The sequence below is a fragment of the Anas platyrhynchos genome, chromosome 15 (genome assembly GCF_047663525.1).
Source record: "Anas platyrhynchos isolate ZD024472 breed Pekin duck chromosome 15, IASCAAS_PekinDuck_T2T, whole genome shotgun sequence".
Lineage (NCBI taxonomy): Eukaryota > Metazoa > Chordata > Aves > Anseriformes > Anatidae > Anas > Anas platyrhynchos.
The window spans coordinates 7,057,122-7,110,815 of record NC_092601.1 but is presented as its reverse complement, the minus strand read 5'-3'; the positions used below and the strand labels follow the sequence as shown (position 1 = coordinate 7,110,815).

The window sequence follows — 53,694 nt, the reverse complement described above, 5'->3', positions numbered from 1 at the left end:
TGCCAGTGGTCCAAGGCACCCAGTGTCCTGGGGCAGCACCTCCACCTGCCTCCTCGCAGGGTGCCCGCAGGGGTGCCCCAGGGATGCACCCCACCCACACACCCCCAAAACGTGCCGGGGAGCAAGGTGCTGCCCTGCCCCATCCACCCAGCGCTTCCTCGGTGGCGGAAGCTGAGCATTATCTCCCTCGCCCATCAGAGGCAGCTGCTCGTGGGTGCACCCTGTGTGCACAGATGCAAACGTTACGCCCCGGAAATTCCCGGCTTTTACATTTAAGGCCTGACCTTTCCAGCATCTTCTGCAGGGCTCAGAGGCACAGGGCTCATCCCCGGGGTCCGGGGCTGCAGCACCACGCAGAGGGGACACGAGGGTCCCCACACATGGAGTCATTTCCCCACACACACACACATCCCCATGCATCCCCCTCTGAGGCCACAACCCAGTGCAGAAGCCCCCAGCCCCTCCTCAGAGCCCGCTTGGTGCCTGGCATGGGTGGCACCAGCACCCTCTGGTCCCCCTACACCCAAAGCCACCCCCCCAGTGTGCTCGGGTGACAAGGTGGGACCCTTGCTCCTTTCCGAGAGGGCGAGGAAGAGACGAATTTAATTTATTCCCTGCTGCATTTTCAAGCCAAATGAGTCAGAGCCGCAGCTACACACGCTGCTTTGTTTTTCTTGGCCGATAGCATTTGCTTTTGATTCATGTTTGTTCAATATTTAACTCTCGTGGTGACACTTGGGCTCACACCAGAAAAAGCCAGGTCCCAGCACCACCCACGCTGCCAGGGCAGGAGCTCTGCTTCACACGGGAGCGATGCACTTGTTTCGTTTCATTTGCTTCTTGCAGCTTGGTAAATCCCCGAGCTTGCTCCTGCGGGCACCACAGCATCTCGGGGCCATGAGCACCGCGGGAGGCTCAGAGCAGCGGGGCTGGGGAGAGATTTCGGAGCAAAAGCAGCCTCCAAGGGGGCTGAGCGAGGTTTCGCCCCGTGCTGGGCCAGTGAGGAACGGGACCGGCCGCATTCCTGCCCAGGTGGGAGCCGGCAGGAGGGAGCAGCAGCACGGAGGTGTCCCGGTGCCCTGCAACCCCGCATGGGAACTCCCTGCAACCCCACAGACACCAAATGGCTCGGCTGGCTCCTCCGAGCAGGGTTGTCAAAAATTTCCACCCAGAAAATAAACGAGGTTTTTGGCTGATCCAAATTTTTGTTTTGTTCCACCGAGTGCCTCAGCTTTTGGAAGAAATTTCCGAATATTTTGGCCCCTACCTCCTCATCCTAAGCAAAGTCCTTCAGCTTTGGAGAAAACTCTGCATTGGGAAACACCACCAAAAAGCCCCCCAGGGCTGAGCACCTCTATGGGGGTGCTGGGTCCCCGAAATGCCTCAGCACCACAGGACGTGCTGGGGCCACAGAGACTTTTGGGGTGCACGGGGAGGGAGAAGCCACTGCCATGATGCTTCGCTGCTGGCTTGAACCCCCTGGGACCCAATCCTTTCCCAAATTACTCACGGGTGTGCTTGCATGGCATGGGGCAGGACGGGGTGAAATGGGCAGGGGACCAGACAGAGGCAGCCAGGAGCCGCCTGTCCCAGCCAAGCCCCACTTTCGGGGGGCTGGTGCCCACCCCGCACCCTCATCCAGGGCTGGCGGTGCCGGGCACGGCGCAGGGTGGAGAGGCGAGGGCTCGGCAGGGCGTGGGAGCTGCTCCGGAAAAGGGCTTGCCAAAAAATGCAATCGCATTGCACAAAACGTGCTCCTCTCCCGCTCCCCTCCCGCGGCGGTGGCTCAGGAGCTTCTCACCCCGGTTAAATCGATAGTGCCACGCCGCTGCCCCCACCGCGGCGCTCGGAGCAAGTCTCAACCCGCCCCGCGGCACAGCAGGGACCAAGCCCTGTCCCCAGCTCCTCGATGCTCGAGGGGCTTTGGGGGATTTTCCTTTTTCTGCCTTTTGCTCTCACTAGGATCCTAGGGAGCACTGAAGCCTTCCTGAGCGTGAGCACACCCCCGGTGCCCCTCTTTGGCACCACCAGCTCCAATTTTGTCCTACTGGTGTCACCTGCACCTAACGCTGGGAGCTGGTGGGGCACGGGGCTCAGCGGGGAGCAGTGCATCAGCCGAGCAGCAGAAGGGCTCGTTAGCAAAATGAACGCTGCGTTTTGGTGGGTGAAAAGCCTCAGGAGGATAAAACCTTGGCACGGGGGGTGCTGTGTTTGGGCAGCCCGTGCTGTGCCTGGCACCATCCGGAGGCAGCGTGCAGCGGGCACGGCAGCGGGCACGTTGTGTGTCCCGGCTGGCAGAGCTCAGTCCAAAGCATCCAAAAAGCTTGCTGGAGCTGCGAGCACCCCAAACCGTGGGTCTCACGTGAAGCTCAGCTCTGCCAGGCCCAGGTGAGCGGCGCAGGCGGAGGGCAGAGCAGTGGGCTGGGAGCCCGTCCCCCCCCACGCGCCGTGCGGTGCGGCTTTGTGCAGCACCTCTGATCCCGAGCCAGCAGCGAGGCAAAACACCGGGGCAGTTTACACAAGCCCCAGCTTTCCACTCCGGCGGAGTTTCTCGCCGCCCGCCGTTTCACCGAGCAGCTGCAATTTTGCGGCTCTCAAGGGCATTCGCACACAAAAATGAGCCACGCCAGAGATGTGGGGAGATTAGGAGGATTAGCACTGCGGAGCTGGCGCAGGAGGCGAGGAGGAGACGCAGTGCAAAAACCCTCCGGTAGGCAAAGGGATTTCCCTGGAAGCCCCCGGCTCTGCTGAGGGTGTCGGAGCCCTCGTGGGTTAAGGACACTCTCGGTTTAAGACCGAGGGGTCTCCAGGGGGCTCGCAGCTGGGAGAGGAGCGACCGCTCCCCGTGTGGATGCATCGCTGCATGATGGCAGGGGTGCAAAAGCACGAGCAGCAGAAAGCATCTCGAGAGCAAATAAAGGCAGGCAGGACTTCACGTAGTTAAATACAAGGTGCAGGACGGGGTGACTGCCACCTCTCCTCCCCCCTTGGTTCAGGGTGGGAGCTGGGGCAGGGGACCTGGGCACTGCCTGGTGGGCACAGGGATGGTCCCAACCTCTGAGCAAACCACAGAGCGACCTGCAGCACTTGGCAAATCCCCCCAACATATTAAACATTAAAAATAAATAGGGAAATCCTGATCTGCTCCTTGGTGCAGGTAGGTCCTTCTTCAGGCCTGTTTTGGGCCCCACAGCCTGGCACCTCTCCCAGAAGGAGAAGGAGGAATAAGAGGAGGAGGAGGAGGAGGAAGGACACAGTTGGCACGATGCAGGCTCAGCCAGGGGCGCAGGCAGCGTTGGTGTCCCCACCTGCAGAGACCCCACGCAGCTCATCACGAGGCACCGCAGCCCAGCACCCGCAAACCCCGCACCCCAGGGATCTGGGGAGCATCCACCTGCCCCATCCTCACCCCCGAGCAGCCCGGCCACCCCCAGAAACTTGCCTTGTGCTGTCAGTGCTGACACCCAGCCCGGGTGGGTGACCCCAGAGCCGTGCAGGGGTTCCTGGTGTGCCAGGAGGGCGAGCGGAGGCTCCGGGCTCTGCCCCAGCGAGCGGCCCCGCAGCCGAGTGATGTGATGTGAGCGGGGCATCGGGATCAATAGGTCACGGCGTGCACTGATGTGCCCCCAGAAATAAAATCAGGGGAGGATTTGGGGCTGGTGGGGAAGCTACGAGCACGTATTCAGCCCTTTAATCCCACATGGGCACAAAATCCTGGGATAAAAAGGCCAGAGCTGCTCCTAATTGCTGGCTGCTGTGCTGTGAGTGGGTGAGCAAAACCTCTTAGGTGGCCAGGGGGCAGCCACCCCCCTGCCCTCCTGCCCCCTGCGTGGGCACAGCCCTCGGGGAGGGTGCAGAGACCCAGGGCACCCCCGGCCCCGCTCAGCGCCCTAAGAACCGCAGCACTCAGCGCTGCTGGGGGTGCTGAGTCCCAGCCTCCATCCCCAGCCCCTCACTGGGAGGGAGGCAGGGGCTGCATCGATGGGCAGGTGGCCGGGGGGTGAGGGAGGAGGGGGTCGTGCCCCTCTGCCCCTCTCTCCGAGCCCCCCCGCAGCCTGCCCCCAGCACAGGGCATGGGCGGAGGCCACGGGGATGCTCAGAGGTTGGAGAACCCCCCAGGATTTGAGGCTGGGAACTGGGGGTGCCCTGCCAGCGGCTTTCGGGGGGGGTTACGGGGAAGCCGGGGAGGTTCCCAGGGGGAGGGGACCGCGGTGACAGGGCGAGGGGCCCCCGCCCGGCCCCGCCCCGGACCAGCCCCGGCCGTGCCCCTCGCCCGCAGCCCCAGGAGGGCAGGAGGCAGCCTCCAGCCTCCTTCCAGCCTCCCTCCAGCCTCTCTCCAGCCTCCAGCCCCAGCCTCCGCCCCGCCTCCCGCCGCCGTCCCGGCTCAGAGCCTCCCGGCGGCAGCGGAGAGCTGGAGGAGCGCGGCGGCGGCGCCGGCCGGGGACGCGATGCACTCGCTCTTCAGGAAGCGCAACAAAGGGAAGTACAGCCCCTCGGTGCAGAAAAAGAGGTGAGCGACCCCCTGCCCCCCTCCCCTGCCCCGCCACCCGCCTGCCGGTACCGAGCTGCCGGCCCCGGGGGGGTGCTGAGAGCCCCGCTTGGGGTCGCGGGCACCGGGGCGCCGAGGTTGGTGCCCGCCGCGGGGCGGTGGCTGCTGCCCTCCCCTCGCCATCAGCTTTTTGGGGACGGGTATCGGGTGTGCCGGGCATGGAAAGGAGCAGGGCTGGACGTGCCCGTCGGAAGGACGCAGTTAAAATGATCAAAGGGAGGTTCTGCTCCCCGCGAGGGCGCACGGCCACCCCCCGGGCTGCGCTGGGGCAGAGGGGACTCTGCCCAAAGAGCTCCTTGGGATCGATTTGGTGTTGGGCTCGATTTGGTGTTGGGCTCGATTCGGAAGATGTCGGGTTCGGTTCAGAGCAGCAGCCTCCCTGTTCCTCCCTGCACCAAGGAGGGGTCCCCAGAGGGGACGGTGCTGCCCTGGCCTGGGAGCCCAGGGGACCAAACAGGTCCCCTCTCCGGGGCCAGGCTGGCTCAGGGGTTGCCAGGTACCCCGTCCCAGGAGGAGAGGGGCAGCCCCAAGCCCCCAATCCCACCACCGGAGGAAGGTGCGAACGCCCCGCTGCGTCTGCGGAGGGCTTGGCAGGGAGAAGCACCGTGCCTGGGCCCATAGCTTGGGACCCCAAGCAGCGTCGTGGTGCCAGGAGGGGATGGACGTGGGCACCTGCCCCCCCATCCCCACCCCTGGGCTGGTGGCTGTGCCCTGGGGTCCCCAGCTGCCAGCTGGGGTCGGTGCCCACGGCTGGGTGCGGTGGAGGTTGGGGCTCGGGAGGCCGCCCGCCCTGGAGGCTGTGGGGCAGAACGAAACCTCGTGTTTCGGGCTGGGTTGTGCCAGCTGGGGAAGAAGCACAGGGCTGGGGCTGGGCCCCCCTCCCTCCCTGCAGCAGGTCTGTGCTTCCCGAGTGTCCACGCACAGCCGGGAGGGGGCTGCGCCCATTATCCCCAATTTGTTAATTCCTGCGTTGGAGTTTACAAACACCTGGGAGTCCGGGGAACACTCCCCGCTGTGGGGAAACATCCCCGCCATGGGGAAGCCGGCGTGGGACCGGTTGAACCACTTGCAGGAGAAGGCAGTGGGAGAGGAGCAGCTCCCGCCGCCCCGGCCCGTGCTCCAGGCGCTGCCAGGCTCCCCGCCAGCGCCCGCCCGTGCTGCTGGAAGAGCCGAGCAGGGCTGCCAACAGCAGCCGAACGCCAGGCTGTGGAAACGGGAACAGGCATTTCAACACCGTGTGCGCCGTCCTGCCTCGTCCCGTGCTCGGAGAGGGGATGTGGGGTGGGCGAGAGCTGAGCTCCAGGGCACGGGACCAAGCCCCAAAGCACCGCGGGGGCAGCACAGCGCTGACCGAGGGCTGGTTTGGGGAGCGGGTTGCACCCCGGCCAGGAGCTGCTGTCCCCGTCCCCGTGGCTTCCCCAGAAGTGGCATTAAACCCTGCAGAGCCATGGAGAGGCAAAGGTGATTTGGGATGCGCAGGGTGAGCCGGGCTCCCTGGTGTGCCCGGCCTCATCAGCACCCATTGCTCCCGGAGCACGTCCCCAGCACCCAGCACCCTTCCCTCCCCCACCGTTTGCAGGCGATGCTCCTCAGCCCTCATTTTCCGTGGTTCTGTCTTCCCGATGCACAAGTGGACAGGGCCAGGGTCCAAATCCCTACACAAAAACATCCCCATCCCCTCTCCATCCCTCCAAAAAGAGACGGGAGGCAAGGGCACCATCCCCAGGAGCCCTGTGAGAGACCCAGCTGCCGGGGCTGGATGTGCCAGGAGGGGCAGGGCTGGGGGTGCAGCACGTAAGTGACTTTTATAATTTATTTTTTTTTAATGCTTTTTAATGCTTTTTTTAAAAAGCATTTTTCTGGGTGAGCGGTGCTTGGAGGAGCCGAGCGCTGACCAAGTGGTGGTGCCGGTGGGGTCATCCCGCGCCCCTAGGAAGGCAGGATACAGACGGATGGGGGAGCCCCCCCAGTCACCCTCCCCGGTACCCAAAATGCTCCGAAACCAGGAGGTTTCACTCCTCTCTTCCATGGAGAGCTCGGGAAGTGTAAAACACGGGGCAGCTGCGGGATCCCAGGAGACCCAGCGCCCTCCTGCCCAGCCCGGCCCTACCTCGGGGCTGGTGCTGGAGGCTCGGCGGAGGCCCTGGCTGCGGGGCTGACACTGATTTCTGGAGGCTGTTTTGCAGGGCTGGAGTCAGCAGTAATGAATAGACAACCGGTGAGTCAGGGAGCTGCTCTGTATTTATAGCGCAGCGAGCCTCGCCATCGCCTGGCCTATTTTTGCTTTAATTTCCATGCACATTACAATAATGTATCGCCATTAATTCAGGGGAAGATAAACAGAAGAGCAACAAGCCGGGCTCAGCCCGGCAGCCCTGCTGTCCAGCTCCGCCCTGACGTGTGCGCTGCTCCCAGCTCCGTACCAGATTCCGATCTCTCCCAAACCAGCGTTACGCTAGCTGAAGCCCGGCCCCTTTGTCCTCTGCTCCACCACAATCCCGTGCCAACGCAGCCCTGAGCGGCCCAGGGGCATTAAGGAGGGGGCACCGCACACGGGGGGGGGCTGCAGCCTGCGGAGGAGGCTGGGAGGGTTTCCCAGCACAGCCCCCAAGCTCTCAGCACAAACGGGAGCTCTCCTGGGGACCACGTTCATCCAGCGCGGTTGAAACTCCACGAAATGCCCATCTGAACACCCTTAATTAGGGGCGTGGGTGAGCTCCCCTCCTCGTGTGAGTAAGGAAGCAATCGGAGAAGCCAAAGGGGCCACCAGGCCAGCTGTCACCCTGCCCACGTCCAGGCACCCGTGCTGCGGGGAGGTTTGCTCCAAGCAGCTCCAAGCAAAGGCACAGCCTGGTAGGGGGAGAGGGAAAAAAAAAAAAAAAAAAAAAAACAGATGGGGAAAAACAGGGGTCACATCACTGCTAGGGAAGGAGGCGCAAATTTCGGCACAAGTCAGAGACCTGAGCGGGTGCACGGGCTTTTGCTGGAGCACCTCAGTCGGGGTTTGGCACGCAGACCTTGAGCCCCCTAAAGGAACCGGGCGTTGGTGAGCCGAGCTGCAGCCCTGAAAAGCAAATGCAGACGGTGTTTCGTGGTGGGCTGCGAGGCTCGGGAACGTGCTGACAAGGCGAGAGGCTGAACGTGTTGGTAGGGGGCGGTGGGCAATGATGGTCCAGGCTAGAATTTGTCTTGGAAAGCAGTGCCCCTCAATGCAGCCTCCCCGGGAGGAGTTTTCAGCAGCCAAGTTTCTGCCTCCTCAAAGCAATCAGGGTATTGCTCTGAAAAGCTGGGGACAGGGGGTCCCTTGCTCCGCGGGATGCTCACGCACCCCAGAGGAGTCTTTGGGCTCTTTCCACTGGCACTGCAGGGGAACACCGAGCACCTCCAAGCAGCTCTCAGTGAAGCTGGAAGCCTCCCAAGCATGGTGAGCCACAGCAAAAACATCTCCTCTCCCTGAAGAGCAAGAGAACGGCTCCAACGCTTGCGCTGATACAAGTTTCATCAACAGATGCTCGAGCGTGGAGCAGCTGCCTCCTCCCTGCTCCCCAGCTGCGAGAAACCCGGAGCAAACCCTCCCCTCGCCCTGGAATCAGCCCCGCTCCTTCGCCCCGGCCAGGCCATCCCGCGGCCTCTCTGAAACAGCAGCAGGGCTTTTGTCAAACGCAGCTTTTCATGAATGCTATCATTTTTTCCTCTGTCACCAGAAAAGTCCTTGGAAATGTTAAAGTTCTTCAGAAATGGCAAAGCCAGTTTTTCCAGGGATTTCTTTTTCTTTTTTTTGTTTTTTTCTTTCTCCTTTTTCATGACAAAGCCCTCACTGTTTGGGCCTTGCCTCATCTTTTCCTCTGCAGGCTCCTTGCCGTGTCCAGGTCGCGGGCACCTGGGCCAGGTCCCCTGGGAGATTTCTGTCACCTTTCCCCCTCCCGAAGCCCCAGCAGGTGCCAGCCCTGCCAGGTTCTCGCACGAACTGGAGACAGCAAACCTCTCCTGCTGCCTGCACTGGGTAAGGCGAGGCCTGGAGAGCAGGGTGATGCCCACATTGCACCAGAGCACGTTCCTGCTCGCTGCAAGCAAGCACTGCGGAGCTTCTCTGCGTTTCCTCTTCTCTGCCCAAGCACTGCACCTGTACTTCAGCAGCAATCTCTGGATTATTGGGCAAATCGTCCGCCCTGGCACAGGAAAACGGGGCACATCTCACCCCGACGCATCAGCCCCATGCCAGCTGTCCCGGCGGGGCCGTGAGGATGCTCCCAGCAGAGCTGGGTCCCGATGCAGGAGATGGGCTGTGCTGATGCAGAGCCCTCTGAGCTCTGCGCTCACCAGATCCCCAGCAGCAGCTTGGAAAGCCTCGGCTGATGTGCAGCATTGCCACGGATCCCAAGCCAGCCCTTGCTTAACGTGATGTCCTTCATACAATTTGGAAGCTTCTTCTGCACAATCAAAACCAGAGCTAGAAAAGCTCCAAGCTTCTTCAGTCAGTTGGGATGGCTTTTCCAGCCACGCTATCAATCCGCTCAAACCCCAAAGATTCATCCCCGGGCTCGCTCAAAGCCACAGGGACTGCACCGGCCTCTGCGCAGCCGGGCTGCCCGCACGGGGCAAGCCGGGACCCGGCCGCAGAAGCCAACGCTCGCCCTGGCAAGCAGCGGTGACAGACACAAGCCACCACCCCGCTCAGCACCATTCTGGTGATGCAGCTTCTATAAAAAGAAATATCAGCACAAACCCTGCCCACGCCAGAGCTTCTCGGGGAAGCGCGAGCTTCCGTGGATCTGTCAAACAGCACCAGCCTGCAGGGGCGCGGCTTCAGGTGGGGAGGAACAAGCCTGGGGCTTTTTTTTTTTTTTTTTTCCTATTGAAAAAGGGCAGGACGTGTGGCAGGCACCTGTTCCGAAACTCAGCACCAGTGCTGGGAGGAATTTGGCCAGACCTGGCTGACCAAGCTCTTCTTCCCCAGCGCCACATCAGAAGGGCTGTGAGCACGGAGTGTCCCCACCACGACCACGCGTGGCCCCTGAGGACCCTGTGCTGTTCCCAAGGGCACGTGTCCAGGGATGCCACCACGAAGCCCTCCCCAGGGACCGGCTGCTCACACTGTGCTGGGGTGGCCGAGCCCCCAGGAGGGACCAGGGGCTGCTGCAGGAGCCCCCACGCAGCCGGGACGCTGCGACCCTGCCTGGACCCCGTCCCCCTGCCCTCCGGGGAGCAGCTTGTGCAGGAGCCACAGGGCTCCTGTAACAGCAATTAGCATTTCCAAGCGCCGTATAAAGATTAATTCCGCCACCATGTAATGAGGTCATTAAGGCTCATTATCCCCACTCGATAAATGATTGGGATCGGAGCGAGCCAAGGCTTCAGCGATGGCTTCGGTCCACACGGCAAAGCGGGCACGGCCGGGCTGCAGCCAGCTGCGGGCTCTGCCAGTGCTTGGGGGCACAAAACCCGGTGCTGGTGCTGTGGGTGATGGCTGGGCCAGCCCCACGGGGCGATGCCAGCAGCTCTGCGGGGGAGATGCTGCGGTGCTCCAGCCCCAAGTGCCGCTGCTCTGCCGGCGGGGCGCGGAGCCAGCCGGGACCTCGCAGCTTCTTGGCACGCAGCGATGATGCAGCCCAAGTGACAGAGGAGATGAAATGTTTAAAATAACCACGGCAATGAAAACACTGTGGCACGGGCCGTTCCGTGCATTAGCAGGAGCATTTGCTCCAGCTCAGCCGTCCCTGCCGGGCACAGTTGGCTGGCCCCATGCAGTCCCTCGCTGATGTGAAGCAGAGCAGGCGGCTGGCTCCGCACCTTGCCAGGGAGAGGCTGGCACCCCCCTCACCCTGCGCACGCAGAGGAGGGAAGGAGAAACCCTGCCTAGCAGGAGGTGAAGTGCCCAAGCGCAGATGCAGCCTGCGCTGCCCCGTCCCCTTTTATTTGGTGTAAATTCTGTGCACCTCTTTGCAGAGCAGATGTCTCCGGAGGGAGGCAGGGCTGCTGCAGGCAGAGCGCTCCGTACGAGTGCTGGGGAGGGCAAAAACTGTGTGGAGGGGCTGGGGGTGCTGGGGCAAAGCGAGCGGGGTTGGTGTGTGGCTGAACCCTGCGCTGCGAGCAGCCCTTCTGCTCCTCGTGCCAAGGGAGGGTCGGGCTTGGCAGCGGCATCGCTCCCATTGCTGCCGCGCTGGGAAGGCCCCGGCCACCGCCCCCCTCCTGGCAGCGCGGCGTTTTGGAGTGTTTTGGAAAGTGTTGGAAAGGCAGCAGTGAGTCACGCGCAGCTGCAGCGCCGGGCGGGCTCTGCTGGCCCCCGGCCATGTGGCAGGGCCACCGTGTGCCGAGAGCAGCCCCCCACGGGGCGACGAGCTCCTCTCCCTCTCCTCTTCCTCCCCAGCATCTCCAGCAAAGAGCTGACCGAGCTCATAGAGCGCCTGCAGAAAAATGCTGACCAGGTGGAGAAAAACATCGTGGAGACTGACTCCCGCATGCAGAATGTGAGTACGAGCCACGGCCCCACGCCCAACGGCTCCTCCAAGCACGCAGACCCCCTTGGGGGTGGCAGAAGGGACCCAAAATTTCCACCTGCCCCCCAGCCACCCCGCCCAGCGCTGCAGCCCAGCAGCATGGGGGGGGGACACCGTGCCTGGCACGCACCCCACGGCGGGCTGGATGCTGCTGCTGTCCCCTTTGTGATCATTTCTCCACCCTCTCTGCCTGCCCAGGACTTGCACAAGCTCAAGGCCTGCCAGCTAGCTCAGTACAAGGAGCTCACGGCTCAGAAGCTCACCGAGTCGGACAAGCTGCTCTACGTGCTGGATGGGGACGCGGCCATCGCCAGGCACATGAAGCACCCCCAGGGGGACATGATCACAGAAGAGTGAGTACTGGGGGGGCACAGCCCTCTCCAGGGACTCAGAGAGACAGCAGCCCCCACGCGCACCCTGCGGCCGTCCCTGGGCACCTCTCGAGCTGGGACCACTGCTCTCCAGCTGTGGATAAAGTGCTGGGCAAAGCACATTGGGGCGACATCTGCCCCCTGCCCCAAGCTGGAGGTGTTGCTGAGGGCCTTGGCAGGGGACAGGCACGCGGAGCCTTTGCCCTTTTGCTCCCCAGCTCGTTGCTCAATGCCTGCCCAGCCCAGTTACTCGGCTGAGGTCCCCAGGGCGCTGCCTCTGCCGGGGCTGGCAGGGGCTGACCTCCAGCTAATGGCCGGCCCGGTCCGTGCCCACGGGCTGCATCCTACCTCGTCCTTCCCTTCCCGCAGCATCCGGCAGCTGAAGGAACGAGTGGCGAACTTACGCGTGAAGCACGACCAGATCTACAACTTCTGCCTGCAGCACATCGAGCCCCAGGTCAACTGGTCCACGGTGATCGAGGAGAAACAGGTACTGAGGGGGGGGACCAGTGCCCCTGCCTGGGGACTTCTGTCCCAGCGTGTGCCCGTTGGCTCCCATCCTGCTACCACACGCCGCTGGTTTCCCAGTAACTGCCCGGCGGTCACGGGAAGGCTGCTGCCAGGGCCCCCCTTGCCTTCTCCTCCAGATGCTGGAGGCTTGGCCTCTTCCCTGCCTTGCCCCCCCCCAGACTCCACCTGCTTTGGTCCGTGGTGCACGGTGGTTCCCAGCAGCACTGCTGCATCACCTCCGCCTCTCAAAACCCCAAATCCAGCTTGTGGTGCCGGGATGGGGGAGCACAGCCCATGCCAGCCTCTGTGTCCCTCAGCACGAGCCAGCAGAGCCTGTCCGAGCCCAGCGCCGCTCCTGTCCAACCTCTGGTGGCCAAGAGGAGCCAGGTTGTGGCCACCATGCCCCATTGTCCCGTCCTTAATTTCCCCCCCCTTTGTGTACTGCAGGACGCGCTATGTGGCAAGGGCTTCGGGACTGACCTGCCGCTGGTCAACAGCCAGGTAGAAGAGCACAACATCTTCCACAACGAGGTCATGGCCATCGGCCCGCACGTCACCAAGGAAGGCACCAAGGTCAGCTCGGCCACGCCGTGTCGGGGTTGGGGGGGGACAGGCAGCTGGGTGGGTGCCCAGCCCTGCTCCTGACCTCGGAGCTGAGCGTCCTGCACCGGCCCTAGCTTAACGAGGAGGCAAAGGCCATAAAATCCCCGTCCCCATCCCTCACCCACCCTGCCTCAACCACCCTCCTGACTGTCGCCTTTCTCCTCCTGTTACCAGGAATACACGAGCGACCTGCAAGCGAAGTACCAGAAGCTGCTGGTAGGAGACCCCTGGGACGGGGGGCTGGGGAGGGGACGAGCCCCTCGCGGCCGCGCTGTGGGGTGGGGAACGGAGCACGGGGCTCAGCTCCCCCCTCACCCTCCCAGGCCAGCTCGCAGCAGCGGCAGCAGGACCTGAACGCGCTGCAGGACTACATGCAGCGCTGCACCAACAAGCTCTACTGGCTGGATCAGCAGGCGAAGGACCGCACGCACTACGACTGGAGCGACCACAACCTGGACTACCCGAGCCGGCGCCGCCAGTACGAGGTGGGTGCACGCTCGCCCCTTCTGCCTCGGTTTCCCCACTCCGTCAGGGAGCACCTCGAGACCTCCAGGGGACAGAGCAGTAACGCCCGTCCTTGCCTCCCACCAGAAATAAAGCAGAGAGGGAACCCGGCAGTGTAACCACTGTAGGGGCTACTTACTTATTTTCCCTTTCACCGAATAACATTTAGTTTCTTCTCTGAATCTTCTCTGCCTTTACGAGAGAGGTGATGTTTATTAACATCACTCCTGGGGGAAAATATTGCAAATTAAATTCTATCCCTGATCTGTGTTCTGTTAGCTAAGGTGTTTACTCACAGCTCCTATTTGTCTATTCAAAAATGCCAGTGCGTGTGCGTGCCTGAATTTTGCGCACGTAAATATTTACATATTTGAGTAATTCTGTGGTACAGGACATACATTACACACCTGTGTAAAGCATTAGGAGTTCTTACACAGAAGAGTGGGTGTCTCTTGCACATCGTGCCACTGCCAGAATTCACGTTGTGACAAACACTTTCTGGCCTCCCAGAGCAGGTTGTTCTCCAGGCAAACAAGTTGTCAGACACGAGCCATAATCGAAACTTAAAATGGGTGGAAGGAACCGGTAATTTCAGCACTGAGTTGTCCCAATGCTCTCCTTCAGCTCAGTGTTAGCTTGGCAAAAATCTCACCTTCAGCAACATCTGCAAGGAAAGGAAAAATGAAAGCTGCGGTAGGGGAACACCGTGCTTTTGGTCTTGTTCAGGCCCTCACAGCCAGGATTAACCCAGGGTCCTCTCAGAATCATAAGCTCATTAAGGTTGGAGAAGCCCTCCAAGATGGTCCAACCATCCCCCTACCACCGTCACCCACTAGACCATGTCCCTAAACCCCACCTCCAACCTTCTGCTGGTGTGGGCATCAACCAGCACCCCGCCTGTCTCCTTCCAGAACTTCATCCATCGGAAGCTGGAGGAGAAAGAGGAGGACATCAACAAGCTGCACGCGGACGGGGACCAGCTGCTGGCCCAGAACCACCCCGGGAAGAACGCCATCGAGGTGAGCACTGGGGCTGCCCACCGGCCCCCCGGGGCACTCCAGCGTGGGACCTCCAGTGGGAAGTACCTGCATGTGTGGGGGGGTCTGGGGGAGTGGGGAGAATCCCCAGTAGCTCTTCCCACCCTCCCCGTTCCTCTGGCGATTGTCCTGGGCCAGCCTCAAGGGACAAATTGCGTTGTCACATTCCACCTCTGATGGCAAGGTGGACATCAGGCCACGGGACCTGCCGCCTCCTTCCCCACAGTCCCATCACAGCACCCCAGCTTTGGGCTAGCTTTATGGCATTGCTGCCCCAGCTCTGAGCCAGGAGCCTCTGGGCGGGGCTGACAGCCTTAGGGGAGGGCTCGCAGCCCCTTGGGGTCTGTTTGCTCGGGGCGGGTGCTGCTGCTTTTGGCCTGTCACACGAAGCACTGAGGCCGCACGGTGTTACAGGCACACATCGAGGCGGTCCATGCCGACTGGAAGGAGTACCTCAACTTCCTGATCTGCGAGGAGAGCCACCTGAAGTTCATGGAGGACTTCCACAAGGTACCAGAGCCTGGGGGCCGCGAGGCGCTGCCGGGCCAGAGAGATGCCAGTGCAGTGCTTGCTTGGCCACAGCTCCTCATAGGATCATTGAGGTGGGAAAAGCCCTTCAAGATCATCCGGCCCAACCACCCCCCTACCACCATCACCCACCAAACCCTGTCCCCAAGCACCACGTCCAGCCTTTCCTTAACACCTCCAGGGACGGTGACTCCACCACCTCCCTGGGCAACCCGCAACCACCTCCCCACCCTTTCTGAGGAGAAATTTCCCCCAGTTTCCAACTTTTGCCACCTCGCTGCCCCCCCGGGAGCGGAAGGGCTCCGTGTGGGACCTGCACCTGCAGCGCTGCCTGCGGGGAGCGCGCGCGAGGGCCGGGCGCTGCAGACAGATGGCTGCCCGATAAACCGCATCTGGCAGCCGGGGAGGCTCCGCGGGGAGCAGGTCGGGCCGGATTCCTCTCCCACAGCCTGGGTGGGTTGAGGACGTGACGAGGCTCCTGCCAAGGTGGAAGCGGGGTGCCCAGCCCAGGCACTGCCTCTCGTGGGCGCCCGCTCAGCCCCCGCTGGGAGAAGCCCCCCGTTCTGCGCTGGCACTGGGGACAGCACGACCCTGCCCACCTGGAACCCAAATGGAAGGCGGGGAGGGCAGGGAAAGCTGCATTGAACGATGCAAAAAGCAGGCTGCCCCATTATTTTTGCCTGCAGCAGTCTTTCCCTAGCTCCCCTGTCGCAGATAGCAACTCCTCGTCCTTCTCCATGCCCTTGTGAGGTTTTTGCTGCCCACGCCGCCTGGCTGGGGCGTTCCTGCTGCGGGCAGCTCTGGGCCGTGCCTCTGCTCCAGCAGGGGAGGGATTCTCCGGGGATTTCACCGGGGATTTCACCTTTCGACAGTTTCAGAAAGATGCCAAGGACGCCCAGGATCTCTTGAAGAAGGTGGATACAGACCTGGACCAAAAATACAGCCCCGAGTTCAAGGACAGATACCAGCTGGAGTTGCTGCTCAGGGAGCTGGATGTGAGTACTGCTGGAGGCAGGACCAGGGGGTGCCGGAGCATCCCCACGGCACCCATGGGTGCTGGCCCTGCTGGGGCAGGCACCCAGCCCTTGCTGCTGCCTCCCTGTGCCCAGCTCTTCCCCCCCCCTCCTTGAGCTAGAGATTGCCTCTCCCACAGCAATGTAATTGCTCGCTGGGCTGGTTTTTATTTGTTCTCTCATTGAGCCGGTGCTCGTTAAGGGCGGGAGCATAATTAGACCCGCTGCTGGAGGAGGTGGTGGGATGAGCTGTGGGGTCACTTACTGGGACCTGTCTGTGCTGCAGCACATCCCAGGGTGCCAGGAACCCCCCCTCTTTTCCCAGCCCAGCAACCGCTGCAGGACACCCCCTGCACAGCCAGCCACAGAGCAACCCCTGCAGAGTCTTTCCAAGGGGCTAATTAGAGCTAATTGCTGGGGATGGGGCTATCCATGGACTGCACAAGCAGGAGATGCCTGTGGCTGGTGCCACAGCAAGGTGACCACACAAACACAGCCCCCGTCCTCAGCCTGGCCCTAAAAGCAGTGGGGGGAACAGGGTCATGCTTGGCACAGGACCACAGCAGCCACGGTATGAACTCTTCCCCAGCTGGGAGGGTGCAGAAGCTCACCCCTCTCCCTCTTTCCCACGTTTCTTTGGTTGTTCCCCCATGCCAGGACCAGGAGAAGGCCTTGGACAAGTACGATGCCGTGGTGCGGTCGCTGCAGGAGCGCAGCCAGCACGTCCTGCCCCTGCGGCACCGCCGGCAGCCGCCGCCGCAGCCCGTCCCCGTGGAGGCTCTGTGCGAGTACGAGGGCGAGCAGGTACCAGCGGGGGCTTCTCAGGGGTGCCGGGGCCAGAGGTGACACCCGGTGAAGGAACGGGCTCTGCGGGGACAAGGCGAGCAGGTTGTGCAGCTGGGGAGGAGCAGGATGGGGCCGGGGGAACGCAGAGACACGGTGCCTGTCACACCCCCTGCCTGGTATTGCGACAGCTCGGCCCCATCACATTCCCACACCGGGATGGTGACGACATCCAGGCGTGTTTCTGACCAAATTCACTCCCAGCACCGTCCCTCTGGTGCAGGCAGGGCACATCCGTGTCCCCAGCACCCATGGGTGCTGTCCCCGCATGTCCCGGCCCTGCTGCGAGCGGAGGCACGGCTCAGAGCCGGGCACTGCAGGGAGGGAGCAGCAGGGCAGGAGGTCTCTGCACGGGACAGATGCTGGGTGGTGCCGCGCGTGGAGCAGGGTGGGAGGCACATCCTGACCTGTGGCTGCTGCCCGTTCCTGTCCCCTAGGGCCAGATAACCCGCGGAGCCCACTACACCCTGCAGAAGAACAGCGGGGACGTCTGGGAGGTGACAGACAGCACTGGAGATGCCATCAGCGCCCCGGGCGTCTGCTTCATGATCCCCCCTCCGGACCCGGAGGTGGTAGCGCTGGCAGACCAGTACGTGCAGCTCAGCCAGGACAGATCCTCCTGCTGCCACCACAGCCTCTGCCCTCCCCATCCCTCCATCCACATTACCCTCCTCGGGGGGGGGGGGGGGCATCCGTTTGGCACCTCGGCTGCCCCCCTGCCACCAGCCATCAGGCTGCAGGGCACCCCTGGCTGGGCTTCACCCCCACCTCCATGGCCAGAACGGGTGCTGGGGGGCGAGGGGCCGGCTCTGACCCCAGTCCCGTGCTGTCCCACTTCACAGAATCGCTGACAGCTTCGTGAGTGTGAAGGAGAAGACTGCCAACTGCAAGAACATCCTGCAGCAGCGCTACGAGGGGCTGAAGGCTGACAGCATCGGAGGTGGGGCTCTGCCTGGGCAGCCTTTAGCTTATCCCTCCCTAGGCACTAGAAGGGGGGGGCTCTGCCTTGTCCCCTCAACCACCAACCCCGCGATGCTGTGACACTCGTGCCCTCCTGCCCAGGAGATGAGGGTGGAGCACAGCACGCACACACACCGCTCCAAACCCCAGAATTAGAGCAACATCAAGGTTGGAAAAGACCTTCAAGATCAAGTCCAACCATGAGCCTGACCTCCTGAGTCTGATGCATAAACCCTATCCCTTAGTGCCACCTCCACCCATCCCAAATACCCACAGGGAGGGGGACCCCACAGGAACGGGACAGCCCCGTCCAGTGCTTCCTTGGGCTCTTACTGGGGGCTGGTTCACACCCATGGCTGAAGTGTTGGGCTGCTGCTTGGTTGTGGTGAGAGGACATCACCAACAGCTTCCCCCTTGTCCAGGGTCCCCAGGCAGCACCAGGACACGTGTGGGGCTGGAGCAGCCAAGCTGTGGTCACAGCGGGCAAGGAGCTGAGGAGGACGTGGGTTTTGTTCTGCATGGTGGGACTGAGCTGGCTCTAACCTGCTCCCTTCTCCTCACCCAGACGCTGCATCAGTTCAGGGCCGCCAGCTCCTGGCAGGGCTGGAGAAAGTACACAGCGACCTGGACAAGCTGGAGAAAGCAATCACGGCCAACCTCCGCCCACCCCTGGAACAGAGCCGGGCTGTGCAGGACAGCACCGAGCGCTCCAAGGACCTGAAGGTATGAGGCAGGCAGGTGGTGCTGCACGGGGACCCTGCTCCCAAGGCCAGGACCCCCACAGGGTGCTCCATGGTGGGCTTCAGGGTGCTGTAGGTGCTCCTGGAGCATGAGGGCATGGAGCAGCGCCACCACCACCAGCAGCTAAAGAAGAAACACAGCCCAAACAGTTAAGCTCCAGGGCACTGCTTCTCCTTGTGCGCAGCTCAGCACCTGCCCCGCTAGGCTCCAGTGCTGTAATGTCCTGCTGCCTTCCTCTCCTCCTGACCCCTAATTAGGCCAGGCTCCCTGCCACAAACCTCCCTTGTTTTAGGAGGAAAATTCAGGAGGTTACATCACCTCCTAAGGGCTGTGTCAAAAGCCAAGTGCCACCGCAAGTGAAAGCAAATTGCTCCAACTGCCTGCAGCGCTCGGCTGTCCAGGCGAGAAGTCATCCTTCAGGGCACAGAGCCCAGGGGTCCAGATGAGCCCAGCACATTTCCAGCAGAGCTGGAGCTGCTGTGAACCAGCCCCCCCAGCCAGAGCTGCCTTGTGCCAGCATTCCTAAGTGCTAGCAAGCTTGCCCCAACAGAGCTGGATACAAACTCGGATGGAGAATATCCTCTTGTTCCCCAAGGGCTGAAGGGCACCAGCCACCAAATGCACCCCTCAGCCCTGCCCTCCCTTCTCGCAGCACACGGCTGCAGGTCAGCCAGTTTCTGCTGTAGCCACCAGGTCCTGGTTCAGTTGCTACAAAGGTTGTGTTTTCCTCCTGCAGAACATTACCAATGAGGTCCGTCGCATTGAACCAGAGAAAATGAGGAAGATCCAGGAGTGCGAGGTGTTCATTGAGTCCGTGCCCAACACTGGCAGCGCCACCTTGGTGAAGAACAAGGTGGAGAACACCACCAAGAAGTATGAGCGCGTGGTCCAGCTGCTCAGCGCCGCCCAGGAGAAGTAAGTCACGGCCTGAGCCTGGCATGCTGCGGGAAACTGGTGTGGGTGTGCTTCAACACCTTTGCTCTTGTGTCCATGCAGAGTTGAGGTGGCCACGCACCTCGAGAAGAGCCTCCAGCAGGGCCGAGACCTGCTATCCACGTATGAGAACAAGCTGGTGACAGATGACACTGTGCCAGAGGATTTGCGCGTGATAGATCGCAAGAAAGAAGAGCTGCTGGTGAGTGCCATCTCCAGCCGCTTTTCTACCCTATTGCTGTGCTCCCCACACAGAAACACCTTTGGAGAGCTGTGGGAGTTGCTGCTCAAGTCACAAGCGTGGGGCAGCAGGTGAAGGGACAGGCTCCCCCAGCTGGGACCTCACCTGACTGCAGCGATGCCCACAGCCGAGCAGAGGCAGCTTCTCCTCGGGTTTCCTGCCAGGTGTAGCTCAGCAGGTGCTCTCATGGGAGGAGAGGAACCTATGCAAAGACCTTAAACACAAACCGTTCCCATCCCCAAAGCAGAAAGCAAATGCCAGTTGAGTATTTCTGATTTAACTAATGGGCAAGCAGAGAAGCAGAAGATATGGTGGTCTGGGGAAAGCAATGCAGGGGCCTGGTACAGAAAAGGGCTGGACCTGTCAGCGTGCTGGGAACAGTTATCTTGGAAAGGAAAACCTGTTGACCTGGCAATCCTTCTGCTAGAGAGGCCAAGAACTGGGCCACAATTTCACATCCTTCTTCAGCTTTTTCATCAAGGCCTTGTGTTTAGACTGGCATGCAAGGGCTTTCACAGCTCCTTCTGGAGGCACGGGGTAACCCGGGGGGCTTGAAGGAGGAGCACCCAACATTTCACACACAGTATGCTTGCTTCTAAAGATTAACAAAGAAGGAAGAGCTCACTTTTCTCCCCAGCTGGTTTACCAGGTAGCTCTGCTTACAGTTCAGCTCTAACTTGCTTTTCTCCAGAACTTGCAGCACTGCTGCAGCTCAGCCAGTCCTTAGCATCATCTGCAGCTCCAGCACAACAGCTTGAGTCGAGGGGGAGCAGTGATGAAAGTCTGGCACTTGTGCAGCTCCAGAGAATTTCTCTCTCCTGCTTTTTCCACAGGCCATGGGCTCCGAGCTCCAATCCAAAAGGTTCCTGCTCAATGAAGCAGAGCAGAACTTGCTAAGGACAAAGACGTGCTCCAACACCCTGGCCAGCAAGTTCCAAGAGCACTGCCCTGACATCGAGCGGCAGGAAGCAGAGCTCTACAAACTCAACCAGCGCTTCAACAACCTCAGCAAACAAATTGACCACAGGTAAGATTCCACGACAGCATCTAGCTGGAACTGGACCAGCCTGGAGAGCTGGGATATCTACAGTAGAGCAGCATCTGGAAGAGGCATAGAACAGTCTAGGAACAAGCAGTTGCAGAAGTGCTTCCAGGGAGGACTAAGGAGGAAGCAATAGAGGCTCCTGGCATGCACTGGGTAGGTGTGGGCAGCCTCCAGGAGGAAGTGCTCTTGCAACAGAGATGGGGACTTTGGCAAGAGCAACTGCATTGGCCACTGTGTGGGTGCAGTAAGAGTGCCTGAGCTGTCATCACCCACATCTGCCTCTGCCCGGATCATGTCACATCTTGTACCTTCTTATCTCACTAAAGGCTTACACCCAGTATTCAGCATCCTCCTCGTTCTCCCTGCAGTCGCCCCGTGACTCCTTTCTCCTTTGATTTCTGCTTCCTTTTATACCAACCATGTGGCACCAATTCCTGCAGAAGAGTGGGGTGGAGAACGACTGGCTCAAACCTGTGTCTTCAGGGAATGGGGGAAGGGGAAGCGGGGCCTGTTTGCAGAAGACAACAGAGGTGCTAGCACTGACATTCAGCTGGTTTCCCCTACAGAACGCAGACCCTACAGAAAGCCAGGAGCGCCTATTCCAACTACCGCACCAACTATGACAAGATCAACCAGTTCCTTTGCAACATACCCAACTACGAGCCGCAGGAGACCGACAACATCCAGCAAGTGGAAGTGAAGCTGAAGAACCAAGTGGTAATTCTTCACAAGAGCCCTGGGCTACATGGGGGAGAGGAAAAGGAACACAAAAAGATAATTAATAGGTTTAGACAGCTTCTGCACATAAAATGGAGAAGTGTACGGACCTGCTGGCTTTACCTATTTTGACATTGTAAGGTCCCGTTCTCCTGTCTGTGACTTGTTTGTATGTAGCAAGGCAGCTCTAGGAGGTTGCAATTCTCAGTGTTGTAATTCCAAAGGCAACCCTCACAAAGGCTTAACGAAGCTTTTAGGTTTGGCATTCCCTCTGACATGCATCTCCACACATCCTAGGCGCTCCTCGGTGACATCGCAAGCAAGGAACAGGAGGTGCAGAAGGTTTCCACCACAGCTCAGCAATACCAGCAGGCAGTGAAGGTAAGAGCTGCAATTCTGCCAGTGGGAGAATTCCTCACGTCCTACAGAGAGCTGCCTAAAGAAGGCCTATGAAGCCTAGTGCCCTTGCCCAGACAGCTGAGGAGCCAAACCCAGGTGATGTGTGCTCTAACACTGAGACAGCCTGGCCGTAAGCCAGGGTTTGCTGCCTGTGAGAGGAGGGTTTCCACTCCACGCCCACTATCAGTGCGGTACCTGGCAAGTCTGGGCACACAGCTCCGGTCACTGGGCTGCAGGACAGGCAGCACCCACCTCACACCCTGCCAGGACGTTCTGCCAAAGCGCTCCAGGTCCCCCCGCCCTCAGCAACTCGCCCAAACCCTGGGCGGACAAGGCCAAGGGAGGACATCCTGAAAGTCAGGGTCCAGGAGGGATCCACTCATGAAGGGGACCCGGTAATCTCACCTTTTTCTTGGGAACCTCTTCCCGCAGGACTACGAGCTGGAAGCGGAGAAGCTACGGTCCATCCTCGACCTAGAGAGTGGACGGAACGGGTACACAAGCAAGAAGCCCAGGCTCCAGTCTCCAGCCGCAAAAGTAAAAGAGGAGGTAACTAAGCAGTAGCCTACAGAGAGCTAAAGCAGATGACAGCTTTATAGGACCAACAGGGATTTTTCAAACAATTATTTTACAGTCAGCAGCCTCGGCACCAGAGGGGACTGCAGGGGAGGAAGGAATTTTTCGTCATTCTAAGGCCATTGATTTTTGGGGATGGGGTGGCCAGAGTGAGGGAGGGAAAACACCAGATTTAGCACTTCGTTCTGAAAGGAAGCACTTCCTTTTCCCACAAGCCCAAATCCTGAAAACATTTCTCCTCTCAAGACTTTCAACCAGGGAGTGAAATGTCACTGCCACAGACAGCATCCTAGAAATAAATACTTATGGAGAGGGCAGGCTACGAGCCACCGATTTACGCTGGATCTGTTTGTATAAAACCCATCTCAAACTCATCCTGCCTGTCGAGGCAAGCAGCCAGAAGCGTCCACCTGGTTCTTCCTTGGTTGGATCCTTTTGCAAATCTTGAGTAGGAAACATTCAGTCTATGGAGGTGAGATTATTGTAAGCGTGCACACGTGCACAAGAAACGCCTGTCCTCCCCCAAAGCTGGTAGGAAGGGTTTAGAAAAGCACCCAGCGTTACTGCTCTAGGGCCTGGCCATTGTTTCTGTTCAGCAAGTCTTGACCAAACACCTCTGGCTCCAGCTTGGCTGAATGCATCTTTTTTTTCTCGTAGGAAGCTGTTCTGGCAGCCAAGTTCACCGAAGTAAATGCTGTGAATAAACAGAGGCTGCAGAACCTGGAATTCGCTCAGAACCTCCTGCGGCAGGTAACTGAGGGCCAGCCAGCACGTGCTGCACGCGGGGAGGCTCGGGAGGGTCAGCGTACTGCAGCCATCAGTTTGGGTCTCTGCTTGCAGCTGGTAGATGGATATGACACAGCTCCAACAGGCTGTGGCAGTGTGATCCTGAAAGAATATTTGTGTACATGATATACACGTGTTTTTGCTATTACAAGTTGAACTGGAAACAAATGTAGCTGGATTTCCTGCCCCAAAAGCCCATCAGCCAGCAGACTCGATCAGTTTGCCAGGAATTGGGCACACGACCTCTCTGCATTTTCCAGTCCCCACAGCAGTATATTCCCCTCATCCTCAGAAGCTCCATGTCATTTTTAACACTTCCTTTTTGCCCAGCCCAGCCCAGAATTTGTGTCCCTCATGGCTCAAAGCTTTGCTCTGACAGCAACTGGCATCACTGAGAGCAATTTTCAGGCTGGAAATCCAGAGAGCAGTTCAGGAGAAGCCTGTTTGCCAACGTGCTCTGTTCAGTGTTGGCAGCAGGCAGCCTCCATTAGGAGGATTAACATCCTCCTGTGGTTTTGTTACAGGAGGCACAGAAGATAAGTACCGAGTACGATCATTTGGTAATATTAACTACTTGCTTTTTTTCCCCCCCAACAACAGCAACCAGATGCTCAAGTAACACAAGAATTTGTCCAGACCAAGAAGTCTGGAAGGCCCATGGAAGAAGTCTGGAAGTTGAAGAAAGAGCTGGAGGATGAGACGCAGCGTCGGCAACAGCTGGAAGCCGAGATCAAAGCCATTCAGAACAACATTGTCCACCTGCAAAACCAGAAGCCCCAAGAAACGGTAGTTAAGAAGGAACTGGTGAAGAAAGTGCCTGACCCCCAGCTGGAGGAGAGCTTCCACAAGCTGCAGCAAAACCTAGCGGAAGAGCAGCGAAAGAACCAGGTGCTCCAGGATGAGCTGGAGGCCCTTAAAATCAGGCTGCGTGTTCTGGAGCACGAGAAGAGAGAAGGAGGGCAGGAGTACATAGTGAAAGAGGTGTTGCGCATTGAACAAGACAAGGCTCAAGCTGATGAAATCCTGAGGCTCAAAGAAGAATTGGAAGAGCTCAGGAGGCAGGAAGGGACCAGAGAGAACGAGGTCAATATGCTACGCCAACAAATCGCTGTGCTGTCCAGCGAGAAGAACAAAGAGCAGGAGAAAGTAACGGAGAAAGAGGTGCTGAAGCTGCAGAACGATCCCCAGCTGGAGATGGAGTTCCGGATGTTGCAAGAAAACAAGCAGAGGGAGAGTGCCCTTAGGCAGAAGCACGAGGAAGAGCTCAGCTTCCTCCAGGAGAAGCTCAAACGTCTTGAGAAAGAACGGGCCATCGCCGAGGGCAAAATTACTGTCAAGGAGGTGCTGAAGGTGGAGAAAGACCTGACCATTGAGAGAGAGGTGAACGAGCTCCGGCGCCAGTACGAAGATGAGAAATCCAAGGGTCGTTCCAATGAGCGGGAAAAGGCTGAGCTGCTCAGGAAGATCCAGCTGCTGGAGGAAGAGAACGCCAAGGTCGTTGTACAGGAGAAGGTGCGTGAGATTGTGCGCCCAGACCCTAAGGCTGAAAATGAAGTTGCCAACCTCCGTTTGGAGCTGGTAGAGCAGGAGAGGAGGTACCGGGGTGGTGACGAGCAACTAAAGAGCTGCCAGAATGAATTGGCTGCTCTGAGAAACAGAGGGCCACTGGTAGAAGTCAAAGAAGTCATTAAGGAGGTCATTAAGTACAAGAACGATCCAGAAACTGAAAAGGAGCTACAGCGACTCCGCGAGGAAATCATAGAGAGGACAGGAGCAATTGAAAGAGCTGACCTGGAGATCTACCAGCTGAAACAAGAGATCCAAGCTTTGAAAGATACCAAACCCCAAGTGCACACAAAGGAAGTTGTTCAAGAAATTCTGCAGTTCCGTGAAGACCCCAAGACTAGAGAGGAGGTCGAGTCTCTGAGAGTGCAGCTAGCAGAGGAACAGATGAAGCACATTGACCTGGAGAGGGAGCGGCTACTCCAAGAAGAGAAGGTAAGGCAGAAGGAGGAAGAGCTTTCCCAGGTGAAGGAGAAAGTGGTCCAGCAGGAGGTAGTGAAGTACGAGCAAGATCCTGCCCTGAAAGCTGAAGTCAACTCCTTCTCGCAGAGCATTGAGAGTGAGCTGAAGCAAATTGATTCCCTCCGTGAAGAGCTCCGCAAGCTGCAGAGGAGGAGGTCTGAGCTAGAGCGTCAGCTGGAAGAACTCGAGAAAGAGAGACAGGCCCGCAGAGAGGCGGAACTGGAAGTGCAGAGGCTGAAAATTAGGTTGAATGAGTTAGAAGAACAGGAGAGAGAAACAACAGAACGAGTAACTGTGAAACAGAAAGTGATCCTTCAGCAAGATCCCCAGCAAGAGAAGGAGCACTCCCTCCTCAAGCTGGAGCTAGAAGAAGAAAAGCACCGGAGACAAGTCTTGCAAACTGAACTGGAAGCCCTGAGAAAGAAGCTTCTTTCTTTGGAGAAGATGGAGGTCAAAGAGAAAGTGGTCTTTTCAGAGAGCGTCCAAGTGGACAAAGGAGACACGGAGTATGAGATTCAAAAGCTGAAGAGCAACCTGGAGGAGGAGAGCAGGCGTAAGAGGGAGCTAGATGCAGATATCAATAGGCTCGAAACCAGGCTGTCCGAGGTGGAATTCAACAACTCTAAGTCGTCAAAGGAGCTAGACTTATTAAGAGAGGAAAACCACAAACTACACCTTGAAAAACAGAATCTGCTGATGGAAACAAGGAGACTGCAGTCAGAGATTGAACTCACAGCAACAGAAGCGCGGGATTTGAGAAACATGACCCACATGGACAGTGGAATAAACCTGGACTCCAGATTCCAAGCTCTGGAAAGAGAGTTAGATGAGCTGAAGCAGTTATCCAGAGAAAAAGATGCAGAGATCGAGCAACTCCAGAATCGCCTCAAGACGGTGGCTATCAAGAGGGAACAGAGAGAGAACCACCTGAGGCGCTCCATTGTGGTTATTGATCCCGACACAGGCAAGGAAATGTCTCCTGAGGAAGCTCACGTGCTTGGCCTCATTGAATGGAGCCTGTTTGTCAAGCTGAAGAGCCAGGAATGTGACTGGGAAGAGATCTCAATAAAGGGTCCCAACGGGGAATCCTCCGTGATCCTCGACAGGAAGTCCGGTAGGGAGTTTTCAATTGAGGACGCCTTGAAGAGTGGAAGGCTGACCATGGCTCAGTACAACTGTTACCTCAACAAGCAGATGTCGATCCAGGAGTTGGCAGTCTTGGTGTCCGGAAGCAATTACACAGCGCTCCCTCCACTCTAGAAACTTTTCTTAAAAGCAGCGAGTCAGAGCCGCGCCTCTTGTTAGACTACCAGATCACTGCAAATCCTTGCCCTCCTCTGCGTCTTCCGAAATGCTAGAGCCTCTGCCCCAGCCATGCTATGAAGCCACACTGCTTGCTGTCATATGCTGTGGAAAAGCACCGCCAGTAGTGGGAAACACATTTGGCAAGACTACAGCCAAACCTTCTCCCCCTCTTCAGCCCTACCTAATCACTCAGCCTAACGAAAGACAAGAAGTGAAGTACCTGAAGTCCAAAGACTCAGCAGAACCTGCAGTTTCTTCACCATATAGTCACGTAGTCACATAAAAAGCTGTGTACAGCAGACATAAGAGAGACTAAAGGTCAAGATGACTCCGAGATGACCAGCAGGAGCTGGTTGTGTCAGCTACATGTTGGTAAGCCAGGCAGTTTCATTGTGGACATCTAAGTGATGAGATCATCCCCGGAGAAAACCGGCTCTGTAAACACAAGGTGCACCGTACATCTCAATTCCTTATCACCTGAACATCACCTTTTTGTTCACCTAAGTGCCGATGCTGGTGGGGAAGAGCGAAGCAAAGCACAGTAATTTGGCGTCAGCCCTAGATCCAGGAGGAGTATTCATATACCAAGGAGTTCACCAAGAAGTACGCAAAGAGCCGGCAGCGTTGCCGAACACAAGATGCTGGTGTAAGTGTAAAGCATGCAACTGTAACCAAACGCAGAGTGCCTTCGAAACACAGTTGGCTTACCTCATGGCAAAAAGCCATTTGTGCTGGTATTTTACTGAATAGAGGTACATGCAGCTACACGTTTCATTTACTTGTGTAAGGGAATGGGAAATAGAGGGGAATTCTATTTATAGTACGAAATAAAGATGCAGTGGTTCCAATCAGAAGTTTGTTTTCCTTTATTATGGCAGTCTCTTGATATTTGGCTTTGCAGGAAGATGTCATTTCAGAGTCAGAATTAAAAAAAATAAAAATAAGACTGTCCATTTCAGATGTTGACTCTTTCCCAAGAGGGAAATTGCTGAGCCAGCATTAGCTGGGACTAATTAGCAGCATGAGGTGGTAGCGAACTGCACCAGCAAATGGGACTGCAGCTACAGGAAGAGGGAATTATTCAGGGACTGTACCAGAGGCTTCCACGTCTGGAGCACACTTGTTTCCTTTTTCTGAATTTCTGCTTTACCAGGGAACACCTGCCCTCCCTTCTCTCCCTACCAGATTCTAGGCATGCAGATGATAAAAAAAAAAAAAAAAAAAAAAAAAAAAGGCCAGGATCTTTTCACGTTATATCACCAACTCGTCCAGTGAAAGCTCTGGCAGATCTGTGGTGCTTTTTAACCATGCTCACGTCCAGCTCTGCCCAAGTCTCAGCCTGTAGTCCTCACGCAATGTGCTTGCTTGCGGTAAGTCCCCCCAGAGCTCAGTACCTGAGCCCCAGCAAACTCTGCCATCAACAAAAGCAGCAGTAAGCGCATTCACTGCAGACCCATCTTGGCTGTGGGGATTAACACAATTATTTTACCTCTGTGAATGAAAGGACCATGCAGGATCACATCGTTGCTCCAGCAGATGTCAACTTCAAAGCCACCAAATGAGAGGGCCCAGTTCTACCACCACAGTGGCTACAAACGGAGCTGTAGTTTGCTTACAAAAAGATGTTAGCTAAAAAGGTAATTAATTCATTAGGCACTCAAGAAACAGATGATCAAGAGATGATCACCCAACCTAAAACACAAATTCTTGAAAACAAAATCATGAAACCAGAGGGAAGGAGATGGAAAAAAGAGCATTTTGGAAACTTTGAAACAATTTATTCAGTTGCTCTGTACAAGATTAACAGTTTTCATACCACCCCCACCATCTTCAGCAAGACAGTCCCAACACACACAAAAAAATATAATAGTAAACCGCAGCTCTTACACCCAAAAGGAACTGCCATACTAAGTAAGTGCCATGGGAGCCTCGTCGCCCCACACTGTCACGAAGTGCTGCAAGTTGCCCCGTCAAGGCAGAGGTGCCGGACTCCTGGCTCCCCATCAGCTGTCAGGTCTCTGCGTGGTTCTGCCTTGCTGCGACTCTGCTCAATACCATTCACTCATTCATTATAGCATGTAAAGAAAAAATATCCCACAGAATTTCCACCAAATAAACATTTCCCTGAGGCAAGAGGCTTCGCTAAATTCCTAGAACGAGGGCATTCTGCTCTGGCCACGCACATGGGTGCCTCTCAGCAGAAGCATTCAAGTGAAAGCAAAGAGAGGGAGTAGAACCAGTACCTCGGGTCACTCGCTGAGTCCCTACCCTGCCAGGCGTTTGCGTGCTCTTCCAGATACCATGGGAAGCTGAAGGTGCAAAGCACCTCTCAGGATTAGGCCTTCAACGGGAACAGTGCGACATCCGCTGATCGGAGACCATCAGTAACTGCTGTGCTTAGTTTTAGTAACACAAGTTCTGTCTTTGGCTCTTTTGCTACAACCTAGGTATTTTCTGTAAACAAATTTTGAATCTGAGCTGCATTTTTTTTTTTTTTTTAAATACAAGCAATGCGCTGATCTTGGGAAATGACTCATCAGCTCAAATTGAGAACAGTCCATCATGGATCTTACCAGAAATGGGGAAAATAAAAGCAGGTATTTGCTGGTATACTCGGTGTCAGCATCCTTCCCCAAAGCCCAGGGAGGAAGGCTGCAAGATTTCGCTTGAAATACCAGTAAAGTTTATGCAGATCAGTGCCACTACTGCATGTCTCAGATGTGGCTATAGGGGCCTGAGAAAAGAGACTGGGGAGAGCAGAAAACCAAAAGCCATAAAGCTCACTTGGAACCACAGCCCGCCTTTAGCTACGCACAGTTTGAAAGGGTGTGCTCAGGGGAGAAATATTTAGGTCTAAGAGTTAAAAAGATTTAAAAAATAGTAATAAAAATGACACACCCCAACTCCAGATGGTCCCCATTCCTGCAGCTGTGACAAGCACATGATTCTAGTGCAGAAATAATCAAGGAGAGCAATGTTGTTCTCTGGGATTCGTTTGAATAGTAGTGACCTTGGTTAATCTAGATCATTCCCTCTGCCCACCAAAGAGATCATAACTGACGACCCTAGGAAAGAATGGCTTTAGGGGAGGGTCTGGAACCCGCTTGCACAAACTCGGATAAGAACTGGTGCTCTTGCTGGATTTGGTACTGTGTTTGCAGTCACCAAGACACCATTGGAGTCCAGACAGTGCAGCTTTTTTTGATGTGCAACCATAAAAAGCTCTATTAAATAGAACAGAATACATCTTAAATACAGAATGATTAAAAAAGGGTTGAGGAGCACACAAAATAGGGCTGAAATGTGTGTTACTAGTCCATTCTTGCTCCACCATAAAAGGCACTGGAATTATGTCTTCCTATACATGTGACATGCTGAGAAGTGTCCCATTCAATCCAATGCATTCGATGGCAATGAAGATAAAACTGAGCAGGAAAAAAGCATCCCTTTGGAGGAAAAAAATCCAAAAAACAAAATATGTAGAAATCTTAATGTCCATGAGTGCATCTAGAAATGTCTCTTTTGAGAGTCCTCATTCTCCTCTAGAGGGGAACATCAGGTGGTTCATCAGATTCACCACACAGGAAACGTTAAGTCTTCCAATTAACTGTAGCACAGCTTTATAGTACAATTGAAAAGTCAAGTCAAATGTCTTCAGAAAGCACTGGCAGCGCTAGAATTATCCAAGTAAATCCAAAGCAGAAGAAAGAAGCACCTTTCATACCCTCCACTGGGAGACCAAGGAGGTAACTGGACTTGGAGGTACTTGGCAGACGCAGACACAGGTGGGTGGAATCCACCAGCACCGGACTTCCTGCAGGAAAGCCGAGCCACCCGAGTTCCCCTGCGTGTTCTAGCTTCATGCCAGTGCCAGGGAATGCGTGAAGGGCAGCAGCAATAAAACAGTGCTACAAGTGCTTCTCTCATTAGGACATGGCTCAAGGTAGCCCTTGGTGTGGGGCTTCGCTCCGAAAGCCTCTGAGCTAGCTCTGAAAGCCTCTGAGCAAACACACCAGTGAGCTCCTCATTGCAGTTTAGTCTCTCCAGTTGTCACGAGAAAAAGACACAGCCGGTATCCATGACCTGGTCCTCTGGGTTTGATCCTATGTGTGCTCTAGCTCCCCTCCTCGCAGACGTCACAACTTCCGTTGCTGTGCGTTGGACCCTTTGCCGTGAAGCTGAGAAGCATCTGAAAGAAAATAAAACCAAGTGGGAAGGGGTTTCAGCATCAGCTCCGTGGAGCTGCGTGCAGCCAGGGTGGCAAGATCTCTGCACGGAGAGATCGACTTTCCCTTTGCAGCCCAAAGAATCAGGGGGTGGGAGAATGTGTGTGGAGATATCTGCAGCCTGGGAGCAGCCCTTCCTCTGCACGTAAGCAAGAGTCACAGGAAGCACCAAGGCCTCCTACAGCCTCCCAGCAAAAGCACCACAGCACAGATTCAGATTGCTGTGCTGACTCTCCTGGCAGTCTATGCCTTTCTCTAAAAGCCACGCTACCGTGTCTCCCATCTAGGGAACTATAAATACAGGGTACTTGCCACCTAGCATCTGAAGTTGATTTGAAGTATAACCATTAGTAGACCTTTGCCGTTGTAATGAAGGCCTTAGGTACCCACTGATAGTAACAGGAGTCACAGGAATCTAACCACAGGAGTAAGAGAAAGGAGCAGACGTGAGGGGAAATGAGAAAATGCAGTGAACAGAAAAAAGTAAGGAAGTTTCAGGTATAAGAAGTTCTCCAGGAGCAATTAAAACTACCGTCAGACTATGGTGAACAAATGGGTGTACTGAGATGTGCAGTCAAGCAGCCGTGGCACCAAGCAGAGCAGCAACAGCTTCTTCTCCAGGACAAGGACAGCTCATTCCATGCAAGATCTCAGTCCCAGCACAGGTATTCCTAAAGCAAGCAGTCGGAACCATTGTCACAGCACCAGCACGCAGGCACCTCCAGCAGCAAACACAGCAGCGACACCACACAAGCACACGTTGGATGCTCCCTGCTCAAAGGCTTTTTGATGAATGCTGGTACAAGCGGTCACATAAGACATCAACATTTGCTTGCATTTGTAGCAACCTCGCATCACACCCGCGTCCTTGCAGCTTTCAGAGCAATACAGCCCTGTAATATGTTTTAAGACCATGGTGGCCACTTAAACGTCTACTTTGATCTTCTGCGAGACACCACGGTTGGTAACATTGCCCGGAGGGACAGCACTAATCTCAGTCCTCAACATTTATGTGAAAACACTAGGTGAGGAAGCAGGTCCCTGCAGAAGCTGTCTCAATGGTCGGTTTGTCCCCACTTATTCCTAGTCACACTGCGTGCTTGCAGCTCTCTTGGCCCTAAGCCCTGCCTAAGAGCAGCAGTCCATCAAAAAATTGTTTTGTTTTAAGCCCTATAAACAACAGGGAAGTAACCACTCTAAATTCCCTCAAATAATGAGGCAGGGAACACCTCCCAGCTGACACAGAAAACATTTCACAACCCTGTTTCAAACAGAAATCAATCATCTCACTCTCCTGAAACTAAGTTCACAACCAGGAAGAAGTCCCTCACACCAGCGATTGCTGCTGATGGCTGCTTCTTCTGCTCCACCATGGTGGAGAGATGGAACAAGTCACATCAGACAAGTTTCAGCAAGAGAAGCAAAGGAGATAACTTTGAACTTTACCCAACACACAGCAGTCTCTTCTTTCTCCAGCCAGCACATGCTGTCCTCAACAGCCAAGCGCCAGGAGACCGCGTTGCCTCCAGGAGTTTATCCCCATGCCTGCTGCTGGCCTCAGGGCCACGACATTACAGTGGCACATCCTCTCCCTGACCAGACTCACGCTGCCCAATAACACAACCGCACCAGCAGTGGGTACTAAGCCAGCGATGCTGAACGGCATTGAAGAGCCAACAAATACTTGATCAATAAAGCCAAAATAACTGTAGCAACTACCAGCAGCATAAGCAACTCCCCAAACAGACAAGCCCAATCTGGTAGCCCTGCACTTCAATTTTCGGAATGCTGAACTTACTGCCCTTCCTTCTCTCCTTCTACTACAGCACTGCCCTGTTTGCACACTCACAGCCCACCAGGACACAGCAGGCAGGACCCCATTTACGAGCAGAGGTGTTCTGTGGAAATCTCTTCTATGCATTAGCTCTGCGGGCATCAAACTGGGGCAGGAGCAGGCTTAGCTGCAAAATCATCACATCATCACCACCAAGTGAAGCAGTCTGCATTCACACTACAAACCTGTGAGGGAGATGTAGGCAATTAGCTCAGCGCACAGATGCAGGACATTCTGGTCTGACACATTTTATATAGGTCACCAGTGACAAAACTCCACAGAGCCAGAATATTCAATTCTGGGCAGTCCTGGCAGACTGCGCATAAAGAGGCAGAGCTTTAATCCTAGCAGAACAATCCTTTACCACGACGCAAGCAGCAAAGCCAAGCACCTCCAGGAACCAACACTTGCTCTAAGCACTGGGGGCTCCTCGTTTCAGAAGCACACGAGCTTGCACTGGCTGACAACGCAATAAAGGACACCGAGGGCTACGCCTAGCTTTGTACCGTGGGGAGGCCGGAGGTCTCAGCAACGACCACATTGGTCACACAATGAGGGCAACAACTTTGCTTTCACCCCTGAAGTCCTCCTGCTGAGATGCAGGATGACTCACGGCGCAGAAGACAAACAAGACCGTCTGACAAGTTACCTGGCAGACTTTGCGGTAAATGAGTGGACAGGGCAGAATGTGGGAGTGGCGCTGCATGGTGGGGGCTGGAGTGCAAGCCAGCTAGAAGACCTAGAGAGAAAAACAAAGAAAGGAGAGGGGAAAAAAAAGAACAAATACACATCAAAGACAGAAATGAGCAGAGGAGCTGCAGCCGTTAGAGCCTATAGCTTAGTTTCCAGCTGTTGAGACTTCTGGGCTAGCTACAAGGATGTGAGGATGTGCCCAAGGTTCTCCAAATGCAACTGCTAGAGATATAAATGGATGAACTACAGCACAAAGCAACAGCAAGAGAGGTGAGTTCGTCTGCAATGGGTTAACACAGCAGAGCACTGCTTTTCTTGTTACTGGACAGCACAGGCACAAGTAACACACATGCATGAGCAGTACACTCACTGTGGCCAAGGCCATGGTGGAAAGTTCCTGGAGCAGGTCCTGTAACTATTGCATCCTTTGATACTCCTGCTTTCGGGGAGGAGTCTGAAGTGAAGGAGATGACATGAAGAGGGAAGGTATGAATAGGAGAGATAATACCTAAAGGGGTGGAGCTCAGGGCAGCTGGCAGCTTTGGATTGTTGGACTTGTAGGATGGAGACAGTACACTTAAGGAGGAAGAACTCGTTAGCAGCACAGCTCCACTAGTTCCTTTCTGAAAAGCAACAGAAAAGGTCAGTCAGGAGGGGGAAAACCAAGGCATGTCAACATTTATACTTGCAAGAAGCATCTTCACAGCCGGGGCCCGAGAGCTGCCAATTCTCGAGGTCACACCTAGAGGCATCCAGGACACTAAAAATCCAGCTGCTGGATGCTATTGTCTTCTACATGTGACCATACTGGATTTGAGCCTGCTGTTCCCTTACTCTGGAGCTATGCCTCCACAGTATGTGGCTTTGAGGCCCATTTAAACATACCCATCGAACTGCTCTCCTCCTTCCACGTGCCACAACAGAACGCAGACACGAGCAGCTGACAACAAATTAATGCAACTACATTAGGAGTGTCTGCAGATGAGAAACAAGGCCTGTACATCATTAAATGCAGTGGCTGAACAATACAAGTTTGTATAGGCACCCCGGGAGTCTTTCCAAAGATAACATATCCCACTGAACTGTCAGACCCAAACATCGCTTCATTGCTTGTGGGGGTAACTGGGGAGCAACAGAAAGTGGACGAAAACAGCTGGGCAGGCATTGTGAGTTTATAGCCCAGTGCTGTAGGTTTATTCTATACATCAGTAGTGAAAAGTGTCCATAATACTAAAATCACTTGTGATAATTTAAGTAAGGTCAAATTAGCAGACCTAATTAAAAACAAATTGGTAATTATAACTTTAGTTCACGCAATGGCTTTAGCTCTCATGGCAATTTGCTTTACTGCACTTCCTCCTGGCCTAAACAGGAACATTACTGTCCCCATAACTCACCGTGTCAGGCCAAGAACACTACGCAGCCTGTCCAAAATCTGCTGCCTGGAAGGTACCAGTGCATTCTGATAAGCTGTTACTTTAAGCTGAAAATAAGAGCTTGAATTCTGGAGCACAGACCCATAGCAAAGGCCAGGTCTTCCTAGCCTAAGCAGCCACGGTCCACAGAATCATTCAAGACTTCCAGGAACTTCTTTTGAAGTCCCCAATTCAGGTCTCAAGTTAGGAGGCAGCCTGACGCAGCACAGTGCCTTTCCTTCCTGACATTAGGCTAGGTCAGCACGTTCTTGCTTACCGGCACAGAGGTAGAAGATGCGGTGCTGCTGACAACAGCTGGCTTTAGGGAGGAGGTCAGCAATTTGGCCACCCCTTGAGTGCCCCCACTAGAATCTCCATTTGAACCTCCAGGAGGTGCCACCAGAGTCAGCTTCTGCGAAACAGACGTCTTCTTCACTGAGGAGCTTGGGGACGGGCGGCTGGACGCCTGGCTTGAGGAAGGGGCCTGCACAGCGGGCAGCAAGCTCCCCGAGGAGCAGCCCTGGTTTGCAGATGCTCCTGATGAGGAGCTGCTGGAAGAAGCCCCATGCTTTGAGAGGGAACCAGAAACAAAGGGTGATTTGTAAGATTGTCCTGAAGAACTAGAGCCACTTGAGTGCTTTCCTGTATAACTGAGAGACGATGAGGAGGAGCCTGGGCCTTTGTGGGAACTGCTGGAGTTTTGGGCACTGCCTGGGGAGGCAGAGGAATGGAAGCTCTGAGCTTTGGTTGATGATTTGACCTGCTGGAGGAGAGAGCGTTGGGGCAATGGGGAGGAGGACTTGGGATTCTGCAGTTTGACGAATGGAGCCGGGGAGGTGAAAGTTTTCTGTGGCTGGTTGCTTGAGTGAAAGACCTTCACCTGAGCGCCCGGCACTGGGGTGGAGGTCTGAGGCCCATGGCTTGGTCGGACCAGGCCGTGATGTTTCTGTTTAGCCTGGTGTATATCTGAAAGGATTTTGCTGGGTGAGGCTTGGCAAGAGAGTTCTTTGTAATTAGAGTTTTCTGTCTTTTTGTCTTGAGAGGTTTGGCCCAATGCCAGGGCCTGTTCAGCCAGGAAATTTAGAGGAGACTGGAGAGAGCCAGCAGGGGATGATGTAGGGGCAGGGCTGGCTTTTGGAAATGTCCTCTTCTCCTCTGACGTCGCAAGAGTTGGGATCTTCTCCGGAGGAGCTTTTGGAGCTCCAGAAAGAGTAAAGTCAGGGCTCCCTCCCGCTCTGCTGTTAAGCGCAGCCAGTTCTTTAGAGACTGCTTCGAGGGAGGTAGTAGGATTATGAATTAAGTCTTCATCCAAGGAGTCGTCCATGAAGGCAGCAGGAGTACCAGTGCTGCTGGCTGCTTGGGCTGCCCCAAGGGACAGGAGTTCTCTGGTCTGGGCGCTGATGCCCAGACCTCCTGCCTGGCACTCTGATGACAAAGATAAGGTGTTGCTTGAGTGCATTGAAGGAACAGAAATAGAGATCTTTTTATCTGGTTTACAGGAGGGTTCCTGGAACAATACGACAACAGAAAGCAGAGTCAAAACAGAGGCAGGGTTTACAGCTGAAAAGGGAAGGAAAGGTTCCTGATTTTGGGATGGAAGGTGCAGTACCTTTGGGACGAAAGGCACAGTAACTGTGCCTGCTGGTCCCCCACCTCCCTCCCGACTGGTACTCCTGCTGCCATCAACTCTAGCTGCTGTTCCAGTTTTTCCTCACGCCCAGCGCAGACTAGTGCTGTTTAAGAATACAACTTCCTTACACCTGATGCATAGATACACGGCTTAAAACAGGATCTGAGAGGGCAGTCACTCGACTACTGGGAACCATGAGGACCAGAAAACGCAGAACTCACCTTCACCTTCATCTTGGTAGGCGCGATAACTTTTTTCTTCGTCCTGTTTTGAGGGAGAGAAAAGAAACAGAGGCTCACTGAATGCCTGCAGGGAAGCATCCTATTAGGGAGCACACTTGGGCCCTGTTAATGACGATCCACTGAGCCTTTTGCAAAGAACAGAGGCAGCATCTCGGGTTGCTAGGATTCAAAACCATATGACATTTGTTGCTGCTCTAGGAAGCCCCAACTCCCACACAGGGGAATGAATTAGGGAGCGGAGCAGAGTCTCTGAAACGGTAAAGGAGCAGTGAAAGCACTCAACAGACACATCCTGCACCAGCTGCAGGGCCAGGAGCTACTACTGGAGCCCACCACTATACCAGTACCCAGAGAGAAACTGATACACAGGCTATTTTGGAGAAAAGCTACACATTTCTTTTTGGTTCCCAGAAGAAGTCAAGGATGCAAAAGCATCTGCCAAATTCATGGAAAATACATCATTTGGTCTGGTCAGATGCAGTCTCTGGTACAAGACATCCCTGAACAGCTAGAATGACAGGGCTGAGGGAAGGATGACTACACTATTCCATATTCTTTCTCATACTTCCCCTCATTCCAGTGCCAAGAACAGGACCGTCTGTCAAACAGACATCAACCTAACTCCGTACCATCGTCTGTTATAGACTGCCAGCAAGATCCATGAGACCCTTTGGCATTAAAGCACCTGCCCAGCTGGATTCCGATGGCTCTCTTGATTTGCCACCCATAAGCCTGTTTCTCCCACCTTCACTAGCTTGAGCTCATCATACCCCTCCTTCAACCAGGCAACAAGAAAGAGGGAATCCAGAATCCAGGGAGGACTGACTGAACAGGTAGCAATAATCACAGTGCTGGCAGCACGCTCCTTTTTACCTTGATCTGCCTCCCAAGGCCCAGCACAGAGGCCCGACTCCAGTCTGGTGAACAAGGCCAGGAGGCAACCTGGCTTCAAAGCTCTTATCCTTGAGCCTACTCTAAGGCTCAAGCACCTCAGGAAGGCTGTTGTTGGGAGATGTCACACACAAACAACTACTCTCCCTAGACCTCCCCAGATGAAGCAGCGCCAAACTATTTGATGGGAGCCAAGTGAGTTCAGGTGCTCCTGCATGATCCACCCAGGCCCCAGGGAGTGGAGTTCACCAGTTATCACTCTACAGGAATGCTGCGCGATACTCACAGGACTGATGTGAGGTGTCCGTGTACACGCCTGCTCTCCTTAAACAGTGTCCTAAGAAGGGAAGAGAGCAATGAGAAGTGATATCCAGCAAGACCCAGTAGAGCAGCTGGGATCACTGGAGACAGAGCTGCACAGTACAGCAGGGGACTTAGTGAAATTAAAACCACAGAGAGTAAACAAATATTCATCTGCTTTCCAGGAAAATCCTCTTGAACACCCCCGCTCAATTCCCTCTGGGGGGAGCTATGCTTGTAGGCGCTGGAAGGCCGTTAAGGCGGGCGTTGGAGAATAACTAAGAAAAAAGCTCTGCCAGCCTAAAAAGCTGACAGCCAGCTGGAGAGGCAGTACAAGTGTTCAAGCTGGGTATTACTGCTGCCAGAGATTATCCAAGAGCTGGCAGATCATCAAAGAGCTCTTCACTAACTTCAAGGGAGAAAGGTTTCCTTTCCCTGCCTCATGTACAGCGATACGGATGAGAAGCCTTCACACTTCACACTGCTGTTGCCTTGGCATCCCCAGCAAACAGTGGAGGTGACTTCTTAAATTAGCACAGCCATTTCTGTAGCAATTGTCTAGCCACGACCAATAAATAGAACTAACAGCCCAATAAATAGAATCCAAAAACCTTTACTACTGAAGCTAAGTAAACCAGAATCTTACACAAGCACTATTTCTCCTAAAACAGCTGCCACTCAGCTGCTTTCTTAGATGTCAGGGTGAGAAGCTTATAAATACCCCATCAGTACCAACACGTGGAACATGCTTTCCTGGCAGACTATTAACATACTGAATATACAGACTTTGTCATCCTTTTTCTCTTAAAAAGCACACATATTTTAACCTTATATTCTATTTGTCACCTTTTAGTGCTAACCAGGAAAACAGAACCATGGCAGGGCCACTCTGAACTCATACACAAAGTTGCTACTCTGTCCATCTTCAGGCTCCTCTTGAAGATGAACTTCTGTGCTCACAGTGACAGCAAACCAAGCTGATTAATCCAGAAAAGCATTTATAATTCTCTTAATGTTGCCAAACCCTCCCCTCCATTTCTGCCTGGATAGCAGACTAGCTTCTGTCTTTAAACCACAAAGTCCCAGGAGTAGAAACAATTGTCCTTTAGCCACTGGAAAGCAACAAGGAAAACCACTTCTCTTCAGTCATTCTGTGGTCAGTTTCACTGGAGGGCTCTCTACACCGAGTCTTGGGGGAACACAAATACGCTTAAGAACAGTTTTACCTACAGCTCCAGGGAAAAGATATTTTTTTTTATTATTATTCAAAAAAAGAGATTTTTAAGCTTGCCAAGCCTGGAACCCAAGCTGGCAATATTTTCATTAACTAAGGAGTCTGCACCCAGCTCCTAATGCCATAGTTCAGCTCCCGTGCTGAGCGACACACCACAAACATGCACAATGCTGTACTTCATGTGCACATGCAACTGCAGTAAATGGCTATGGATTCTTCCAAATGGAGCTGTAATTTGCTTCTCACACTTACTGCTCTTAAGAGCTGGTACCCATGAAACCCAAAAAGCAAATTCAGCAGAGAAAGAAGACCCATCCAGCTGTTTAAGATAAGAGATTCCAGCAGTTGGACTGTACTTGTTTAAAGCCAGTGAGCAAAACGAAGCAGGCCAGAAGCTGATGACAGTCCCAGCAGAATGACTCTGCAATGTGCATGGCTCTCTGCAATCGCCGGCTCAATGGCATGGATGATGGAGGGCATGAAAGAGCAGGAAACAGCAGTGAAGACACGGCATGGGGTAAAGAAAACCACACCCAATTCCTACTTACTCTGTTGACTCTGATGGTCTCCTGAAAGTCCCAAAGTCGCTAAAGCTTTCTGCTTTGCTTTATTTTGGGAAGGTCTAGGGGAGAATTCCCCAAGGGTCTGAAAAGATCTCTTGTCATACCGATTCAAGAAACCACTGACCAGTCCACCTCACCTCAGTGCCCGTTCTAACTCGAGACTTGTCATACCCGGGGGCATCCACCAGAGGTCAATGCTGGGGCCAAGACCACTCAACAGCGTCGCTAACAGCCTGGACAACAGCAGACTGTACTCACAGTAAGCCTGAGGGCGACACGAAAACAGGGTGGGAGGCATTGGAGGGCACGGTTGCCATTCACAGGGACCTCGACAGGCTGGAGAAAGGGGCCAACACCACCTTGTGAAGTTCGACAAAGACAAACGCAGAGTCCTGCAGCTGGGATGGAATAACCCCAAGCAGCCACACAGGCTTGGGGACAACTGGCAATGCAGCAGCCTTGCAGAAAAGGACCTGGGATACTTGCAGACAAGCAGAACACAAGCCACTGCTGCACGGGTGTACTGCTGAAAGCTACCTAAATACTGGGAGCAAGAGCACAGCCAACAGTTCAAGTGCTTATTCTCCTCTGTTTAGCACTTGTGAGGTTACACCTGGATACAGCGTCCAGTTTCGGGGTCCCCACAATACAAGAAAGATGTTGACAAACTGGAGACAGTCCAGAGCCACTGAGATGGCTGAGGAACATGTGACATACAAGGAGAGGTTGAGGGAACTGGGTTTGCTCAGCCTGGATAACGCAAAGACCAAGGAGGGATCTAATGGAATCTACTACCTAAAGAGCTTTGGGGACAGGGAGCCACAAAGAAGACGGAGGCACCTTTCTCAGAGGCACTCAGTAAAAGCAAAGAGGGAACAGTCGGTTCAGCACAGCAAGGGGAATTCCGATTAGAAACAAGAAGAGATTCATGAAGAGTGAAGTATCAGAACAGTGGCCCAGAGATGCTGTTGTAATCTCCATCCATGGAGACTTTCAAAACTCAATAGGACGCAGCCCTGAGCAATCTGACCTAACTTTGAAGCTGGCCCTTCTTTGAACAGGGATAGGACTAACCACCTTCAGAGGTCCCTTATGATAAGGAATCCCTGGAGTACAACATGATTCTTGCTCACCTGGCCTGCATCCAGCCTTTTGGCCAAAGGGGCTTCACCTCTCCATCTAGGAAGGTCTTCACATAATCCTCCAGAGACTGAGCCTTATTCTTGTCAAGCTCATAACCATCCAACTTAATCTTCACCAAGTGGCAAAGCAGCTCCCTGAAGAACAGGAAGATTTCAAATACAGTTACTTGGATTAACTTTCCCCAGATGGAGGTCATTCTGCTTATCCAGGGCTAGATGAGTATGCTAAGATGTGCCTGGCTTTGCACAAGTATTCTGGATCAGACTGTAGTCAGCTGAGCACAGGATTCGAGTCCGGGCATTCCAAACACCTTGCTAATAAAGCTAACCCTGAACTGCCTCTGGAAGAAAGAGGCAGGGAATGGCACATTTCTCTGTAGGTGTGCACACAGACAGATGTACCAGAGGAAAAAAGCCTTATACTACACCTTCCCACTTTAGTATCTTCAAACAGCAGAGGTGGTAAACGAGTGACAGAATTACAGGTGTCATTTAACTGCTGCAGATCCAAACCCCTCTGCAGAAGTTTCTGCTGAGAGCAATGAGAAGGCAGAAAGTGAAGCCCTCTTTGTTCTAAATGAATCTTTTATGGAGCAGCACCCCAATTTGTTACGGAATAAGATGAAAATGATAACATGATTGATTCTTATTTTATCCTTTGTCACTCTCCCCTTCATCCAGCACTCTGTTCTTTGTCAGACCCTTGGGTGGCAGGGGCAGCAATCCCCATAAGCTTTAACTGTTTTCACAGCCAGAAATCTAATGTTGTTTAAGAGTCTAGTCAGTAGGATTTCAGCAGTTCAGCCAAGTTACTTCTTTTCCCAAAAGATCTCTCCCTCTTTTTGGCCCCCGCACAGAGGCTTAGTGCTTCTCTCGGAGCTGGCCTGTACCTGAAAATGGGTTAGTTTTGGGATGTATTTAAAGTTGAGATTTAGTAACCGCAATAGTGGTTTCCACACACCTCCAAGGTGACTATTACTAAAAGCCGCTAGTGCTGTTCCTCTGAAACCAAGATACAAATATTAAAATGCATTATTCTGCACAGCTGGAAGTGAAGCAAGTCACAGGTTGCCTTAATATCTAAATTATGCAAACCTGATTTCATTATTCCATTGAAATTTCTTTCGTGGTCCCATAACGCGTTTTCCTCCCTTTTCTTCATCGTCGTCATCATCAGAGCAAACTCGCTCTCGCTCTTTGTCCTTTTCCTCTTCCAGCATTCTAAAACAGAGATGAGAACAGTGTGGAAGTCATTGTCCTGGCTAATTCAAAACCAGGATAAATCTCTGAACAAGACTGTTCTAAGGTCTTGCTAGTCAATGATAACAAACTCTCAGAAAAGGGCCTCAAAAATCTGGCTTATGGTGCAAGCCGAGCTACGTGCTCGATGTTGAGAAACTTCCCAGTACTATGTAGTAGAGACCACAGGTCTGATCCAACCTGACTGTGCTCTGGCTGCCATCTTCCTAAAAACAGGCCCGGGCAGAAATGAAACACTTCAGCCAAGTTCTGATCCCATCAATGCTGCTGTAGGTGGCATCAGTATAGATAGTGCAAAGAAGACAAAAAGCTTAATGAGGCCAATTAATGCCCATCAGCAATTCTTGAATAGAGAACAAAAACAGGTGGTAAACTTCATGAGAGCAGCCTATAGGTCCCAGGGAACCTGCTGAGGAAAGCTACAGATGCTTAACAAGCAAACAGTGAGCTTACTTGGCAAATTTGGCCTGAGTATGGGCTTGGCATTCCTCTTGGTACTTAGTCATCTGCTCTGGCATGACTCGACCAATGGCTTCTTTTAGCTTCTGCAGGGGCTCCTTCAGTCGGCCACCCTAGAGCACATCACAAAGCAGACTGAGGTTCTGCGCTGTGTTTCAGCCATGACACTCAAGCCAGCAGGACAAGACCTTGCCAGTTTGGAACCCACACCACCAGCCGTGGAGCCTGAAGCATGCTCACATGGAGGACAACAGCACATTACACAGAACAATTCTGCTCTCGAGATCAGGGTAACATGCACGTGAGACAAGGCTGTGCTGCCAAATTCACTCACCTGCTCGTAGAGATAAAGCTTACGGGCACGCTTGACTAGAGTGTCCTTACTGCAAGGTAAGAATGCAGCCAGGTGGGCGTACACCCCGGAGCGGATCTGGCTGTTCAGCTCCCGGGTCTGCAGCTCTATGCTGAAGAACAAGACAAACACAACATTAACCAGGGACCTGGCACGGGTCCTCTAAGCAACTGAAATGCAATTGTGGTGCAAGGTGGGAAGCTGAAGGTAGGGACAGAGGGAGAAAGTACAAGCCAAATTACACGACAGTTCATTATATTTTAGAATCAATGGGCTCAAGCCCTTTATCTCAAGCTATGCCTTTCATTGTAGCTTCAGAGTATCTTAAAAAACGACAAAATACATCAGCAATCTCATTTATTCTGCATTTCATCTTGGCAGCTGAGGAGTGGGAGCATCAGACAGTGAAACGAGGCACACACTGCTTCTGTCAGACACTACTGTGGTCTACCTCTGGATAATGTAGAATCAAACTTTATCCCTCGGGCTTGAACTTACTTCCCAGTGAACAGGCTAGACAGGTCAGTACATGTCAAACCCATCTATGCAGTTATACATAACTTAAGAAACAAGCTTTTTAAGCCACCTCTAAGCATCAGTTGCCAGCGTAAAAACTCCTAACTGATTCTACTGCCAAGTCACACAAATTCTTTTAAATCACTTCTGAAAACAGCTAAAATTATCAGGCTTAAACCAGATTAGGAGTGTTTGTGCAGTCAGCACTGGAATGCTAAAAGGTGATAATCACCACTTGAAAGGAGAAGCAAACAGACTCAGAAAATTCCTTCCAGCAATTCCCTCCAAATGTCTTGATAAACCTTAAGGAAAATTAAAGCCTCTGTTTAAGCATTACACTGAGATGATCGCAAAGCTGTATGCATTCCTCCATCTTCTGCAGGCACTTGAAGAAGAATGAAGCCATTGTCAACAGCTGTGTGAAGCTGCCCTGGCATGCTACAGTTCTACCAAGATAGGAGCAGTAATAGAGTTCCTCCAGTTTGCACAGAATGCCAGTGGAACACAGCAGCCTTATTCCAGTTTAAAAATATTCCATACAGCACAAACAGCAAAGAATATGCCTGACATCTCTGACAGGAGGAGGTTTACTGTTCTTGTATCATGCTGCAATCATAAGTCAAGTGAAAAAAAGTGCACAAATATCAAGCATTATCTTGAGAATGAGAGCTATAGAGATATATCCTGCCATCTTCTTCTACCTTAAGTACACACATTTCGACAAAGCCATTCCTCCGAGACATTCGTGTTATCTTAGGCATGCTCTGTGTGGAAGACCTGTAGGAGGACACCCCCGCACCTCCTGTTAAACCTGCTCCTGACTTTACCAGAAAGCGATGCTTCCCTGACACTCTCCTTTCCCCACACCAGCCCCACTCCTCTTCCCTGGCAGCACTTACTCCAGTATGATGTTGTTGATATCCTGAGTGAAGAATCGCTGTTTGCCTTCTCCTTCTGCAGCTCTGGCAGCCTGGAAAATAGCAAACACCAAGTCATCATCGTTTCACATACAGATATAGACAGGCACAAGTGATCAAATGGTTTTTTAAACCACTTCAGAAACACTACAGAACAGGACAGCTTTATTTCACTGAACTCTGCACCAGCTCCCTGCTGGAGGTGGACTAACAACTGCCCCAGGGGACAGACTGTTGGGAGGTTGTGTCCTTTCCACTTAGGCCTCCTCAGTTCAAGTCCAGCTCCACCACCTGAGTTGGTGCAGCCAGGCCTGCCCACGCACCCTCCCCTTCTGGATTCTCCTGTCTGGATGTGCTGGCGTTGGATACAGGGGGGCTGGCACAACGCAGTGAACATTCCTCCACTGAACGGGGCAAAGGAGACTGCTTGGTGGCAGCCGGCTTCCTTGGCATAATTCCCATGGGAAGAAGGGACGGATTTAGGACAGGGTTTTAACTTCTCCCTGGAGCTGTTAGATTAAGTAATACAAGCACAGGGCTTGTCCCTGGAACAAGGAAGATCATCCAGGTCACGTTTAACGAGGGGTGGGGACACTCATCACCAGGCTTTCTGGATCAGTGTGGACACCGAGCCAAGAAACCAACGGAAAGACTAGTAGCCAAAGGGGAAATGTTAGTTCCTATCAACACCATGGAAACTAAAAAAAAATCCTGTTCGGGAAGCTTCCTGAGCTATGACTGCAGCACACACAGCATTGCCCAAAAAATCACACCCATGAAAAATATGTCCAGCGGGAAAATAATTCCAGGAGATGAATGAGATGGCAGAAAGTTGTCACGGAGCTTTCAGCCTGTTGACTGCAGGAGAACTGATGTAAACAAAACTGGGGTTCGCCACAACAAAACACATCGAGTTACTGATCCCTTGCATGGGAAAGGGAACCAGGAGAGACAGGCGTGATTTTGAAATCCCCTGATTTAACGCTTCCATAGTCAGGCTGGTAAGCAATGAAATTATGCCCAGAAGGCACGTACATTCCTGCAGCAATCTCTGTCAGGTCACAGGAAGCTGGCGATATCAAAGGAGAAGGCGCAATGCTAAAAAGGCAACCCTCAACATGGAAGTTCCTTTAGGAAGGGGAGGGTTAAAATCAAACCAGTTGAAGCAGAAGAGGAAATGCCTGGCTCTGGGTGACCCCTGAGGTGCTCCCACCTGATGGGATGGAAGCAGCAGGCTCTCAGGCAGAGGTGTGGCACCTCCACTCCCACCTGCAATAGAGTTCACGTCCCAAAGTCCTGACTGACCCACAGACTTCAGTTTGTCACTTCTTGCCTTTTGTGCTCGCCCTCTTAACAGAGTCCAGCAACGAAACACAGCAGCAGGAAGCTCTGGGGACAGCCTGCTATCACCCTATCCTGCAGCAACATAATCATTAACTTGGTATCACAGAAGCGTCTGCAATAATCTCCTTTGAGTCAAGTGGAGTTCAGAAGCAGCTGTTTCAGTGTTTCCTGTTAACAGCACAACTAGCAAGTAGTAACATCCACAAAGAGCCCATTCTTTTCATCAGCAGTGCCAATACTTACTTCAATTCCTACTTCTCTTCTGCCTGCTCGTCACCACTCTTACCATGCTTAAAATTTCTCAGCAGACCAGTTATCTTTAACAGAAGCTAATCTTCAGCAACAGGAGTTATTAAGCAAGAGATGCTTCAATAACAGGCACTCTAAATTGATCTTCACCAGATGGCAGAACACTGCAGAGCTCTACGAGTACTGTTTAGGGCTTAAAATCAATATTTATAAGGAAGCCTAACAGCAGGAACCAAACAGGTCGGCATTTGTTGACAGGCTGATGGTGACAGCCACCAGAGAACCCCCCAGTCAGAAAGTGTACTTCTGTGGCATGCCAGCAGAGGGATCCCTGACCAGCTCCTAATGCTCCCCGCTCCTCCAGAACTGCTTTCTGAGGCAGGTTACAGTATTTTTGGAGCAGATGGGTGGTCCCACAGAAGTCCAGCTGCAAGAGGAGCTACAGGCAAAGGTGCTCACCCTTCTTAATGCTTTCCACTCCCTCAGCAGTGCTGCAACGCTGGGAAGTTAAAGAAGGGGAAAGAACCCAGACTGTCAGCAAGGAAACTCCAGCCCACGAGCTGCCAGCAGTACCGGTGCCTCACCGAAGGCATCCATTTGCATTATAGGGAAAAGAGTTTTAGCAAATCCTCCAGCCCCCTCTGCAGGGCTGCCCTCACACTGCACAGCAGGTAATGCTTTCCAGCTGCACCCATTTTACACAGAGAACTCTGCACACCCCTTCAGAAATGCTGCCCTGCTCATCACAGCACATAAAAACCATTACGGTGGGATTTATCCCTCGGACCCATTGGTTCACGTTTTAAGTCCATTCATGTTAACCTTTGGAAATTACCTATTGCATCAACCCATACTTAAGCAACGGAGGTAAATAAACCACAGTGACAGCTGGAATCCTGAGCGCGGGGAATTCAGACTACACCAAGGCTGAGGACCAGCGCTTTGCCTCTGTCTGACATGCCAACGTTCAGGAAAGCACCTTGGCCATAAAAGCAAATGGAGTGACAGAAAGCTGGGCTCCTGCCTGGCCCCATCGGGGCCTGCTCTGAGCCTGGGTGCAGAACCCAGCAGAGCTGCCCCCCGCCAGCAGCCAGGCGGCCACATGCTGTACCTGAGCCAGTTCTTTGATGCGTTTTTCCAAAGGGGCTGGCAGTCCTTCCGGGAGGGAGGGCGGTTGCTTGAAATCCTGCTCTAAGCCTGTCCCAGCAGGATCGCTCCCGTCCTCCACGTCGTGAAAGGGACTTCCCTCGGGGGACTCGCTGAAGAGCCGCTCCAGGTCGAGGTCAGTCAAGGAGTCCATGGCCGTGGCTGCCTGCAGGAGGTCGCTTTCACTGGCATGGCCGAAGAGCGACAGCAAGGGGTCAGGCATTGCCTCTGCCTCTCTTGGGGTTGGAGGCTCTGCTGGTGGAGTCACCGCTTTCTGTTCCTCGTCTTTTTTCTTCTGAGCTTCCTTCTCTTTCTGAAACTTCTTCAGCATCTCCTTGACGCTGAGAGCTCCGGAGTATTTCTTCTTCTTCTTCTCCTTACTTGCATTTAATGCTGTAAAGCTGCAAAGAAGGGAAGAGGAGAATTAAGAGAGAAATAAATAAGATCAAGAGGAACAGACAAGGATACTTTCATCCCAGTTCAGCCACATGCACCAATGCTTTGGGAAGTCTTAGCCCTTCACCAATTACACCAGGAAAAATAAACTATTTCCTCTTCAGGCCATACCTAAGAGTTAAGGATAAGACTGGAGGCCTGAAGCCTCACTGGGTATCACGTGCCCAACAGGACAAAGTATTTTCATTCATTCCGTCACATCTCTCTTCTTCAATAACTTATCCACCAGGTGTTCACTTAGCCAGTTTCATCAGACTTAATTTTCGGTTCCTCGTCTGTAACCTGTTAAGCTTTCTGAATGCATTTGTCTCAACTCCTGTATCAGGTCTAGTCACTATCATCTATGAAACAATAATTAGGGAACAGAAAGATTTATGCTGTTTAATGTAACTGTCCTCAAGCACATTATGCTGTAGGGAAGGAAACAGTAGTCGGCAACTACTCAGGGGTCGGAAACTAGCTGGGGACTCGGGATGCGTGTACTGCTGCTGTTCTGCACACTTCCCTGCCTCTCAATTTGACAGCAGTTTCGAGCTCTATGTTCCATGTTTAAGGCACACAGCTGCTTCAGGGCTGCAAACCACTCCCTCCATCCATTACCCCCACTCTACGGATCCCAAAGTAAAACTCTTCTCAACTGTGCAACCTGAATTTGAAGGGAAACAAGGATTCAAGCAACAGGCTCACGACACAGCAGCGCTCACACCAGGAACAGGAATGCCTCAGCACGAGACTCACTGATGAACAAGCCCCCTCTCACTGCAGAGCTGATGGAGCTCAGAACTTCCCCAGCTGGTTATGTTCTTATTTAGCCATGTGCACTGTTCTAGAAAGGATGAATTGGAAACACACAAACAACTAGTGCAGAGGAACCAAAGCAGGAGTGTGACAGCAGCTTGAAGCTTCTCGTCTCTGCTTGAAATAGGGCAGCAAATTCCCTTCCCTTGTTCCTAATTAGCAAATCATACACTGACTGCTCTGTGTCAGACATGGTTTGGTGCTGCCAGAAAGCAAATCCATGCAGGAAGAAGGGAATCCAAAAGAACAGTTACGGGAAGAAGGAAAAAAAAAAAAAGGAGGAAAATGTAGCAGAAGACACAAAGGCAGCAGACAAATTGAAACAAAGAGGCCAGGCAGACCTGAGCAAGTACAGACCAGAAGAACAGTCACTCCTCGAGATGAGAAACACCTCTCAGGTTTATAGCCCTCAAGGAGAGAAACTACAGAAAATCTAATCCCTCATCCGAGAAATACTCTGGGCAGGAGTACAAACTATTGGCCAGCAATAGCTGCAGCAGACAACTTTCCTTCCTTCTCTTGCCATCCACGGCCTTCTGACCTCTCTCCATGCTGGCCTGACACTCACACAGCTCTGAGCTCACACACTTCCTTCCTGCCTTTCCCTTCCCAACTTGGTCCCAATATTCATTACCCCCAGCGCTCTCCCACATCTGTTCCCACCAGCAGTGCCCAACCCGAGCTCCAAGAAAGCAGAGCCCTTCAGCTCCATGCCCCCTTGCTCTGACAGTCCCGTTGCGGAGCCGGGCTCCTTCCCAGCCAGGAGCTGCCTTCTCCTGACACATGAAGCACCTGCAGCTCACCCATCGGCTGCACAGCTCACAGCCAAGCCACCCCCAAACAACACGTGCTGCTGCAGCGCAACAAACACCACCTGTAACCCCGAAGCAAGGCGTCAGGCAGCAGGTGTTCCCTGTTCCTCCTTACCCGGCTTTTGGGAACTTGGACTTTTTTGATTTCTTTTCCTTGTCATAAGAATCGTCTTTCTTCTTCTTCTTCATTTTTTCACCTCCATCTTTCAATTTCCGTTTCTGGAAAAGATTAAAACCGAGTCAGAATCAGAGTGTCTCCTGCTCATGGGATTAGAGCAGCAGCCCCAATCTTTGGGCCCTTTGCCAGTAGGGTGAGAACAGCTCCTTCCCCACCACACACAGTAACCCAAACCAAATACACGAATCAACACAGTTCTGGCACATTCCATCTTCAACATTTCACAGTGCACCCAGCTCTTATGCTAGAGATCCTGTCAATGAAGGTGAAGGGATCCCAAGTGCTCCCCATCTCCCCTTTCAGCCACGTCACTTCAGCCCTGTGAAAGCCTTGCTGTTTCTAAACGACACTGCCACAGAACAAAAGCACTGGTTTCCCAGGGAAGCCCCCAGCACTCCTCAGATGAGAAATCCAAAATGTCTCATCATTCCCCCAGCGACAAGCCCCTCTGAGGTGCCAAGTGGCCGCTATCATTTCTGCTCTGGGAACCAGGAAACTCCACCAGTAGCCTCATGCACGCCAGAAAAGCTTCATTTTACCATCAAATATGTGGACAGAAGGCGATTATGAAATGCTCATCTATGAGGCTGCAGCTCCCTGCCTATTCTGTCCACACCAATTCACAAGTCTCTCTCTGCTTTGAAAGAGAACGCTCTTCATGCAGCAAACCCACTGAGCTCTACCAGAGGGAATACTCCTAGAAAGCTGGCTTGCTGACCTTGGGAGATTTCTTCTTTTTCTCTTTAACATATTCATCTTCAGATTCAGATGCTTGCCGAAACTGCAGCGTTCCTGAGTTGATGTAGAATCCTCCGTATTTTGTAGTCAGAGAAGCCGGAACAAGCTCATCGTACTGGAAATGAGAGAGAACAATCTATTGGCACTGTAAACTTGTGTTCACAGAATCTCTTTTGTTCTGTACTTGAGCTGCTTGGAGGATGGAGTGGGACTTGTGCCCCCCGAGGAGCAGGTGGGGCTGCGGACACCCAAGCTAACTAGTGTTCTCCTGTCATGCAGTTGCCCCAGGAGTCCTCGTTACCCAGCCCTGCACACTCCCTGCTCGCACTGAGCTCATGTTCTCCCAGGTGCCCACCCAGCCCCCCAGGCAGCTGTTTCACCATCCCCACACCTGCCCGAGTACTCACTGCTTCAGAATTATCAATGAAGGAGTCGGATTCGTCGTATCCATACCCCATATCAATCAAGTCCTGAATACGGTCCTTTCTACGTCTCTTGCCACCCTAAACAATAAGAGATGGATGGTAAGCTCATCTTCTGTTCTAATCACCGCGGGGACAGCCCTGCTATAGCAGACTGACATTCTCTCCAGTTTAGAAAAGAGAACGAGCTCTTTTACTAAACCAGTGCTGACCCACTTCACGCTCTAAGGATACAATTAAGTTTTAGGCCTTATCACAAAGAATCAAAAATAGTGCATCCAAATGAAACAAAATGCTGGCCCAACACAGAAGCCAGCTTTGTGCCAGCAGACTTTATGTTACTTTGGGTCTGCTCCCCTGGAAGCTCTCTGCCAGCACAGAGGCTGACAGTTCTTCACACCTGCTGCAGAGCCAGGCAAACTCTGCGCTACGAGCAGCGAGCACGCACACAGCATGCTCCAGCCACACTAACAGACTGCACAAAGACAGGAATGTAAGAGCTAGCGACTGCTGATTTCTGTTAAAGCAATTTTGGCCAAGAACTGAACAGCGTTACCCACCCTAAGGGATAGCATAATATAAAGAGGAACGTACATATTTTTCTTCAAACTTCCTAGCAAGAGCCTCTGCTTTTTGCCTCTCCTTTTCATCATCATTGAAGGGATCAGCAGGGTCCTTCCTCTGCAGAAAGAGAGACAAAACCATCAGAATCCAGCCTGTTACCCAAACCCATTAGACGTGCATTAAAAGCATCACGACTAGAACACGCAGGCAAAAGCTCAGAGCAATCAGCCTTCAGTACAGTATCCTCAGAGGCTTCTCCTCAGAATCAGGCACCTAGAAACACACACACCGAACTCTACCAGACAAGAAAAGAAGAAGCAAGTTTCTCGGAGAAAACGATAACCCATGAAAGTATAACTAAGGGTCTCTTCTCTCAACTTGGGCTTTCACAGAAAGAAAGGAGAGGATGACAAGACAGTACCCGGCCACTCATCTCCAGATTCTGTGTAAATCCCTCTGTTTGTTTTTCTTTATTTAATTACTGCCATTCACCAACCAACAAACAGACCTGGGGGCATCTCCCTTCCCTCTCCCACCCGCTCTCAAGCTCACACTGAGCTTTAGCAGGCAGAAATGAGAGGAGCTTGTCCTTACCCCGTTCTTTACAGGATGAGATTTCTGCAGTTCCTGGCTGTGCCTGTGACACCCACAAGCATTCAGGACCTCACCGCCATCTCCATGTTTTGGGTGCCCTCTCAATTAGTCCTGTACCTGTCTCTGTTTCTCCTGTCTCTCAGGAAAACAGCACAAACCCTCAACTGACTGCCAGCCAGAACTGAATAGCAGCAGGAAAAACAAGCAGAGCCTAATAAACTCTCCCGACCATCACCACGCTGCCGCCAGAAGTGGCAGTGAGAGTTCTGAAAGACTGAGGAAAACACAACTCCCCCACGTCAGTGGAAAAAACAATGTTCTCTTCTTAACTACACAACACGGAAAAATGTCCATAACACAGCACTGTTGGGTGCTGTTGGATGTTTGCATTCTGCTGCACCTGAGAAATGACCCCCAGGGGGCAAGCAGAGCTGTCAGGCAGCACCTGAGAGCACCATGGCCATCAAACGCAAACGGTTGCCAAGCGCCGCAGGGAAAGCATTCACGTGCAGTAAAGCCAAGTCCCCAGAAAGGAGACAGCCCCGTGCTGCACAAATATCCCTCTTTTTGATGCTTTTTGTAAGATACCCTTAGCTTCCCGTAACCAGGTACCAAAACCACTTTAGATCAACCAAGCAACCTCAAACCCAACCAGCATAACACGCCACTCTCCGCTGCCAGCACATCAGCTTTCTGATGTGCAGAGCCAGTGCAGAGAGAGGAACACGACAGCTGTCTGATAACAGAAACCCGCAGCTGGATCCCAGCTCCGTGGCCTGCATGGTGTCTGACCGCTGAGCTGTCATTTCAGCTCTCAGCACCCCACAGGTAACACACCACCACCTCTGACAGCAGCGCTAAGAGAAGAACACCGTTAAAGTCCCCGAAACCTTCAGATACAACCTCGGCTTTGCCACAGGCCATGTGGACACTCACCTTTTCTCCTGCAGAGCCACCCTTGCCTTTCGCTTGGAAACTCTTGACGAGATCCGGGTAGAAGAACTCCGGACAGCGCTTGTTGTCCGGCTCGAAGAGAGTCAGCGTGATCCGCACGGACGTGGGCTGCTGCTCCGCATCCTGGGGCTGCTCCGAGTCGTCCTTCCTGGGCTTCTTCAGGAAGCTGCCGCTCAGCGGGCCGTGCAGCGTGGTGAAGGGCACCCTGTGGGGCTCCGTCATGGCTCCGGCCGCCCCTCAGCACCTCTCAGGGCGTCGTTCCCATGGCAACGGCCCAACCGTTGCCCCAGCTGCACACGCACATCGGGATTCCACCAGCGGGGCAGGAAGGGGCAGAGCGAGCCGGGAGAAACTGGGACTGCCGGAGGCTGAGACCGCCACAACACCGCAGGGCTCTGAGGGGGCAAAGCGGGGTCAGGGCCAGGGGAAGGGGAGCGCGGCCCCCTCACAGCCCCCTCACAGCCCCCCCACCCCCAGCTCCACCTCAGCGCCGCCCGCGGCCCAGCTCCGCGCCGCGTCCCGGGCCCGGCCCCGTTACTCCCCGTTACTCCCCGTTACCCGAGCGCAGCCGCAGCGCCGAGCAGGGCCGAGCCCGGGCCCTGGCAGCGCCTCAGGGCTGCGCCTCACGGAGCCCCCCCGGAGCCCCCCGCTCACCGCCGCCGCTGCCGCCGCCGGCCCCGCTGCTACGTCACAGGCGCGGGGGGCGCTGCCTCGCGCAGAAGCCGGCCGGCGTCACAAAGCCGCGCGCCGCGCGCCGCAACCAATCAGCGCCGCGCCCGCGGTCACGCCTCGGGGGGGAGAGGCACGTGACGGGGGCGGGCCTATCGCCGCCCTGCCCGCCTCCCTACCTCCCGGCAGCCCCCGCGGTGGGGGTCAGAGAACAAGATGGCGGCGGGGGTGGCGGAGCTCCTCGCAGTTGGCTCCGTGTTGCTGTGTCTGCGGCCCTGCGCCGTCCGCTGCTTCCTCCGCCGCTTCCTCCGCCACCGGGAGAGGTGCCCGGCGCTGTGCCCGGTTCTGGGGCCGCTCAGCCGCAGCCACCATCGCAGGGTCACCCTAACGCCACGGCGGCTGCTCCCCTGCTCGCAGAGGTGGTCAGCCCCTCAGCCAGGTTAGCTCCAGCAGCCCAACTCCTTCGTGCAGGTTGCGTTACGGTCACCCTACGGTCACCTGCCCAAGTGGTTGCAGCGGCTTGGCAAACTGGGGCGCCTTCCCCGTTAGCTGCCTCACCTGCGCATCTCCAGGGCACGGGAGAATTGCCCCTAGCAGCACGTTTCTGCCAGTGAAAGTGGAGCTGTGTGGCACAGGGAACACTCCCTGCTGGCACCGGCCTGGGGCTTCCCCCTCCAGATCCCCTGGCAAACTGCTAGTGGAGGAGATGATGGGATTCTCCAGAGTTTATTATTTAAAAAAGTAAAAATGGATGACTTATGGGAACAAACAATCTCTAAGCAGTAAATTACTGCTTGGAGAAGGCCCTGAAGGCAGGAGGAGCTCTGCCAGAAGTGCTGTGTGCTGCAGTCAGGCAGCTGAGCAGAGCTGAGCTCAGAACGTCTCAGCCCACATGCAGCAAAGCCCCGGGAGC

General features: G+C 54.0%; 2 protein-coding genes across 13 annotated transcripts; one reads left to right on the top strand and one right to left on the bottom strand.

The window, feature by feature from the left end:
* The first annotated feature begins 4,285 nt into the window (after positions 1 to 4,285).
* On the top strand, positions 4,286 to 27,037 carry PPL (periplakin). The gene is made up of 22 exons (XM_027468758.3): positions 4,286 to 4,510; positions 10,917 to 11,016; positions 11,245 to 11,399; positions 11,787 to 11,907; positions 12,375 to 12,500; positions 12,705 to 12,746; positions 12,854 to 13,015; positions 13,946 to 14,053; positions 14,486 to 14,581; positions 15,472 to 15,594; positions 16,270 to 16,416; positions 16,893 to 17,044; positions 17,298 to 17,395; positions 17,981 to 18,138; positions 18,893 to 19,071; positions 19,153 to 19,291; positions 20,164 to 20,357; positions 20,942 to 21,092; positions 21,390 to 21,473; positions 21,924 to 22,040; positions 22,725 to 22,817; positions 23,454 to 27,037. Exons 1-22 carry the CDS (start codon positions 4,449 to 4,451, stop codon positions 26,136 to 26,138), a joined length of 5,292 nt encoding a protein of 1,763 aa, XP_027324559.2. The 5' UTR covers positions 4,286 to 4,448; the 3' UTR covers positions 26,139 to 27,037.
* Positions 27,038 to 27,939: 902 nt separating this feature from the next.
* UBN1 (ubinuclein 1) lies at positions 27,940 to 52,903 on the bottom strand. 12 transcript variants are annotated; one of them, XR_011803630.1, is made up of 19 exons: positions 52,767 to 52,903; positions 52,095 to 52,507; positions 50,595 to 50,681; positions 49,986 to 50,081; positions 49,559 to 49,693; positions 48,778 to 48,881; positions 46,562 to 46,997; positions 43,840 to 43,910; positions 42,407 to 42,536; positions 42,067 to 42,185; positions 41,449 to 41,574; positions 40,345 to 40,488; positions 37,401 to 37,451; positions 36,203 to 36,245; positions 34,629 to 35,858; positions 33,307 to 33,559; positions 32,893 to 32,982; positions 30,942 to 31,080; positions 27,940 to 30,372 (listed from the first exon to the last, which is right to left on the bottom strand). XR_011803630.1 is itself a non-coding variant. In XM_038186859.2 (18 exons), exons 2-18 carry the CDS (start codon positions 52,332 to 52,334, stop codon positions 30,320 to 30,322), a joined length of 3,408 nt encoding a protein of 1,135 aa, XP_038042787.2. In that variant the 5' UTR covers positions 52,335 to 52,507; positions 52,767 to 52,903; the 3' UTR covers positions 27,940 to 30,319. The 12 variants fall into 12 exon arrangements, 10 of the variants coding, with proteins under 10 accessions (XP_038042787.2, XP_038042790.2, XP_071880018.1 ...); XR_011803631.1 differs by having other exon boundaries at positions 33,445 to 33,559; XM_038186859.2 differs by lacking the exon at positions 30,942 to 31,080.
* Positions 52,904 to 53,694: the final 791 nt, after the last annotated feature.

Excerpts from the sequence above, each read along its gene's own strand:
- PPL (XM_027468758.3), top strand. The coding sequence starts at position 4,449 with ATGCACTCGCTCTTCAGGAAGCGCAACAAAGGGAAGTACAGCCCCTCG. Across the intron at positions 11,400-11,786 it reads GGGGACATGATCACAGAAGA|CATCCGGCAGCTGAAGGAAC; the intron begins GTGAGTACTGGG and ends CCCTTCCCGCAG. Across the intron at positions 21,474-21,923 it reads AATACCAGCAGGCAGTGAAG|GACTACGAGCTGGAAGCGGA; the intron begins GTAAGAGCTGCA and ends CTCTTCCCGCAG.
- UBN1 (XM_038186859.2), bottom strand. The coding sequence starts at position 52,334 with ATGACGGAGCCCCACAGGGTGCCCTTCACCACGCTGCACGGCCCGCTG. Across the intron at positions 36,246-37,400 it reads GGACACCTCACATCAGTCCT|GACGAAGAAAAAAGTTATCG; the intron begins GTGAGTATCGCG and ends CCCTCAAAACAG. Across the intron at positions 32,983-33,306 it reads CCACCATGGCCTTGGCCACA|GTCTTCTAGCTGGCTTGCAC; the intron begins GTGAGTGTACTG and ends TTTTCTCTCTAG.